This window comes from Musa acuminata, chromosome BXJ3-10 (genome assembly GCF_036884655.1).
Source record: "Musa acuminata AAA Group cultivar baxijiao chromosome BXJ3-10, Cavendish_Baxijiao_AAA, whole genome shotgun sequence".
NCBI classification, from domain to species: Eukaryota; Viridiplantae; Streptophyta; class Magnoliopsida; order Zingiberales; family Musaceae; genus Musa; species Musa acuminata.
Window position 1 is genome coordinate 5,133,724 of NC_088358.1, and position 72,089 is coordinate 5,205,812.

The 72,089-nt window shown below is 40.9% G+C and overlaps 1 protein-coding gene across 3 annotated transcripts; it reads left to right on the forward strand.

The window, feature by feature from the left end:
- Positions 1-220: 220 nt before the first annotated feature.
- Positions 221-29,881, forward strand: LOC135651031 (uncharacterized). Of its 3 annotated transcripts, XM_065170803.1 has the most exons (11): positions 221-396; positions 766-969; positions 3,216-3,368; positions 3,633-3,785; positions 8,185-8,328; positions 23,291-23,395; positions 23,482-23,625; positions 25,831-25,928; positions 26,245-26,455; positions 29,431-29,539; positions 29,643-29,881. In XM_065170803.1, exons 2-10 carry the CDS (start codon positions 960-962, stop codon positions 29,514-29,516), a joined length of 1,104 nt encoding a protein of 367 aa, XP_065026875.1. In that variant the 5' UTR covers positions 221-396; positions 766-959; the 3' UTR covers positions 29,517-29,539; positions 29,643-29,881. The 3 variants fall into 3 exon arrangements, with proteins under 3 accessions (XP_065026875.1, XP_065026874.1, XP_065026873.1); XM_065170802.1 differs by having other exon boundaries at positions 29,431-29,881; XM_065170801.1 differs by lacking the exons at positions 29,431-29,539; positions 29,643-29,881 and adding an exon at positions 27,399-27,750.
- Positions 29,882-72,089: the final 42,208 nt, after the last annotated feature.

A 72,089-nucleotide genomic window follows, 5' to 3' on the forward strand; every position in this document is an offset into this window, starting at 1 on the left:
CCAGGAGTTCTTTGTACGTGATGCCACCTAACCATCTTCGAACCGGATTTAAGCTCGGGCTCGAGTCGACTCGCACGGTAAAACCCGTCCGATGACTCGTGCGAGTCGACTCGCACGGTAAAACCCGTCCGATGACTCGTGCGAGTCGACTCGAGTCTATAGTGTCGAGTCAAGCAGGTTCGATATAAAAGGTCCGACAAAGGGCACAAAACGCGACCATCTCCCAGGCGCGCGACACCCAACGGCGAACCCTAGCGAAGCAAGCCCCATTGCCTTTGGCGGTATTCCTCAACGCGGTCATCGTCCGCGACATCCAGTCGTTTCTCCTTTTTATTCCCAAGCGATATCTGTTGCCGTCGTCGAGATCCAGCCGTCGCCACCAGCCGCATCCCTCTGGTACGTTCTTCTGTCCTCTTCCTCTACTCTTCTCACCATTACTACCATCCTCCTCTATTTCCTGCATAGCCGACCTCTATTCCCAATTACCTCCCTCGCTTCCTCTCTCCCCTCACTGAACACTGCTGACTACCTTCTCCCCTTAGCTTTCTAGGTCTACCTGACACAAAATTATGACATGGTCATGCTTCACATGTCTAGAGCATTGCACAATGTGCCGGCTTGAGTTGCGTGCACTTTATTTTCTTTCAGGCCTTTTCCTCTCCTGCTTCTTGGGCTTGCCAAAGCGACTCGTTTACTGATGCCTTAATGATATTTCGTTATATATTCCTGGAGCAGGATTGTGTAAATCGTACCTTTTTGATGCAGGTGAAGATTAAGTAGATCCGTATACTTGGCTGGAAAGACTCTTTTTTGCCCCTTTTTGATCCCAACATCCTGTGAGAAGCAGTGTTGGTGAAAGAAGATACGTCATTGATCATTAATACTTCATTTGTGGAATGGTTTTTCAGTTTCCGTGCTATCTTGTATAGTCATTATTCCACAGACTGAAGCTTTACAAGATGGGAAAAGGTCACAACTTTTTTCATATATGTGTTAATTAGTTTTTTTTGATATTGATACCTTATAATATGTCTTCCCAACTTCAGAAATGATCAATCTCTATTTTCTGATCTCTCTTCGATGACTGTTTTGCAAATGATGCTGTGGTTGATTTTTAGTTGTTATTTTAATATACTTCCTTACTTGGAAATAACCCCAGTGGATTATCTATGTTCTCATCACCTCTTCGTCTCTGTGATGCAAAGTCACTCGATATGCAGACTTTGTAGTGCTGTATGTAATATAAATGGTGATTCAATGACATGCATGTTTTCTTCCTGATTTAGAGATAAGAAAGAATTGAAGCAAAACATAACACAGTTGACTGGTTATTTTGAAAATAAATCGACAGAAAGGGGAGGCTTTAGTTATACAACTAAACCCAGTATTACTTCTGAATATATCTTCACCTGGGACTCTTGATATTACTTCTTTGTTAAACGTAGAAGCATTATGAAACAAATTTATCATATTGTATATTCTGTTGGAGATTTATTATATGTAATTCTTTTTCTAGCTCTCATCTAAAACTTCAGAGGTTAAGAATTTACTAATGTTGATATGATTTTATTTTATATTTTAAGTTAATCAAGGGATAATGGTATGGAGATTAAGGCATGATGGAGGAATTATTATTATAAATTATGTAATGACAATTGTATAGACAACTTAGCTTTACAGAAAAAATAGTTAAATACAAACCATATAATTGTCCTTAAAAAAGGGTAATTATGGTTAAATAAGATTTATCCAAAATGAAAATAGGTAAGAATACAGGAATTGATGATATCCCAATTGATGCTTGGTTAGGAGATTAAGGATTATTTAATTGGCTAATTTATTTAACGAAATTTTGAAAACAAAAGTATTTTCTTTTGGGCGAAAAACATTTTCTTGTCAATCTATGAGAACTAGAAATATTTGATGTTACTAAAATTATTTAGGAATTAAGATAATGAGCCATAGTATGAAATGAAGGCTAAGGTATGAGAGAAGTATTTTAGCTTATCAATCTGATTGTGCCAGTAAGACCAATAGGATATTTATTTATTGAAACAATTAATGGGAAATTACAGAGAAAAGAAAAAAGACTTGTATTAAATTATTTTCGTTTAAGCTATTTTTCTTTGTTTTTCTAAATTGCATCTAGCTTCACTCTGGCATGTGCTTTCTTGTGCCTCTCCCTTGGACATTTATGAGACGCTACCTCAAGTACACTTTTCTCCTTTGTCAAATGTCAACCCTGATGCATGCAACATTTTATAATGTAAAAGAGAATAAAGAATGAGAGGAAAAAACAAACAAACAATCTGCTTTTTTTGGATTGGATGATGCATATAAGATCCTTTACCCATTAAACAAACAAAATGAAAAATTCACACATGGTTAAAGGCCTATAAGAAGGTCAAATCCACATGGTATGTTTCATAAAATGGGGTTGATTACAATGTCAACACTGTATGTATTTGGTCGGCATAGCTCGCAAAACCACTATCCAAAATTTTCAATTCCAGGTATTGGACCCATGTTGGTCCATGGTTGGACCGGTATGGGTTCGGTCTCTGTTGGCATACTGATATATGGTATACCAGCACATACTGCGGTACCAAGAAGGGGGGATGGTGGATTTTCTTGTTGTGGCTAGGGGAGTCGGAGGAGGTGTAGAGGAGGAGAAATACCAGGAGGTCCAGTGGTGGTGGGAAGCGGGCGGTGCTTGATGGCAGGCAGGAAATGGGCGGCACTTAGTGGCAGGGAGGAAGCTACTGGTGCTTGATGGCAGGCTGGCAGGTCTGCGTCGTGGGTGTACGGGCTGCTTGCTTGCGTCTGCTCATATACCCTAAGTTGACAGGTTTAAAAAAACAAATAAGCCCAGTTGGACTGCTGGAAAGGGTCACTCTGTGTCCTGGTCCAGGAGCTGACCAGTATCTGTTGCTCAGTACATAATGTTCCACCCGGTATGTTGGACAGTGCCACTAGCCACATTCCATAATTGTTGATGCTGCTGGATGTTATTCTTCTGTTTGTTGAACTTTAATGAACTGCATAAAATGTAATTTAAAGATTGTAGGATAAAATAATTATTTAATGATTGTGCTCTCTTAGCACCAAGAAGTCACAAGAATTAGTGCATTTGGAACCATAGATCCATTAAAGCATTTGTGGAATTTGGATAAATATTCTGAATGCAATTAATGTTCTTTTTTTTCTTTTGACAGATAAGAAGGTTGGAAAAGCAGCACAGGGTAACACAAAGTCTTTGCCTAAGCTTACAAAGAAGAAGCTAAAGTTAGAAGAAGACCCAGATTCTGGTAATCAAACAGCCGGAGGAGCTTCTACTGAAGCTGAAAACAACTTGAGAATTTTAAAAGGTATAAATTGATATAAACCTTGTGCATGTCTTGATCTACTTTTGTATTGTATGACTATGGTAGTACCTGATGGAATTAGTTTGTAACCGTGCTCTCTTAGCAGGAAGAAGTCATCTGAATTAGTTTGTAGTACCTGATGGCCGTGCTCTCTTATCAGCAAGAAGTCATCTGAATTAGTGCATTTGGAACAATAAATCTATTGAGGCATTTATGGAATTTGGATAAATATTCTTAATATATAATGTTCTTTCTTTGTATTGATAGGTAAGAAAGTTTGGAAAGCAGCAAAGGGTACCTCAAAGCTTTTGGTTAAGCTTAGAAAGAAGAAGCTTAAGTTAGCAGAAGACCCAAGTTTTGACGATCAAACTGTTGAAGGAGCGTCTACTGAAGCCAAAAATAACTTGAGAATTTTGAAAGGTATGAATTTATATATATGTACACCTTATGAATGTCTTGGAGCTACTTTTGTCTTGTATGAATCACGGATTCGAATCTCGAATCATATCGCCTAGTATGGGCGGTACATACTGGTCTGTCAGCTGATAGGCACGCGGATCGTCCGCTACCGGACGGTATCAGCTAGCGGATAGGATGAGGAGCACGACGACGAGGAAGACGAGATTGCGGCACTCGTTAGACGGAGAAGGCATGACGGAGGAGAGAGTTGGATGTGGCAGGATACGACGAAGCGCTTCATCGGGTGGAACATGGTAGGGCGAGGGTCCTTGCTTCGTCGGGCGGAACACTGTAGGGTGTGGGTCCTCGTTCCATCAGGCAAAACGTGGTAGGGGGCGGAGGGATGGTGGTCGCTGTGGTCGGGGAGGTCGCGGTCGATAGCGAAGGAAGGGATCCTGGCCCAGGTTGGACTGCTGCTTCCCCTTCTTGCTCTCGCCATCATCTTGGTCTTTTTCCTCACAGTCCCTGAGGGCGACAACTGCGGGGGAGCGGGAGATGAGCTTGCCTTGGGCTGGATCCCCGTCGAATCCGACCACTGTGGGAGCATTGCGGAGTGCCTCGTGGGGGATGAGTTCAAGTTGGGGATGGAGACGACCTGTCGTATCCTCGCTTGCTCCGCCATCACCCCCTTTCCGTCTCTCGAGATGGAAAGGGGGTGATGGCACGGAAAGGGGGTGATGGCTTCTTCTTCTTTTAAGAAGAAACCATCCTCGCCCGCATACGAGGCTTCTTCTTAAAAGAAGGGTGTATCGTTCGGTATGCCTTGGCATATCGCTCGATACGTTGTACCATACTATACGGAGCAAAGCTCGGTACACTGGTACGGTATGAAATTAAAAACTTTGGTATGAATATTGTAGTACCCGATGGGATTAGTTTCTAATCAAATATGCATCTAATGATACTATTATATTCCAATATGATTATTATTTTGGTGTATTTGCTTTGTCTGCTAATCTTGGGTTATTGATGCTAGCTGATTGAAAAAATGTTGTTGATGGGTTTTTGGTATAGTGCTATTACCATATGATGTACCATCTTTTACACGATGAATACATGTTGTTGACATAATGAAGAGTTAGCTTTAAAATAATTAAGAAGTCATGCAGACCCAAACACTCAAAGAATCAAATCTTGAACATGTGCAACTAAAAATCAGAAGACATAATTCTAAAAGAAAAAAGCAACTACAATTCTCTAAGTTCTTTTTTCTCTTTTGGTGCTACTCAGTTTTTATAAAGCAATGATTTAAAAAGTGTTAGGGGCTCGCTCGAGCAAAGCGAAGCCCTAAAATATAAAAATATAAAATATAATTAATAAATATAATTATTTAAATAAAAACATGATATTAAATTAAAAAAAAACTTATAGAATCACAATATCACATTAACAAAAATCTCAAAATTCAAAACAATAACAATAATTTCAAATAAATAAAAATTAGCAGTATTAAAATCAAAATAATATATTATTAATCTAATAAATGAAAAATATTGTTACTAGCAATGTCTTCAATTTCAAATAATATCGTTCGGTACGGGCGGTACATATTGGTCCGTCAACATATCGGTACACGGATCGCTCATTACCGGGCGATATATATATATATATATATATATATATATATATATACCGCCCGATAACGGTATATATATATTATATATATATAAATATAATTTTTATATATAATATAATATAACGTCACCATTTCCTTCTCCCACGCGGGGTGACATCACCTTTTTCGACGACGTCGCCAAGGTGACGCAACGTCGCCCTTTATAATATATATATATATATATATATATATATATTATATATATATATATATTATATAGCGTCGCCTTTTTCGGTGATGCGATGTCACCTTTTTCGGTGACACGACGTCGCCTTTTATAAAAATATTTATATATAAATTTTTTTATAAATAAATATATATTTATATATAAGTATTTATATATAAATTATAAATATATATAAGATTTTTTTTACTTTTATATATATATATATATATATACATACTTATATAGACGACATCGTCGAATTTTTATTTTATATATATATATATATATATATATATATATATATATATATATATATATATATATATATATATATATACTCTTATACCGAACGGTATATCGCTCGGTATACAGTATCGTACTGTACCGAGCAAATGTCGAAACTCTAGTACGGTACGATATTTCAATCCTTGGTTATTAGTATATAGTTAATAGTGTACTGTTAATATACTGTTAACAGTATACTATCAAGTCGATGTGAGAAGAGGGAGTAAGAGTAATAGTAGCGGCAGTGGGAGTGGGAGCGACGATAGTGGCGAGCAGCGACAGTAGCGACAGTAGCGACAAGCAACGGTAGTGGCAGCGGTAGCAGCGAGCAACGACAGCGGTAGCGGTAGCGGGGGCGCAGTGTAAGAGTAAGACTGAGGCTGCTGACTGAGAGAAGCAGCAGTGGTAGCAGCGAGCAGCGACAGCAAGAGCGGGAGCAGCGAGCTGCGATAGTGGCAGCGGTAGCAGCGACAGCAACGGCAAGCAACGACAGCGAAGAGAGGCAGCAACAACGGAGAAAGGTATCGACAACATAGAGGAAATGTCAGCGACAGAATCGCGAGCAGGTTTAGGGTTGGGGAAGTCGTGAGAGGGATGCTGGGAGGCTGATATCGGTGTTTAGTTGGTTTGATTGAACCAACTAAAACATCAGAGACCAAACCAGACGTAAAACACTGGTTCGATTGCCTGGTTTAACCCGGCGCGCGCCCGGCTCCTGGGCTCGGGTGAACGCCCAGGCGGCGCATCTTTGAAGTGAGGCGCCTGGACATGAAGTGAGGCGCTCTTGCCTCGCCTGAGTGCCTATTGAAATTGCTGTTATAAAATATTGATGCACTCAAAGAGATGTCTAAATAATGACAAACATCCATCACTTGGTGCTTGTTTTATTGCTTTTACAAAGGGTTAACATACTTGTTGAAACAATTTGAAAAGTTGGTTTTGTTGTATGTTCCAAACTGTTTTTTAAGTTAGTCCCTCCATAAACAAGTGGGTATGGATCACTCCAAGACTGATGCAAAAATTAAGAGAATAATGAGAGCAAAAAAAGCAATAAATCTAGAATTGTAATCTTTAATAAATGTATTCAGTTGATTGATTCTAAGAGAGATGAAAACAAAAGGATATGTGACTAGATTTTCTTTTAATCTTGTCAGTTGTCACACTTGCAGAAGAAATAAAGGACAGAAGTTTTTGGCCTTTGCTTGCAGATGTCTCTTTTGTTGCTGGCTTATCTGTTGAACTTCTTGTAGTGGAAGCCTAAGGAACCATGATCTATTAGAATTTGTAATGAAAACCTGTTTCTGGTAAAATATAGTTTGTCATATAACAGGTGCTAGGTTATTTGTAGTCTGATTATCGGGTCTAATTGATTGTTATTTTTAATTAAAATTGCTTTTATGAAGAGCAATTGAGTGTGCATTTACTGTAGCTTATTTCTTCATAGCCAACTCCTATGACATGTACATAACTATAGCTAGGAGGTCTTGTGGGAGAAAACTTTATTTTTATGGAAATTTTAACACCTTTTTAAATTCCATCAAATGAGTGACCTTTAACATGCCAAATAGCTCCTAATAGCTAAACAACCTATTTAACCTATATCATAGGATACTTATACACCATATCCTCAAAAACAGGAAACGTACTTTCTAAAGTAGCTACTAAATAATGATGAAAAAGATCCAAATTAATAAGAAAGTGAAAAAATCTAAACCTATTACTATTAGGACCTAGAGAAGACTCAATTATCTCGCTCCTAGGCCCTAGCTTGATTATAAGTGGGTTGAGTGGGTTTTCGACACTTTGCAACAAATTTACTTGATCTAGACATGAACTGTAGCATCCAGTCTAGCAAGCTTCAACATGTGGTCATAGTTTTGAATATTGATAGGGCTGATACTTTTTCAATACCAATGGTTAGTGGTCTGATGAAGTATCAGTATTGACATGTATAGCTCGATATTGATACATTTCTGTTCCTTTATATTTAGCTATTATTTTCTTTAATGGTAATGAGCAATATGAGTCTGTATCCTATCCAATGTACTGGTACCAAATGATCACCGAAACCCATATTGGAGCAACAATTAAATCTTTGCATGTCGTTAAGTTAATTTTTATGGTTTTATGATTAAAGGTCATTTTATTGAACCCAAAGCATTGATATAGTTTTTTCTTGATTGAACTCAGAGCACTGTTATATTTTATTCAGCATATTTTCTATGATTCTAATCTCAAACTGATGATATATTATTACTGATGCAATTATTTTATGCATACTTTTATGGTTTTAGAACATAAGAAAAATAAAGCAAAACCAATGGAGAAGAAAGGCAAATTGTCAAAAAGGAAAAAAGGAGGGGAAGATAACAAAAGTTTTACTAGCAATGGCGGTCAACATCTAAACAAGGATGACCATGTTTTTGATCTAATAAATTGTGAGTAACTAGATTTGCATGCCTAACTCTGTTCTTTCCATGTTTTTTAGTTTCATATACCACTCAGTGTTATCATCTTCATATACCACTAAGTGTTATCATATTCTTCCTGCAAGTTGTTTTCTTCCTGTAAGTTGTTTAACTTGTAGCTTTATGAATTGAGTGGTTCATGTAGCACTTTACAATCATCTAATCCCAAATTTATTTGCACATTATGGAGAAGCACATGTGAGTTTTTCTGTGCTTTTGAGTTTCATATACCCCTATGTATTATCATATCCTTTGCTAATGAACTATGTTCATCCTGTAAGTAGTTTTAACTTCTAGCATATGAAATATATGGTTTGTGTGGTACTTTACAGTTTACAATCAACTAGCCCCAAATTTAGTTGCACAGTATGGAAAAGCTCATAGTAATTTCCTGGATCAAGTGGAAGTGAAAAAACAATAACAGAATGATCCAGAAAAACATATTCGTTGAAGGAGCAAGTAATATATCAAGTATATTCGATGGAGAATGATCTAGGTTTATAAAGGATTTTAGAAGAGTTTATTCTACGCAAAGAGATCAGTAAAAAGTAATTAATTAGCTGACGTAGAAATTCTAAGAGTTGTGTTAAAAAATGAAAAGTCTTTTGGTCACCTTGGAACTCTACTTTTTGTATTAAGTGCACTCTTAAATTAAGTGTACTCTTTTTCTTCTCAGCTATACTAAATTGTTTTAAAGCTATTAAGATCTTCTAGAAATCAAGTTGGGTTTGTAAAAGCATACAAATTCTTTAGGAGATTACTTTTGAGAATCATTGTCTTCATTGATTGTACTTAGGCTCCTAAACCCTATAAATAATGAGTTTGTCAATGGATGAAACACTTCAGATTTAATTGAAAAGAATTGCATCTTATCTTTTCAGTCTCTTACTCTCCTCTCTAATCTTGTTCCTCTTTCTCTCGCTTTCTCTCTACTTCTCTTTCTGTTCTACATCAATATTACACTATGAATATTAGTGAATGTGTAAAGTCATCTAAATTAACCAACAAGAAAGCTAAATTTTCTTAATCTCCATCACCAGGTCCTCTAACCTAGGGAAATATTAGAATAGCTACAAAGGTCTTTTGCAGACAAAAGCTTTTGATGATCAACAGAAGTAATGGCAGTTTTTTTCTCCTTTTTCTCTTTTTTTATATTTGTGCTAGTGGGAGAGATATTCTACTTAAGCCAACTTGCTATTGACCACTTCCTCTAGACCTTTTTCTTATGTCGAAGGGAATTATGGGGATGTGTCAAGGTTATAGAAACTTGAAACTGTCGTCATAATGTAATGGAGAACCATCTAGCTTTATAAAGGGTTTCAAAAAAAATTATTCTAGGCAAAAAAATCAACAGAGACATCTATTAGTTGGTCTAGAAATTCTGAGATTGTGTTGAAAATAAAAAGTCTTTTGGCCTTTTTAGGTGCTAACCTAGGGACTCCTTTTGTAATAATCGCACTCTTTTACTATTTAGGTATCCTAGAAGTCACATTTCAGATATCTAAAAAGTATATAAGTTCTCTAGGAGATTACTTTTGGGAATCATTGCCTTCATTGATTATACCAAGGCTCCTAAACCCTTATAAATAGTGGAGCTTGTCAATGGATGAAGCATTTCAGATTTGAATGAAAATAATTGCATCTTCTGTCTTCTAGTCTCTTACTCTTTCTTATCTCACACTTATCTTTCGTTTCTTTCCCTCTCTCTCTCTACTTCCCTACTCTATTCTACACTAGTTTGGTATCAGAGTGTATTAAGAAACCTACCTTGTACCTTGATATCAGTTTGGTATCATTCACGGATCCTTACACCCCCAATAGTAATCACTTGTGTGCGGAGTTGGACTTTGGAGTGATTGCCCTTGCGGAATTGGTGGACCACTTAACTCTCGGTGCCTATTAATTTTTGAAAACTTCTTGGTATTTTTGTCAGAAAGAAAAACCATAATTTCATTAGATCATGGTTCTTATCAATTCTCCCCTTGTTTTCTCCTTTTTTTTTTCTATTCATCACCCTCTCTCTCTCCTTTAACTATAACTATAGTACCATTAAGATTTAAAACCTTGAAAGTTGTCCAAAAAAAAAGGTGAGAGAATTACTTGAATCATTGCATTTCTATCTTGTACATTGTAATAGTTAACAACCGCATTACCAAAATGCAATTTGTAAATAACATTAGAATCATGACTAAGCGAGGTGACAACCAAAACAATCTTGATGAATCCCAAAACCAACAGAGTGAGGTAGACACTGTTAGGACCAAACTAGTAGATCCAGTTATGTGACTAGATGACCCAAGTCCTATGAGCTCTCCAAAACCTTGAAAAACAACCCATAAATGAGGAGATTGATGAGTTGGTAAGGCAACAAGTTCATTCTCTACAATCCATAACTTCAAATAAAGGAATTTTATCTACTCAAGCCCCACTTCGAACAAATCGTAGGTCTACCTATAAGGCACCTTTTCACAGTCATGCTCCAACAATTCCTAATTGACTAAGCTTTTGCCCTTAATGATGAATTCCTAGAACCCACTAGAAATCCACAATCTTGAGTAATGGGCCAACGAGTTTGGTGTTTTGATAATCTGGGGAGAATGGCTATAAGAGTCAAAGTGGATGTGCCAAACTTTGATGGTAGGTTTGACCTAAATGTATTTGTTATCTAGTTAGATAGTATAGAGGATTACTTTGAGTGGTATGGAATGATTGATATTAAATGTATACGTTTTGTAAAAATAAAATTGGTAGGGTCTACTAGGAAATATTAGCAACATATTCAATATAGTCTTGAATACCGTCGAGAGCTTCCCATCACTTAATGGGAAGTCATGAAACAAAAGGAAAAAAATTGCCAACCTACTTTCGAAGTCAATTGATTTAATAATTGTTAAACCTTAAACAGTTGAATTCTAGTGTGATAGAGTGTTTGGCCCAACTTAAGGAACTTTTGCTTAGGTATGAAATATAAGACGACCAAATCATCACTGTCCGAAGATTTGTTAATGGGTTGAGGTTTAACATCCAACGGGAAGTCTCCCTTAGTTTCCTCGACACCATGAAGGAAGCTTCCTAATTAGCCCTCGAGATTGAGAAGTACCTTAAACTCTATTCAAGTCGTCGAGCATCTTCTCAATCTCTCGATAATAGAACTATTTCTCAATCCACCCTAAAGTAGTGGCTCTGTAAGCCAAAAATCCCCACTACTAACAATAGTTCTGACCCAACCATGAATCGTCCAACTCGTTTAATCATTGATTCTCAAACTAGTTCATTTTCAATCCAATGTCATTATTGCTATAATAAAGATCACATTGTCTCTTGTTGTCTTCAACGTAACCTTACATTAAAACAAGAACCACAGAATCAAATCAAGGAAGTAGACCAAGTACTTGAACCCGAAGCCTACTCAGGTGACGAAAATGAACTAGAAATTGAAGATGCCTATGTCAATGTTTTTTGCATTATTCTCTTTATTGCTAGTGATTCCAATGAATGGAAAAGGACAAGTATCTTTCATACTTCTATTCGAAGCGGGGAGAGAACTTGCAAGTTGGTTATGGATGGGGGTAGAACTATGGAAGTAGTTTTAAAATCAGCTACCAAGAGACTGTACCTTAAGGTAGAGTCACATCCGACCTCATTCTAAGTAGCGTAGTGTCACGAACGGTCGTCGCGCACCCGCAACAACTTCGTTCAACGAACCGTTCGTCGCTCACACCCGCATGTACAGCTGCTTGACAGCATGTTTTCTCATGGTTTTGGGTCATTTTGCTTGTAAATATGTAAGTTCGAACCAGCTGCAGCGTTGCAAAGCGACCGCTCACCGAACCGAGCAAAACAGCCCCAAAACAGCCCAAAACAGCTCCGTTTTCGCGTGCCGCGGGAGGTGAGCGGAGAGCTGCCTCCGCTCACCAAAATGTCAGCCATCTCAGACCCCAGGAACCCCCCGGGTGGCACATGGCTGGATGGGGCTTCGGTTATATACCGGGCGTTGAACACTCTTTCGCAAGTTCGCACGTGACCTTTACGGGAACTTGGTTTTGCGCCCGAGACCAGGTGAGCGGCTGTTTGTGGGCTTGCAGCTGTTCGTTCATCCTTGAAAGCCTTGTTTTTCTCCCTCTCCCTCTTTTCTCTTGTGCACACAAGGTGTTCGTCGAATTGCTTGTAAAGCTTCCCTTTTCGCGAGACTTCGGGACTTGTCCGTTGCTCGTTCTTTCGAACTAACTTCTTTCTCTTTTACAGGTCCTTCGGGACCTGCGAGAGGTTACAAAGTGGGCTGATCCTTGCGGAGCAAGATCGCAAGGGCGAAGCGCGACTTAGGCAACGCAAGCTAAGTTCGCGTCTTTGCCACAAGGGTGACTCGCGACTTAGGCAATGCAAGCTAAGTTCGCGTCTTTGGCCGCAAGGGTGCCGCACGCCTTAGGCAATTCCAGCTAAGGTCGTGACATTGTGGTATCAGAGCGGGCAAGCTCTTCGATCGAACAGCGAACGAACTTCGCAACTTCGCCATGGCAAAGCATCGTGGCGAATCAAGCAAGACGGGGCAAGCCGGAACCTTGCCCCAAGCAGCCGCAGGTGGGCTGCATGTGCACACTCGCTCTCATGCTGGTGGAGCCGCTCACGAGGATCGCGGCAGCGAACAGGATGAGCGAGAAGTTGGCAACTCTCCGCGAGCGGAGGAAGCGCAATCTGGTGCGCTAACTGGGAAAAAGAGTCATAAGGAGAGACTCACGACGGCGGAAACCCGCCTGGATGTTCTGGAAGCGAGCATGGAGGAACTCTACCATGGCCAACAAAGACTTGTTGGGGTAGAGAGCTCGCAAGAGGAAGTGGAGTCCAGGATCGACAAGGTCGAGGCCCTAGTCGACCGACTGTCTGATGACACCAAGGACTCCGTGCAGCACTTACAGGATGTTGTGGCGGAACTCACGGCAAAGGTGGCTATGCTCACAAGAACGCTAAATGCGGGAGGAGGCAACACCCGCGTTGCACCGCCACAAAACTTGAGGGCACCTGAGCCCCATGGATACGGAGGGGCTAGAGATGCCAAGAAGCTCGAGAACTTTCTGTTCGACATGGAGCAATACTTCCGAGCTACGAGGCCCGATTCTGAAGATACCAAAGTTTCTATAGCAACAATGTATCTGAACGGAGATGCGAAACTTTGGTGGCGAACTCGTTGGGAGGAGATCCAACAAGGTCGGTGTCGAGTCGACACATGGGAAGACTTGAAGCGGGAGTTGAGAACTCAGTTCCTACCGGAGAACACAGAGTTCGTCGCAAGAAGGAAGTTGAGACAACTCCGCCAAAGTACCACCATCCGAGACTACGTGAAGCAATTTTCTGCACTAATGCTGGACATACAGGACATGTCCGAGAAGGACAAGTTGTTCAGCTTCCTTGATGGTTTGAAACCATGGGCTCAACAGGAGCTAAATCGAAGGAATGTTACCGATGTGGTCGGGGTACTTGCAGCTGGAGAAAGGCTCACTGACTTTGTTTCCTCGGAAGACCCAGCGAGAAGGAAACAATCTTCAGGCAATCGCCCTCCAAAACATTCTCGAGGGAAGGAGCTCGGGGGCGAACAGAAGAAGAAGAGCTCCCACAAAGGGCCGAACCCGAAAGGCAAGGCCTCAAAACCTGGAGGATGCTTCTTGTGCGGAGGACCGCACATGGTAAGGGAGTGCCCACAGAAACAGACACTCAATGCCTTGACGGCTTCCATCCACCCTCCCCGATCGGACAAGGGCAAAGCTGTTGCTCTTAGTTCGAGCAGTTCAGAATCCAGCAGCGACGATGAGGAGTCGCAAGGACCCCGAATGGGAGCAATGCATTTGTTGAACGCTATGCGGGGTCAAGTGGGGGAGAACATGAAGATGAAGGCACAAAAAGCAGGAAGTAGCGAGCTGATGTATGTGGACATCAAGCTAAATGGCCAAACGACCCGTGCAATGGTGGATACGGGCGCTACCCACAATTTCATAGCCGATCGCGAAGCACAGCGACTTGGGTTGACCTTGGAGAAGAGCCCAAGCCGAATGAAGGCGGTGAACTCGGAGGCCAGGCGAATCTCCGGGTTGGCAAAGGGTGTTCCTATCAAAATCGGGACTTGGAGCGGAAACACCAACATGATGGCCATGCCACTGGACGACTTCCAAGTGATTCTTGGAATGGAGTTTATGCACGCGGCAAAGTTGGTGCCGATGCCGTTCTTGAACTCCCTATGTATGATGGGAGGCGATGACCCCTGCGTGGTTCCCGTCTCTCGGAAAGGAACCAAGGAGCCCCAACACCTTTCGGCATTACAATTGAAGAAAGGGGTGCGAAAAGGCGAACTGACATTCGTGGCTGCAATGAAGCTAGAGCCACTCAACAAGGAGGCCATTCAAGAACCTGCTGTGGTGGCGAACGTCCTAAAAGAGTTCAAAGATGTTATGCCACCCGAGTTGCCGAAGACTCTCCCACCACGCAGAGGCGTGGATCAAAGCATCGAGCTGGAGCCAGGAGTGAAGCCTCCAGCAAGACCACCCTACCGCATGCCCCCACCAGAGTTGGCAGAACTCAGGAAGCAGTTAGGTGAACTGCTAAGCGGTGGTCTCATCCGCAGCTCTAAAGCACCTTTCGGAGCTCCAGTTCTCTTCCAGAAGAAACAAGATGGGAGCCTCCGATTATGCGTCGACTACCGAGCCCTCAACAAAGTAACAGTGAAGAACAAGTATCCCATCCCGCTCATTGCGGACTTGTTCGATCAATTGGGCAAGGCGAAGTATTTCTCAAAACTCGACCTTCGGTCGGGATATTGGCAGGTGCGCATTGCTGAAGGTGACGAAGCAAAGACTACTTGTGTGACCAGATATGGAGCGTTTGAGTTCTTGGTGATGCCTTTTGGCTTAACCAACGCTCCGGCCACATTCTGTACTCTCATGAACCAGCTATTCAAGGAGTATTTGGATAAGTTCGTGGTCGTCTACTTGGACGATATCGTCGTCTACAGCCAAACGCTCGAGGAGCATGTCAAGCACCTTCGGACGATTTTCAAGGTTCTCAGGGAGAACACGTTGTTCGTAAAAAGGGAGAAATGCTACTTTGCTCAAACTGAGATCCTATTCTTGGGGCATCGAATCGGTGATGGCTCCATTCGGATAGATAAGTCGAAGGTGCAAGCAGTTGCGGAATAGCGAACTCCAAAGAAGGTGCCAGAGTTGAGATCCTTCCTTGGTTTCGTCAATTACTATCGACGCTTCATTGCCGGATATTCGAAGCGGGCAACCCCACTGACGGAGTTGCTGAAGGAGCAGCCTTGGAAGTGGTCGGACAAATGTGAGATAGCATTCCAAGACCTGAAGGCTGCTGTCCTAGAAGAACCAGTGCTCAAATTGCCAAACTATGGAGAGCCCTTTGAAGTCCACACAGATGCTTCGGACTTCGCTATTGGAGGAGTACTCATGCAGGAAGGTCATACGGTGGCCTACGAGAGCCGCAAACTCAACGAGACCGAGAGGCGGTATCCAGTGCATGAGAAGGAGATGACAGCAGTGATCCACTGTCTACGAGTTTGGCGACATTACCTTCTCGGGTCGCGATTTGTGCTGAGGACAGACAACATCGCCCTGAGTTATTTCCAAACTCAGAAGAGGCTCTCCCCAAAGCAAGCACGGTGGCAGGACTTCTTGGCTGAATTTGATATGGCAATGGAATACAAGCCCGGGAAGGCGAATGTCGTGGCCGATGCGCTGAGTCGGAAAGTGGAATGCGTGAATGTTGCACAACTGGAGGGCAGAGGCCAAGCAAGTCAGTTACACTCCAACTTCCTTTCCCGAATCAGAGATGGACTGTATAGTGATCCCCAGGCAGTTATCCTGATGCAGCTCATCAAAGAAGGCAAGGCACGACGATTTTGGGTCCAGGAGGGACTTGTTTACACAAAAGGGAATAGGGTTTACGTTCCCCGAGTGGACAATTTAAGGCGTGAACTCTTAAAAGAGTGTCACGATTCCCTTTGGGCTGGACACCCCGGCATTCACAGAACGTTAGCTCTCGTGGAGAGGGCCTTCTACTGGCCAAAGATGGGGATTGATGTGGAGGAGTATGTTCGAACATGCCTTACTTGCCAACAAGACAAGGTGGAGCAGCGGAAGCCGGTTGGACTTTTGGAGCCGTTGCCCGTACCTGAAAGGCCATGGGAGAGCATTTCCTTAGACTTCATATCAAGCTTGCCACCTGTAGGGGGACTTGGATCGATACTCGTGGTGGTCGATCGGTTTTCAAAGTATGCAACTTTCATTGCTGCTCCCCTACACTGTTCAGCTGAAGAGGCGGCCAGACTGATGATGAAGGGCGTAGTGAAGTATTGGGGAGTCCCACACAATATCATTAGTGATCGAGACGCTCGGTTTCTGGGACGATTCTGGACCGAGCTATTCAAATTGTTGGGGTCAAAGTTATACTTCTTTACAAGCCTCCACCCCCAGACGAATGGCCAGACTGAAAGAATAAATTCGCTCTTGGAGCAGTATCTCCGGCACTACGTGAGTGCCAATCAACGAGATTGGGTGAAGCTGTTGGACATCGCCCAATTCTCCTACAACTTGCAGCGGAGCTCTGCATCCAACAAGAGCCCCTTCGAAATTATCACAGTACAACAACCGTCGATTCCGCACACAATGGCAATTGGGTATACTGGGAGTAGTCCATCAGCCTATCATTTCGCAAAGGAGTGGCATCGAAATTCTGATATTGCGCGAGCTTACTTGGAGAAGGCGGCAAAACGGATGAAGAAGTGGGCAGACTTGGGAAGGCGACCGCAAGAGTTCAAAGTTGGCGATTTGGTGTTGGTAAAGCTCCAACCAGCATCACTCCAATTCTTCAGGAACAGAGTTCACAAAGGATTGGTGTGTAAGTATGAAGGGCCCTTTCCAATTATCAGCAGGGTAGGCAATGTTTCTTACAAGTTACAGCTGCCGGCGTGGTTCAAAATTCACAACGTTCTTCACGCCAGCAACCTGAAGGCCTACCATTCGGATCCGCAAGATGCTTCTCGAAGTGTTCCAACTCGGTTTCCTCCCATCACAACCTCCTACGAGAAGCGAGTGGAAACCATTCTGGCGGATCGTAAGATAAAGCTACCCAGCGGAGCGGAGCAGACAGAGTACTTGGTGAAGTGGCGAAAGCTTCCCCGAACTGAAGCCAGTTGGGAGCCTGAAGACGCCCTGCGACATGAAGAAGAAGTCATCAACAACTACCAACAAGCGTCGACGAGGGCGTCGACAGTTTAAGTGGGGGAGAATGTCACGAACGGTCGTCGCGCACCCGCAACAACTTCGTTCAACGAACCGTTCGTCGCTCACACCTGCATGTACAGCTGCTTGACAGCATGTTTTCTCATGGTTTTGGGTCATTTTGCTTGTAAATATGTAAGTTCGAACCAGCTGCAGCGTTGCAAAGCGACCGCTCACCGAACCGAGCAAAACAGCCCCAAAACAGCCCAAAACAGCTCCGTTTTCGCGTGTCGCGGGAGGTGAGCGGAGAGCTGCCTCCGCTCACCAAAATGTCAGCCATCTCAGACCCCAGGAACCCCCCGGGTGGCACATGGCTGGATGGGGCTTCGGTTATATACCGGGCGTTGAACACTCTTTCGCAAGTTCGCATGTGACCTTTACGGGAACTTGGTTTTGCCCGAGACCAGGTGAGCGACTGTTTGTGGGCTTGCAGTTGTTCGTTCATCCTTGAAAGCCTTGTTTTTCTCCCTCTCCCTCTTTTCTCTTGTGCACACAAGGTGTTCGTCGAATTGCTTGTAAAGCTTCCCCTTTCGCGAGACTTCGGGACTTGTCCGTTGCTCGTTCTTTCGAACTAACTTCTTTCTCTTTTACAGGTCCTTCGGGACTTGCGAGAGGTTACAAAGTGGGCTGATCCTTGCGGAGCAAGATCGCAAGGGCGAAGCGCGACTTAGGCAACGCAAGCTAAGTTCGCGTCTTTGCCACAAGGGTGACTCGCGACTTAGGCAACGCAAGCTAAGTTCGCGTCTTTGGCCGCAAGGGTGCCGCACGCCTTAGGCAATTCCAACTAAGGTCGTGACAGTAGGTTGATAAAACCACTCTACCCGTGATCGAGAGATGCTTGGTTCCAATCAAAATAGACGATTACCAGGATGAAATTTATTAAGATGTCCTACCAATGGACATTGTCCATATTCTTTTAGGTTGGCCTTGGTTGTATGACCTTGATGTTACCAATCATGGAAGAGAAAACACCTATGCGTTTTGATACAAAGGTAAAAACATCATTCTGTAACCAGTAAAACCGTTAGAAAAGGACAAATCAGGAACTCCTAAGTCTCTTCCACAAGCCCCGCCCCAACCACCAAGTAATCCACTAACTTGATCCTAAATCTTTTGAAGTAGCGAGCCTAGACGACAAATTTTTTGTGACCATCAGTGCTAAAGAAATTCCTAGCCCTTGCACTATTCATGACCTAAATTCTAAGGTTAAATCCTTGTTAGATGAATTTTTTGATGTCATACTCTCGGAATTACTTAGTGGACTGCCACCCTTATGGGAAATCTAACATGCCATTGACTTTGTCTTAGGATTGCGGCTCCCGAATCTCCCACATTATAGGATGAATCCTAAGGAGGGAGTCGAGATAAACCAAGGTCTTCAATTTCGAATAATACTGTTCGATACAAGCGGTATATACCGGTCCGTCAGCAGACTGATACACGGATCGCCCATTATCGAGCGGTATATATATATATATATATATATATATATATATATAAGGTGACGTTGCCTTTCCCTTCTCCCACACGGGGCGACGTCGCCTTTTATAAAAAAATTATATATAAAAAATCTTTTATATATAAATATATGTATAAAAGATTTTTTTTACTTTTATATAACTATCAACACATTCTACAAAACTCATCTTTCTTAGGGGTTAACAAGGTAGGAACATCGCAAAGACTGAGGCTATGTCGTACAAATACTTTAGCCAAAAGTTCTTCAACTTACTTGTTTATCTCAAGGATTGAAATATCGTACCGTACCGGAGTTTCGACATTCGCTCGGTACGGTACGGTACTATATACAGTTCGGTATATCGTTCGATATATATATATATATATATATATATATATATATATATATATATATATATAATAAAAATTCGGTGACGTCGCCTCTCTCTTCTCCCCAAGCTGGGCGACGTCGCCTCGGCAACGTTGCCTATTGAGCGATCAACAAAATAACAATCAACTATCGCTTCCCATTTCCTTGACTTGAGGATGTGCTAGACCTTCTTGCAGGATCTAGTTGGTTTTCAAAACTTGATCTAAGCAGATAATACCAGATTTGTATCAGACCTGGTGATGAATGAAAAACAATATTTAAAACTCAAGATGGCCTATACAAATGGCTTGCCATACCCTTTGGTTTATCCAATGCCCCAAGCATTTTCATACGCTTCATGAACCAAGTTTTACAACCCTACATAGGCAAATTTATTGTAGTGAGTAGTGACGTAGTCTACTTTGACGACATCTTGATCTTTAGTAAGGCTAAAGAGAATCATTTAGAACATCTTCAAAGGGTTCTTACTACCCTTCGAGTTGCTAAGCTATATGTCAATCTGAAAAAGTATTCGTTCATGCAAACCAATGTCCTATTCCTAGTCTTCATCATTTTTTCCCAAGGTATTGCCACTGATCCCTTAAAGATCCATGTCATTTTAGAGTGGCCTGAGCTTAAAACTATTTCTAAGGTTTGAAGTTTCTATATATTAGTATCTTTTTATAGGAGATTCATTAGAGGGTTTAGCTCTATCATGACACTTATCACTCATTGATTGCCTAAAGAAGGGTGAGTTTTCTTGGACCCTGTCCACTGCCAAAGCCTTTGCTCACATCAAAACAAGAATTACCACTGCTCCTGTTCTTAGGCACCCTGACTTTAGTAAACCCTTTAAGGTCACTTATGATGCCTTTGGTATAGGCATAAGAGGAATTCTAAGTCGAGGGTCAACCTATCGCCTTTTTAATTGAGAAACTTATTCTACCTATGATAAAGGACTCTATGCGATTGTGCAATGTCTTAGGTATTAGTGCTTTTACCTTCTGTCGCAAGAATTTGTCTTGTTGTCGAACCATTGGGCCCTAAGTACTTAAATGCTCAAAAGAAGTTAGATGCCCGACATGCCAAGTGGGATGAGTTTCTCAACGAATACTTTTTTGTAATTAAACATTGTTTTAACACTCAAAACAAGGTTGTTGATGCCTTAGTCAAATTTCTACAATCCTATCTACTATGAGTGTCAAGTTTATAGGATTCGAGCGATTAAAAGAAGAGTATACCCAATGTCCAAACTTTAGTCACATCTATCAATAAGAACTAGATGGAAACCATCGTGAACATATGAACTTCATTCTTAGGGGTGGTTAACTTTTTCGATCCACTATTTGTGTGTTCCCCGATCCTCCCTTCAAGACTTTCTTACTTGGGAAATGCACACAGATGGATTAGCAGGTCACCTAAGCCGAGACAAAACCATTGTATTAGTCAAGAATAGATTTTACTGACGTTCCTTAAAGTGAAATATTGCTCGAGTAGTGTCATAGTGTCACACTTGTCAAATTGCCAAAACTCACAAGCATATTATTGGCCTATACACTCTATTACCCATTTCACACTCCTTATGACAAGATGTGAGTTTTGATTTTGTCCTTGGGCTTCCCAAAATAGCCTATGGCTATAACTCGATCCTAGTTGTTGTTGATCGATTTTTAAAAATGACCTACTTTATCTCATGTAACAAGACCAATGATGTCTCATATATTGCTAAATTATTTTTTCGAGAAGTGATTAAATTATATGGTTTACCCTCAAATATGGTGTTTGATAAAGATGTGAAATTTGTTAGCTACTTTTGGAAAACTTTGTGGAAACTGTTTGGCACAACATTGAAGTACTCTTTAGCCTTTCACCTCTATATAGATGGTCAAACTAAGGTTGTTAACCATTCCTTAGGAAATCTTTTTAGATGTCTAGTTGGGGAGAAATTGGGAAACTGAGACTTAGCCTTATCCACAACAGAGCTTGCATACAATAACTTAGTCCATCGCCCCATTAGAAGAAGCACATTTGAAGTTGTCCTCGGCTATACTCCTTGCACACCCATTGACCTTGCACTCCTTCCGCTTGATTATCGTACCTTAGTACCAACCCACTCTTTCGCTCAACATATTCATGATTTGTATGCTGAGATTTAGTGTAAAATTATCATAAGTAATGAAAGGTACAAACTTGTTGCTAAAAACTCATTCAAGAAGTTGCATATCATAGAAGTCGAGAGTTTTAAGTTGGTGATTATGTCTTGGTTCACATTCACCTTGAGAGATTCCCTAAAAACTCATTCAAGAAGTTGCATGCCTAAGCCATTAGTTCTTTCCCCATTTTCTAAATATTGGGATCTAATTTATATATGCTCGATTTGCTTTTCGACTTAAATATTAGTCCAGTTTTTAATGTGGAGGATTTAACTTTTGAGCCTCCTCTCTGTCTCTATCGGTGTTCCCGCAAGTGACAATCCTCCTAAAACATCAATTCTCCCATAACACAGTGATGGCGTAGAAGCCATTCTTGATGATCGCCTTATTACATCTGCCACTAGCATCACTCAATACTTTTTTTGTCAAGTGGTGTAATTGTCCAACTTCTGATGCCACTTGGATTATTTTTGAGGAACTTTGTGACTTTGTATTAGACTTATTGGATCAATATCTTGCAAGTCACTCTCAAGGGTCGAGTACTTTTTCATCGGGGGAGAATGATGGAGAACAATTTGGTTTTACAAAGGATTTTAGAAAAGTTTATTCTAGGGAAAGAAATCAACAAAAAATCATCAATTAGTTAGTCCAGAAATTCTAAGAGTTGTATTGAAAATTGAAAATGCTTTTGGTTTTTTGAAGTGCTAACTAATCTAGGGACTCATTTTGTACTAAGTGCACTCATTTACTATTTAGATATTCTAGAAGTCACATTTGGGATTTTTAAAGACATACAAGTTCCTTAGGGGGTTACTCTTGAGAATTATTGTCTCCATTGATTATACCAATGCTCCTAAACCCCTATAAATAGTGGAGCTTGTCAATGGATGAAGCACTTTAGATTTGAATGAAAAGAATTACATCTCCTCTCTTATCTCACACTTCTCTTTCTTTCTCTTCCCCTCGCTTTCTCTCTACTTCCCTACTCTATTCTACATCATAATATTTTTTCACGTCATGATGTGCTAGAACCCAATGCCTGGATTTAAAATGTAAATAAATAAATCGGAAGAGAAGAGGAGGTGGTGGTGGTCACAGTGGAGGCAAAGGAGTACTGGGAGGTTTGGTAGCAATAGGTGGCAGTGCAAGTCATGACTTTGTGTGCATGCACTAAAACCCAAAGCCTGGGTTTAAAAAGTAAATAAATAAAATGGCTTGGACCACCTTAATGGGGGGCAGTCCACATCCCTATTCATGCTCGGAACGGTGCGTACCTTGAACTTGAGTGTGTTTTCTCTATTTTGAGTTTTGCTCTATATGTATATATACCGTAGTAGTGGGAAAGTCTTGGATGATGGTGATGTTGGCTCAAATCTTTAGTATTTTGCAACAAATTTGAACTTATGAGTTATGGTTATTAGCTTTGGATTTAATGATGTCATGTACTAATTTCTTATACATAATGCTCTTATGTGTATCTCTTTTGTTTCTTCTTTTTGACTTACAATTTTAGCTCTTATTATTTCTGCCTCCTTTTGCCTTCAGAGAATAACTGTTAATATGGATGAATATATATGCACTTATATTTTTGGAGTTCCTTTACTGTATTTCATCTGCAACTGTATTGCTTTCATTATGCTGATTTACTTATATTGGATCTACTTCTATAGCTGGCCAGACATCAGAAAATGGCTCTGTAGAAGTTAAAGAACAGAGTGAAACTGTTGGTTCTTCTGGTGTTGAGGAAGCTTGTATTGGAAAAAGAATTAAAACCAGTGAGATTCTATATTTGTTTTTTAGAAATACTTACACACAGTTGCTGAATGATTATGGTCTGAATTTATTATGTTTGTTTTAACAGAGAAGCTAAAGAGGGTTGGAAAGAGCAAAAGGAGTGATCATGTATCAGAAAAAAATGTCAAATTGGAAAAACTTGCTGAAGTGGATTCTGAAAAGGTTGATGAGATTTCATCAGTGGATGAAGATTGTACCAGAGGAATGAAAAGTATGTTGCTTTTCATCTTTGGCTTTGATCATATTCTGATATATAATTTCTCTGTCATATATATGCTTTCCGCTAATTTCTTATACAAAAGAGATCATGTTTATCCTATGAGAAATTAGATTATGAAAGTTCTTCAAAATTGTTGGATGTTTTTCTTATACAAGTACCCAGTTGTTGAAGCTGACACTGTATGACCTAATCAGGATGCCATATGATGAAGGTGGTCTAGTGTATAAGGCTCTACCAATGCGGGGTCTAGGGATGGTTATATTCATTATCTTTGCAAGTAGAGAGGCTGTGACTTAGGACCTAGTCACCCTAGTATGCATGTGCTTGTGTAGAGTGTATGCATGTGTATGTGTGTGCCCGCCCCCCTCCTCCCCCACCCCCCTCACCCCCACCCCTCAATATAGACTTGTGTTTGGTTGCTGCCCTCAGCCTCCTGGCTGTGATGCCAACAAGGAGGTTTTTCTCGTTAGAAGGTTGATTGAATGCCAGATAGCATAAATGCATAAAAGCTCATACATCAATTCGTTTCTTATGCAAAACATATGGCATAAATTTGTCAACTTGATTTTGTCATAGCATCTTTTATGCTTTTCTCTGAACTTCATTGCGGGAGGTAACTTGATTCTACTCATCCATGTTGCCTGGTCATGCAAACTTGAGCATGGGTTTCGTGAATCCATCCATGCATATGGATGACACAACTCTGGATTATTACTGTAACTTAGGGTTGACTTGATGAGTGCCATTATGTAAATGTATTTGCGACAGTAGAAAGCAAATCTTAATCAGTTCTCATGGTCTGAAGCTATGATGACAGGTTTATTTATTACTGAAATTGAAGGTCCCGATTGATTATTTAGATAATTTAGGCTTGCTAGATTAACTTGGTGCATAGATCCCATTAATTAAGAAACCTGTTGAGATTTTTAGCTATCACACATTTATCTTTTTCATCATTGAGTTTGTAACACCCAATTAGTCCCACATTGGAAGTGGGCTGATGAGTGCTAATAAGGGTCTATGAGTGCTAATCATCAACTTCAACTTAAGCATTTGGGCCACTGGTTTGGTCTCAACAAAGTTGATAGGCTAGTTATCCCATCAGGTCAAGTTGTGATATTTGGTATCAGAGAAGGGCTACCCGTGGATAGAGTTAGAGGACTCATCACGACGTGGAGTTACCACTGGGCTACGTCTCACCTGCATCATGCTAGAGTTTGATTTGGGCTATGTTAGGCCTTGACGAGGACATCAAGCCCTTAAGTGGGGGAGTTTGTAACATCCTGATCAGTCTCACATTGAAAGTGGGTTAATACTAAGATTGACTTATAAGGCTTTGATGAGTGTACTACCATCAACTTTAGCCTAAGCATTTTGACTACTGGTTTGGGCTCAATGAAGTTGATAGGTCAGTTATCCTATCAGGTTGGGTTGTGATAGATATTTTGCCAAAACAGGAAGCTAATAGAAGAGTTAGCTAATTGCTTGTGTTTTTACACTAATATTAGTTGAAGTACTTTGTTAGTGATATGCAGGTTCATTTGGAAGACCTAAGTCACCAATGACATACCTAATCTTACTTTAGGTCTGCTGTGGTCATGCTTTATGTGCACTCATTCATTTTTGGATAAGGCAGTTTTATGTACTTGCTATGATGCATACAGATCTTAGCAATTTAGCCTATGGGTTTTTTTGCTATTATGAATATACCTTCTTCACTAGGAATATATAGTCAGATTGGAATAGCAAGTTTAGGTTAATTAATTGCTAGTGTTTTTTCTATAACATTAGTTGAAGAACTAATAGAAATATGCTGGTTCACTTTGGAAGAAAAGCTAAGTCATTTATTGCAAGTCTATAGTGCACCTTATGAATTTGGTGGTCATGTTTTATGTGTGAACCAAGATTTTCTTAGATAAGGGATTAAGTACTTACGATCATCATGTCCTGTCTTTGCTGAATTCATGTGAGTCCTACTGGATTCTGATTCAATTTAATGTTCTGGACTGATGGTACAAGTTTCCTTTGTATTTATACTTTTTTCATTCGATTATTGCATTATCTTTCCGAAGTTTGCAGCTGCATTTACTGAACTCCACCACATACATTTTTTTTCCATTTTCAAGTATACTATTTTATTGTAATAACAAGTAGGCCTTTCTGTGGACTGTTGATAATTTGAATTCTGCTTTTCAGAGTGGCTTATTAATTATAAAGAGAGTAGACAAGGCTTGAAGATACTGCAACAAAGAATTGATGAGTTCATAACTGCATATGAAGCACAACAGGAGCAGGTGCATACCATGAACTGCTTCAATATACATTGCATTTCTCTTGGAACATCATGGAACTAAATCTGCCATGTAAGCGGCATATGCTTGATACCTGATGACATACTGGCCAGGGTCAAAGCCTTAGCATACTCTGCAGCTTTTTCATTGTTGATTAACAAAATTGGAAAAAAAACATTTCATCAAATAAAGCATTTTATTTTGCTTCAGTTACTGACATGCATGTTTACTCATCCTTGATTGCTTGATTTAATTGTAAATATAGTCACTCTGGAAATATATCCACTCCATCTTATAGTTCTGGAACTGGTATATCCAGGAAAGGAGAGAAAGAGAAGCAATTGCTGCAGAAGGAGGATGGACAGTTGTGGTGCACCATAAAGGCAGGAAGAAGACAACTGATTCTGAGAGTGGGATAACTGTGGGTTCTGTTGCTCAAGCTGCTGTCCTTGATAACATGGCTAGAAAGAAAAACAAAGAAGTTGCTCTAGATTTTTACAGATTTAAAAAACAGGAAGCACAGAGAAGTGGTGAGTTTGCCTTTTCCATTATACATGTTTGGACTAAAACCAACTATTTATTACCTACTATGTTTGTAATAATAAACCAAAGAAGTACAATAATGATTTCATATGTTATCTTTGAAGATGAGATATAAAAATGCATTTGTTAAACTAAGACATCAGAGTTATTCTTCTATTGATTGTTTCATTTTAAACTTCATTTTTATTTTTTCCTTTTCTAACAGCATTTTATCTAATTAAGAAACCTTTCTTGACAATTCAGTCTCTTAATTTGGTAATGAAACTAGTTTCGTCCATTTTGGTGTCTGATCTTCGTTGATATGAAGTTTGGTTGCGATTACTTTTGACTGTCTGTATTAAATTCTGCACGTGTTACCAAAACTAGTATTCTTTTTAGATATCCCCTTACACTGATGGCAAAACAATATTCAAGGTTTTGACCTCTGAACGGCAAATATTTTTTGAATCTTGCTAATTGAGAGGTTGATGCCAATTGAGTGGTTGAAAAAAACTAACGTAACTAAAGATATCTATTTTTGTAACTACGTTAACCATGTTACACTATGCTACTCTTTCATGAGGAGGCTATACAAAGATTTGGTTATGAATCCCAAAGTTCCTCAGTAACTATAGTCCTGTTGATGCAGATATGCATGCAGGTTGCTTTTGATTATGCTATGGTAATTATGTAATGATAATGGTTAGTTGATCCAAGGAATTAAATTTTGGTTGTACCTACTGATACAATTTGGTATTTACTGATCTGACCAATGTACGAGAGTAGACCATATAGGTTGTTACCAGTTGATATTAATTTTTTTATTAATTTTTTCAGTGATACCGGTTCATATACTGTCCGATATTCTATTACTGTACTGGTCCAACTGATTATGAGATTGGTTTAGGTCTGAGATTAAATTGTTGGCTGATCTTTTGCATGTTCAACCAGCACCAACAAAAATCCTTCAGATCCAAATTCTTGGTGGTGGCTACATGGATCCTTTCTATTCAGTAGTAATAAGGAATCATATCAACAGAGGAATTTTATGCAGGTTGTGTTTTGTTGAGAATCTATTTATGTTATGTCTAGATTAGCAGGATTGGCGTACAGTTGAAATTGATATATCATTTTTTACCAGTATCCAGTTTTCAGACAAATGTGCAGTTAATAATTTGATCCTTGGACTATTTGTAAATCACCATGCCCTTCAATGGCCATATTGGATGGTCAAACAAAATTTTTATGCCATGAACTATGAGCCATATCATGGTCTGGCAAGCTTATTATTAATATGAGGTCCCTACATGATACATGCTTAATGGATGTCTGACTGCTCATAACCAGTGGGTCATTGATCATGTGAAATTCAGAGTTCATTTTTGTTTGAATCAGGGTTTTGAATGGTATACCTTAGGATTTATAAGTCACTAAGTGATTCTGATATCTCCTGGTGCAAAACATGTTTATACAAGTCATTATGCTCGAGTGGTAAATTACTACACTTGCCATTGCCTGTCATTTATTGCTGGTGTTTTTGGCTATTTTCAAACTTTAAAGATTTGAGTTGCTACAAAGGTTGGAGTTACTGTATGTTTTAGTTGTGCTTATTTTTGTTGGATGTCTGGATTTAAAGTCTATTTAGTATTTGAATGAGCTGTACGCCTTATCCAGTGCATTCCTTTTTACCTTTTCTTTCACTGAACTCCAATAATCCATCAACCTGTCTGTATTCATTATTACCTTTTCTCACTGAACTCCAATAATTCATCTAATCAGATATTAGAAAAGTTAGTTTTTTGGAGAGATTTTTTTAAAAAAAATACTTCTTATACTTTCTTCTATTTCAATAATGTAGATTGGCAAACAAGTCATCTGAATGGAACAGGCTGAAACTTGTTCTGGACTGTTTTTTTTTTTTTCACCGTTTTGCTGCAGTTTATCTGTCCCCCAGATGATTTATTCTTGCATTTTTCCATCCTCTACATATCTATGTCTATTGTTTGACCTAATATAGATGTGGCTTCACCAGAAAATGTTAGTGGTGAACAAGTGAATTGGGTAGCTTTTAAATACCCAATTCACTTATGTTATTGACAAATGTCATAGATCATTTTTGAGATTTGTTTGTGATGTGCGTTTCTTGTATAATACCAATGTAATTGGGTAGTGTTTTACTAAGTGTAGATGTGACTTCACCAGATGATGTTGTCATGTTGTGAAACACGTGAGCTAAATATCGTCCTGACAATGTCTTGATGTGGTGAGTTCGTGTGAAATCAGAAACTTAAATTTGTTGCTTGGATTATGATGTAGAATAACAGTAAGAACACTTGGAAGTTGCCGGGATGCTTCGTGATAAGCATATATAGAGGATGGAAACTTTATCACAGGGATAGGTAGTTGGAAGACTGAAGAATGCTTGCCGCAAGTAGGGGCCTTTCGAAGTGTGACTGAGAGGAACAAGAAGCAAGAAACCTGCGTCTAAGTTCTAATAATTTCTGATAAGAGTTTAGAAGCATTTTCACTTTTACCCATAATGCCTGTCTATTCTGTATTGAAATTGCCATTAGGTTTGTCCTTGTGGTTTTTCTTTTCTAGTATTCTTTTTATTTCTATCACCAATTCACACTCCTTTAAGGTGTTCGTTATAACAATGGTCACCATTTGCTAGATTATATATAAAACATGATAAGTGGTTTAATTTATTTGGTTTGTACCAGTGATTTTCGTTATATGGTATTTTTTTTAAATCTCTACCCCCAGTTTGCTCTTTATTAAAGATGTTCTTAATTGCCATGGTAACCAATTTCTAGATTTAATTAAAACATCAGAATGATCTTAATCTTGATGCTAAAATCCACTCCATTGGAGCTAGTTGATCATCTTGTGTATACTCAGGACAAAGTTGGTTCCAGTATTTTGTACCTTGGGTTCGTGCTTTCTAATTAAGCATCCTGTCATTTTTTTTTTTTTTTTGCAGAGGTCATGATGTTGCAGAGCAAATTTGAGCAAGACAAAAAGCGTATACAACAGCTGCGAGCTGCAAGGAAGTTTCGGCCTTATTGAAGATGATTGTGATTCTGGGAGATGTACCATCTTTTTGAAGAAATATCCATATTATATTATCAGAAGCCTGTGATTACGAAGCAAATTTACTATAATTTTAAAATCAATATTACTTCATTCCTGCAGAAGTCGATGGATAATGAAGGCAGCAAGTTCTGTGCGGTCATGCATGTAACAGCTGATGTTTGGAATTTTGTTTCACCACTACCACTGGTTACAAGAGGGTGCACACTTGGAGAATAATGTCACTGTTACGCTGCTATTCTTCTGTGCTTCTCACATATTTGCGACTTCCCAGTCACTCGTATCGCTGGAAACTATTCTATGATGGGTGGGCATGAGCAAGGTTCAAAGGCTTTGAGCATTGCATTTTCAGTTTCTTTCATGTTACCCTATATTTCTTAGGGTTTCCAAGCTAGCATTAGATTACTCAATGCAGAAAGTTCTGATTGCCTTGAGAGCAAACTCATCGTCATCGTCATCGTCAATGATGTTCTGATTGCCTTGAGAGCAAACTCCTCTCTTGCCCAGTCCGCACCTATCGAAAAACACGGTGTGTGCAGGGATTTTGACGTATCAAATATCTTACTACTTTCAGCGTAGCCTGGTGGACAAGGCAGGGCTAGCAGCAAAACTATATCTCAAAGCCGGGTATAATGGTCCTAAACAATTCGGTGATCAATATCATCTACATTTATTCTTTCTCGAGTTCTAATGTTTCTAACCAAACCCTTCATAACTTGAACCAAAATCTAGAGAATTTTTCTGGAATAACTCTCCAAATTCTAGGTGTTTCAGCCTTCGGGGAATTATTACTACTGCACACAAGAGGGTAGGGGGCATAAGAATACGAGATATCCAGGTTACTAAGCATTCCATCTATATTGGAAGAGTCATACCCCTATTTAATAGAGAAGATTCTTTATGAGCTAAGGTGCTAGTTGCAAATCATAGTCCTCTTGACCTTTGGAACAATATATAACAAGCCTAGTGCTTCCCATGAGTGGAAGAGACTTAGCTCATCCCTTAATAGTTTGAGGGATGATTTTAGGAAGCTCATTTGGTATTGGCTCCCGTACAAAAGTCTGGGAAGACCTATGGATTGAAAACATACCCATTTAGTTCATCGCATTCTTAACATTCATATTTCTAACTGCTCCGATAAGGAAGGGTTCTTGGATTTGGTCTTTGCCTCCCTGGGTAGTGCCATATCATTTGTCGAGAAAGAAAGATAACTATAAAAACGATTGTTGGCTTGGTTGAAAGGTGATGTGGAATCTAGAAAATCCAATCTAAAATTAAAATATTTCTTTAGAAATTACTATGGCACAGGTTTCCTACTTTTATCTGCCTTTAAAAATTTCTTCATTGTCATCCAAAAACTTATCCTCGGTGTCATCTATTTTTTGATTTGATTTCTCATATTTTTTTTAAATACAAATATGCTATGGGGATATGAGACAAGGCCTAGGTTCATGTAGGGACAGCTTTCACTTTCAGTGTAAAAAAAAAAAAAAAAAACAAAAGAGACATGGCTAAAAGAAAGGGGAGCTCAGCCTCTCTAAAAACTTCCTACATTAGATGCACTTTCCTTGTGACACTTATGGTTAGCTAGAAATGATCTTATTTTTGCAACTATTAGGTCAATAGTGTATTAACAAGGTTACTGATTAATTTTGTCTTAAAAATAATGAATTTTGGGATGAGTTTCATTTAGATTGTGATAACTTATTTGAAACAGTTTCTAGTTGGTGGTTACGAGATACACGACAATGTGATCGTTGGAATTAGATTTGTCAAGGTATCATAAAGAGGTTCATTGTATCATGAGGAGAAATAAATTAAATGAAATTGACTATTGATTCTTCAAAGGATTTTTGAAAAAAAAATAATTTATTTTAAATATAATTAATGTAATGTATTTATGGGGACAATATAAACCCCCTATGTTGGGCCATGAAATATAAATTTTTTAAAATTCTTCTTTTGTGTGATAACCTTATTTATTTTCCTATCTAGTTCAACACTACTTCACAAATACAAGCGGAGAGGAGGGAGAAGCGTTAATTGCAATCCTACAGGAAGCGCAGCACAGGGGACTGGCCCAAGTAACAATGCAATCAGATCGCTTAAATATCCTAAATATGCTATCTAGATCTTACCCAGTGACGAAGCCCATGCCATCTACGGTTGATGGCTCAAGTTACTAGCTGCTGGTTTTAACTCAATTGAATTTTCATGTGCTCCTTATCATTATTGTACATAAGCTGATGATGAACCTTGGCTGCAATAGGGAGGAGGAGGAGGAGGAGGAGGCTGTTTCGTGGGATGTTTCTATCGGCGACAGTCCTCCAAATTGAAAGCTTTCTTGTATGAAAAAAATAATTAATGAGTGATGAGTGAATCGGCTCGAGCTACATGCATAAGAACACATTAGCGGTCTGGATCTCATCTCTGTCATCTTTGTATAATATGGATTTGGGTTTGTTATTGTCATTTTAAGCCTTTGGGATTAGTGACACAAAAAAGAAAATACATCACGCGTTTGAATCCTCTCTGATTTATTGATGGAGTATTTATGCTCCTTTTTGACTGACTTCCATCATCTTGCAAGTATGGATTTGGTTCTTGGTGTTGGCTTAAGCTTTTGGAGTTTGTTATAATCCAGTCAAATTCTTATCGAAGCAGTACAGTAAATTATGGCCTTGAGACATTCTTTCTTTGTATCCAATTCATCCATGTATGTGTAAAGTATATTAGTCTTTTCACTTATTATTTCATCTTGCACTTGATCTAGATTCAGTTTGTAGTGAAGTATAGATTTGGGTTTTTAATGTTAGCTTAAATTATTGGGTGTAGGTAGCGGCAACACAAGCAAAATCTGATCATTATTGATCAGTCTTTCTGAGCTCATCACTACAAACCGAACCTGTTCAAAGTCCTTTGTAACAGTCAGCAGCTGGAATGTGAGATGAAGAACCTCAGCATGCAATTGCAAAGAGACGATGGGATTCGACTATTTGCAAATTGAGAAGGCAAATTCTTATTAATGGCTCGAATATTCATAATCCGATCCTGTCATATATCTCTCCGCTTAAGCATGTAAATAGCAGCGGTTCGATATTTGTAAATATCATTCATTTTAAATTTTTTGTGATTATTTATGGATGGTATAGACCAATATGGTGTCTAATATACAATTAGTATATTGTAGTACGATAGATTATCGATAGTTAAGAATTATGTGACACTATCTAATTGGATAAGATATATTATATATATGAATGAATTATGATGATAATTATCAGTCAATTGCAAGGAAGTCCAATTATGATAGAATTTCTTAAGAGATGATCTTGATGGGAGGAACTCTCCTAATTACTTATCATAGACTCTATGCTCTCATCTATAAATAGATAAGACCTCTTGAGGATTAAAATACATGACACGAGACGAGATGAAGATATGAGACCATGAGACATGGGTGCTGTTAGAATCATGATCGACATTAAGAGAGAGGGGGGGTGCTTACGAAAAATTACATTAATTTGAAAATATCGTTCGGTAAAGCTCGTATCGGAAAGATGAGTTTAACTTGAAGGTACGTTCGTAAGCATAGTAGAAGTAGTAAGCAAGTAAATCAGTTTGCAATATAAGAATAAAATGCAGAACATAAATGCAAACCGAGTACACCAGATTTATAGTAGTTCGGTCATCGTAACCTATGTCCACTCCTGATTCCTTTCACTCGATGTTACCAGCTTCCACTATCGATCTTCTTTCCAATGGACGAAGATCAACTACCCTTACACTCTTTCTCCTTTTCACAGGTTTAGGAGAGAACCTTTACACCCCCTTCTTTTGTAAGTGTTCCCTTACATACCTCCTTTAAGACTATCACTAAGCTCTTGAAGAAGGGACTCTACACTTAAAAGAGTTTATAACCTTGGAATCACAAAGTTTTTGCTCTATTTTCATGTGTATTCTAAGCAGGAATTTGTGGGATATTTATAGACCATAAAGAGCTTCAAAACTTGGAGTCAAAAATCAAATCCCTAGGTTTTCGGGGTATTGGGTGGTACCACCGCTAGTACTGGGCGGTACCATCGCTAGTACTAGGCGATACCACTGCCAAGTCTGATGGTACTATCGCCTGACACCCTAACACTATGCAGTACCATCGCCCAGTTTAGTAGTTGTTGAATCTCGGATTTTGATGATGACGTCGATTGTCATTTGTTATCTAATCCATATGTTGAGATAAGTGTGTAGGATTAACTACGATGAAAGTAAGACATGCAGCATGAGTTGCGCCGGAGTCAAGACTATGATCACATTGGGAGTTCGAGAGCTCGACGAAAGTCCGGACGGTCATCGGAGGTTCTACGGGAACAAATCCGAGAAGTCCAGGAGCTTGCCAAAAGAAGCTTGTCGGAACTTGCCAAGTGGATCGTCGCAAGTCCATTGGAGCATCGCCGGAAGCTCGCCGGAAGAAGCGATTGATGCACCGGAAGCAAGCTGTAGTAAATGTCTTAAGAAATTCGTAGTTAGCATGATGATTAAGTTAGAAATGGGAGGTGATCCCATTAACTTAATCTTGGGACAATTGGGCCCTTAACAGACCCAAATTGGGCCGAATGGATCAACCCATTCGGACCCAGATTTCTTGGCTAGAGGTGGCACCACCTGGGTCAGCGGTGGCACCGCCCAGGGCTCAGTCTCCGAGCTCTGGCTGGGCGGTGCAACCGCCTCTGACAGAGGTGCAACCGCCTGAGCTCGGTCTCTGAGCTCTGGCAGGAGGTGCAACCGCCCCTGACAGGAGGTGGCACCACCTAGAGGTTCAGTCTTCGAGCTCTACCAGGCGGTGCAACCGCTCCAGTCAGGCGGTGCAACCACTAGACCCCGAAATTTCGGGAATTGACAGTTTTGAGCTCGAAATTCAAACTGGGTTGGGGCCTATAAATACCCCACTCTTTCAATAATGAAAGAGCAACCAAAACCACTAAAATCCTGATCTCACTCTATGATTTTTAGAGCTCAAAAGTGTTGTATGAGTTAAAAGTTCTTCTCCCTCTTTTCTTCCGAGTTTTGATCTTTCAAGAGAGGAGAGAAAATTCTGTAAGGGTTGTCTCCTAAGCCTGTCAAAAGGAGTGTAACTGTAAAAGGGTAGTTGGCCTTCACCTATTGAAGGAAGGCCTCTAGTGGACGTCGGTGACCTCGTCGGTGGAGGAAGTCAGAAGTGGATGTAGGTCAAGATTGACCGAACCACTCTAAAATTGCAGTGCTCTCTTGTTTGCATTTACTTTGAGCATATTATCTTTACTGCAAACCTCCTCAATAGCTTACTGCCTTCTGCGAATTTACGATCGTGTTTTAAAGTTCAGTATTTTCTGAATCGATGTTTAGACGTAAATCAGTTTTATCGTACGAACATCATATTTCAGTTTGCGCTTACATTCTGATTTCCATCATAACTGCAAACTGCCCTTATAAATTCACTTTAACTGCATCTTGCTTGATCATAAGTTAAAGTGATTTATGAATCAGCTTTTCTACTGAAATCACTTTTATCGTACGAACGTAATTTTAATCGTCGAAAGTTTTCCGTTGCACTAATTCACCCCCCCCCCCCTCTTAGTGCTCTTGATCCTAACAGTAGTACCATCACTTGACACAGTCTTAAAGACTGTGTCTAGGTGGTATCATCGCCCAATCTGACAGTACCACCTCTTGACATAGTCTTGAAGACTATGTCTGGGCGGTACCACTGCCAAACCTTACTACAGGACATTGAATGGGTTAAACAGCAGGCCCAATTCAGCCATAATTTAGGCCTAATTGGCTCATAATTGAATTTATATTGTTTCACCCCAATACTGAGTCAATTAGACCTAAACTAACTTGATCTAGACAAATTATTACAAAGCATGAATCATATGTTGTTCGACATTTCTTTGGTTCTTCCAACGCTTCGTTTGATCCTTCAGCATATTGTCCTCTCCTTCGGCATATTGCCCAATTGACATGTTAACTCCCGTAACTTCCGATCTCCTTAGAGCAATGTCCGATCCTTTGGCCTAATGCCCGATTTTGTGGCACGAAGTCTTTCGGCCGACACATCGACCAATCCTTCGGCTCGACATCCAACCTCCTAACATGTTTCACTTTATGTTCGATTCCTCATGCTTTAATTAATTTACCTTTTCTGATCAAAGTTAGTCTTGTATCACTCAAAAGGAATATTAGATTGTAAACTCATCAATTGATTTCATCATCAAAATCTGATATTTAATAATCTCCCTTTTTTTTGATGATGACAACCAATTGATGACGAAGTTTAAACTAAACTCCTCCTATCAATATGTCATATTGAAATAAAGCATCATTCAAATAAATGATGACCTTTTAATCCAAGTTGAAATGATTTTAATCACATCATATGCAATACATCATATACATCATCATAATAAAATCATGAGTATTGCATGCATCATTCCAAAACATAAATATTTCAAATCATTATGGTATCAAAGTACATTACATCCCACATCATAACTTCTCATTTTATGCATCATCATAATAAAATCATGAGTATTTCATGCATAATTTCATATCATCATAATAACTTCTCTCCCTTTGTCATCGACAAAAAGGAGAAGTGCAACTAGTTGTTAGGATCGGAGCGGCACGAAGAGGGGGGGGGGGGGGGGGGGGGGGGGTGAATTAGTGCAGCGGATTAAAACGTTGGTTTTGATAAATCTTTCGTACGATAAAAATCGGAATCGGAAGTGCTTAACTTGAAAGCGTATTCGCAAAGTTGTGTAGCAAAGGTAATGAGGAAATAAAGCAAGTAAGAAAGTTTGCAGTAATATAAATAGCAGTAATGAAATGCAAACCAGAGATTGCGCCGATTTTAAAGTGGTTCGGTCAAGTGACCTACATCCACTTACGAGGCCCCTCTTCGATGAGGCTCCCACCTTCCACTAGCAAATCTCTTGAAAGGGAAGGGTAAATACCCCTCTTACAACTTTTTACAAACGGTTCACTCTCTTACAGATTTTCAGCAAGAAAGAAGGAGGTGAACACTAGCAAATTGAAAACAAGACTAGCTAAGACTTTTCTAAGGCCTTTCTCTCAAACAATTGCTTCTCAAAAAGTTGTTATCTCAGCTGAGATTTGAGGGGTATTTATAGGCCTCAAAAGGATTCAAATTTGGGCTCCAAAATTTGAATTCTCTTTGGTTCCGGATGCTGGCGGTGCCACCGCCTGTCAGTGGTGGTGCCACCGCCTGTCAGTTTCTGACAGACAGTGGACTGGCGGTGCCACCGCCCAGCCCAGGCGGTGCCACCTCCAAACCCTTCGGTTCACTGGTTGGGCTTCAAATTTAGCCCAAACCAAGTCTACTTTTGGGCCCAGTTGACCCCTAACCAGAATATAGGATTATCTCTTAATCCTAATCCTAATTACAAGTGAACTACATAACTAAAAACATCCTAAGCAAGTTTTCAACCGTGAATGTCGAGTCTTGTTCCGGCGAGCTTTCCGACGAACTTCTTCCGATGGACTCCCAGCAAGCTCCCGATCTTGTGATGACTTTAACGAGTAGCCGAGCCTTCTCGGTGATCTCCATGAACCTCCGACGATCTCTTCGGCGAACTTCCAAAAATTCCGACAGGTTCCCGATTTCTTCTCGGTTGGTTCCGACAGCATCTCCGACGATTCTTCAGACTCTTAAACGTCCATCGAACTTGACTCCGGTATTCTTGCTTTGTGTTTTCTGGTTATCATAATTAATCCTGCACACTTAACTTAATAATATGGATTAGATCAATTAACTCATCAATTGATTTTATCATCAAAATCTGAGATTCAATAATCTCCCCCTTTTTGATGATGACAATCAATTGATGGCGGAGTTAAACATAACTCCCCCTATCTATATGCCATATTATGAGAAGATAAAAACACTTGAATTCCATCCTATTGAATTCAAGCATAAACCAATAAGTTCTAACCGTAGAACTTATCGTTATTCTCATTAAGCATAAGTAAATGCGATACTTCGATGAAAATTATTTTCAAGTCGAATGATAAGAGACAATTTTTACTACGATAGGAGATAAAAATTTTCAACATGAATTTCATGATATAAATGTAAGGCATGCTTTCAATATGATCAATCAATCTTACAATATTCTCAAAGATTTTGCAAGGCAAATAAGACATTCATATCACACAAGCTTTTGTAATTCATATAAGTCATGTTATCGATGCGCATAAGACATTTTCATTAAGTCATGATATCGAAATGGTATAAGTCATCATTTAATCACACTTCTCCCCCTTTGTCATCAACAAAAAATGGAATGAGTCTTGAAGCATATAACTTGTGATTATAACATCAGGAATTCAGCATTGATCATACAAAAATTCATCATCCAAAATTAAGTATGCTAAAATATTTATGCAGAGTTCATCTTAAAGGAAAAATCAGCATTCATCCAGAAGCATATATCCAGAATTTTAAAATTACATGTAAAAAGAAGGTTCAGTTTTCGTTCAAAAGATGACCAACTTCGAACTTGATATTACGAGTAAACAGAACAGAATAAAAAGATACATCAATCCTTAGGAGGTAATGCATAGTGCTGATACATAACATCTATTTTTTGATTTAGTTGTCGTAGTTCCTTCAAAATTTTAATTTGCTGGAGTTGAATTTGTTCTTGCTGCGATTTGAGTTGGTCTTGTTGGAATTTGATCTGAGACAGTTCTGTCATAATGAGTCATTCAGAGGATGAAACAGGAGCTGAAGGTGCTGCACCAAAGGAACTAGGAGGAGGAGATTCATTTCCCCTAAAAATCGGTGTTTCTGGTTGTTCTACTAGTAGAGGAATAGGATCAGTTCTTCTAGGTTGCCTTACCCATATTCCATTGTTAAATGTGCACCTAAGTCTCTTTAGTAGATTTTTATTGATGATGTTATATCTATCACTTTGAATTGTTTCTTTATCGGGTGGGATGCAAATGTCATAGGCACGAAGAAATCTAGTGATTAACCCCCCATATTGTCACCGACAAACTTCTAAACAGGATGTTTGATATAATGCTTATGTATGTCCGTGTCTTTTGGTATGTTCATGCTTTGTACAACATATAGAGGGATGGCCGAAGGCTTAATAGTCCCATTTTAGTTGGGTTGGTGGTCTCTTTAGGCTTGTAAATAAATGTTGTGTCATGTGGACACGTGCGAGAGATTTTCGGCCTATAATGGACCATTTTATCCTTTGTTGTGCCACTGTTCAGAGCTTGTAAAGTCTGTTTATAATTTTCATTATCTATGAAGTGTTTTTCAGAGATATTTGCTTGTGGATCCCGATTGAGGCATTCTCTCTAACCGGTTCTCTCTTTTGTTGGTCCTAAGGGACAATGGGAGGCTTCGAGGAGGCTGACCTTTGCGGACGGACACGCAAGGGTGCCGCACGACTTAGGCAAAACCAGCTAAGTCCGTGACAGATGGTATCAGAGCAGGACAAGCACTCATAGAAACACTTAGCATGCAAACGTGGGGGACCTAGCGGGGCTGCGTTGAGGGCAGTCAGCACATGCGCGATCGTTTGGGGGAAAACGAGCATGGAGATGTAGGGAAAAGGAGTCGCTCAGAGGAGCGGGCATCTGACATTGGCATTCAGAGGAATGGCCAACCCTTCGTGCAAGAGGCACCACGAGAATAGGCAAGCTTGGAAGAATTTGGAGCGCACAAAGGTTGGGATGGCTGAGTTTGAGCTGCGGCTCAACGTTGACAACTATACTTGATGGTGCTCAAGGAAAGCGAGGCGCTTGGTAAAGGATGAGACCATCCAAGGTGGAATGAGTTGCTCAACGACCAAAAGAGTTATGCAAAGCTCACAGAGGTGAGGGGAATTGCTAACTCGAAGAATTTGGTACTCATGCATGGGCTTGTATGCGGACGATGGAATGTTCGTGGCCATCCCAAGGCGATCGAAACTCGGCGCCATGGAGCATTGAAACTTTCTCTTCGGCATGTGAAGGATACGTCCATAGGAGGCTGAAGTGTGCAATGAGTTCAGCATGTTGCTAGGCCTTGAGTGGTGCAGCGGGGCCTATATTGACGTGGAGTTGCAATCTAGCAAGTGCGTTTGCAGGTGGCAAAACAATGCACAGTTTGGTCAGTAGATCGGAGTAGTCCAAGGGGATGGTGGTCGCCGAAATGAAGAGAGATGTTGCTCCAATGGGACAGTTATCCAGGAGGGATAAGTACCGGCTCTCTAGAGGGAGAATCATGTGTGACGGACCACACATGTGCTAGTCATAAGTGCCCAGCAAGCCAATCACGTGAGTGATGGCACGTGTGACTTGATACAGAATCTTTTTGCTTATTATATTTTTGGCGTATATCACTTTATAACTATTGCATAAATGCATATGTATTGTGATGTCCTTGGATTTGTGCAATGGGAATCGGATCGTGATGAGATCACGATAATGAGATCGATTCACCTTTAAACACATATCCTAAATAATCCTGGTCATAGGTTACTCGAGAGGGACATCGTGATAACCGGATAGACTGGTGTGCTGTATACCCGTCCATATGATGGATGCAGCTGGTCTCATAGCTGCTCGTGTAGGGACACTAGGGATACAGTACAGGTGCTCATTGGAGAATGAGTTCACTGATTGATCCGCTTACGGAATGCTGGATGGTTGATGATGCCTTATTGTCAGACAACGATTCCATAGTCCTAGTGGTGTATCTGGTTCTTAGACTTGAGACACCAAGGATGTCCTGTATGAGTGCTCCACTCTTTGATACCAGACTTATAGGTTTGGCTGTTCCCAGATCTAGTACAACTGGTCATTGGGAGTGGTAGTCGACCTTACGAGGGCTATTGAGTGTCGATAGAGGATCATCCACTCTCGGTATCATGAGAGGAATATCCCATGTGTTCTTGCTCAGACAAATCCCTGGCCAGGGTCATTCGGGTTGAGAGAGAAAGAGTTCTCCGGGAGAATCCGATTAGAGCGAGACTCAAGTAGAAACCGTATGGGTCTGACAGCACCATGCTCGATATACGGTCTCTGGGATATTAGATGGATGAGGGACTATAGGTACATGGTAACTGAGGATAGACAGGTCCAATGGATTGGATTCCCCTGTATCGTCTGGGGACTACGGCGTAGTGGCCTAGTACTTCCGTAGTCGATGAGTCGAGTGAATTATTACAGAGATAATAATTCACTTAGTTAGAAGGAGTTCTGACAGGTATGACTCACGGCCAGCTCGATATTGGGCCTAGAGGGTCACACACATATGGTAGGCATTGCGATGAGTAGAGGTTCGGATATGAGATATCCGACGGAGCCCTTGTCTTATTGGATGCAGATCCAATACCCACCAGAGAAAGGACCCATTAGGGTTTTGACACGGGATCTCTATAAATAGGAGGGATTCACAGCCTCATAGGCTAGAGTCTTTGCTTGCCCTTCCTATTCTCCTCTCCCTCTCCACCTCAGAGTAGGCCTGGAGTTTTGAGGAGCGTCATCGCAACCCTGCTGTGTGGATCACCGCTAGAGAGGAGGACGCTTGACCTCCTTCACCCTCTCCTGAGGATCTACAAGGAAACAGGGATATACGATCTCCCTAGGTAACACAATCTTTATACGCAGTTTTGTGTTTTGCGGATTTTGCGCACCAATCTTCGCACGACGACGAACATCTTTTTGGGAATCGGGGATTTTTGTTTTCTTGTTCTTCCGCTGCGCATATGATGTCGCCCCCCATGATTTCCCAACAGTGGTATCAGAGCCAGGTTGTTCGTGCGAATGATTGGTTTTTGAACTGCGTGTGTTGTGTTTAGGAAGAATATTGACGTCAAAATCGTTGACGCAAAAGCAAGGAAGGGCAGCAACAGTTGCTGCCCTCGATCTGCATGCCTGCAGCCAGCCGCAGCCGCAGCCAGGCAGCACAGCGCCGGCGCATGCGCAAGCGCTGTGCCTGCAGTAGCCGGCCGGCGATCTGCTTGCAGCAGGCTTGCGGCCGACGGGGCTGGGAGCCCGCTCGGTAGAAGCGCCTGCGGCCACTGAGCCCGCGGGCAGAGGCACCGCGGGGCAGCAGCGCGGGCTGAGGCACCGCAGGGCAGCGGCGCCTGTGGCCGCTGCTCCTACGGGCAAAAACCCCGCAGGGGCGGCCGCCAGCGAGACAGCACCACCTGCGGGCGCTGACTCGCGGGCAGAACCGCCCGCGAAGGCGGCGGCGCCCGCGGGGGCGCCCACCTGCAGCGGCAGCGACCCCAGCCGGCGTGCCACCTGCAGGCGAGGGCAGTGCCCTTGCCCTCGCCGCATAGGCCGCCGCCAGCAGGGTGGCGGCGGCGGCGGCGCAGCAGCGAAAAGGGGAAAGGGTATTAGGGTTTTCTGCGCAAAAGACAGTTTTGCCCCTCGGAATTTGAGAAATTCCAGTTTCTGTCTTTTGTCCAAATTACGAAAATACCCTTAGGAATTGAGAAATTCCCTATATATCCCTGATTTCAGAAAATATTAATTAATTAAAAGGTTTAGTTGATTATTATTTTTATTATCTAGTAGTCCTACATAATGACGATTATTTATACATGTGATGTATGATGAGTGGACGGATGATCATGGACCGTGTGATGTGTGTACTTGTGATTATTATTATTGAGGTCTGCGAACCTCCATTATATTTCTCGTTTATTGTCGGGCCTGCGTGCCTATGATTAAGTTGTAATCATATGAGGAGGCGCAGCGGGAGCGTGGAAGCCATAGCGGGACCCACGAGACGGACGATCGTGATGCATGAAGATGCATCAAGATGTCGACGGAACCAACGAGGACGAGATGGACGATCACAAGGCATGGAGATGCACCGTTGCACACATAGATCTTGATGTGAGTGATTAGGCCTACTGGCTCGGGCCTAATCATATTAGGTTGTGGTCCATGATCATCTGGTGTGATTGCTTATACACATACTAGATATGTATATATATTTGCATGCGATGTAGATATATATTAAATATGTATATGTGTGACATGTCATATTAGGAGACCAAATCATATAAAACATCTCTCGATAATATTAAGTCAGTAAACGTGAGGCAATTAGATTGACCCACGTGGCCTTCCATCGTTATGAGTAGGAACCGAATCCCGGTGTAGGTTGAGTTGGTCGAGTCCCTCGAGACTCACCTATATCGCGATTCGCTATCTTGCTTACGACATAGAGATGTCACCGGTGACCTGAGGGCATGATATGCTTGGTCGAGTCCCTCGAGGGTATATCATCAAATCAGACTCATCTTGTAACGAAGGTGTTGACTTAACCGAGCATCATGGTTGGTCGAGTCCCTCGAGGCCATGGTGATTCGGAGGCCGAACAGGACGGGAATCACAAGGAGTTGTGATCGGCAAGAGTTGTCTACCTTTTAGGCTTAGTGTGATTGGTCGAGTCCCTCGAGGTTACACTAAGACGCTGATTGGATCCTGATCCCCACTAGAAGTCTGCCGGAGACTTCCGTTTCACGTGCTGAGGGTGTCGCGTGACTCGTTAGTAAAATAGTGGGAGCATATTAAGATAGAAGTCCATATCTTGATAGTTTATTTCTTGCAAAATCTGCATGTTATTCATTTCTGCTACATCTTTATTTTCAGAAAATGTCGTTTTCAAATCCCTTACGTGGCATACTTGATGTCAACCGCCTCACTGGTCCAAATTATACGGATTGGCTCCGTAACTTGAGAATTGTTCTCACAGCGGAGAAAATCGTGTACGTCCTTGATACAGTGATGCCTACGCCCGAAGAAGGGGCAAGCGAGGATGAGATCGCTCGCTACGTGAAGTACATTGATGACTCCACTCTTGCTCAGTGCTATATGTTGGGCTCTATGACTCCAGAGTTACAGAGACAATATGAAAAGATGGATGCCAGATCCATTCTCCTACATGTCCGTAAATTGTTTGAGGAACAGGGAAGGACTCAACGATATGAGATATCCAAGAGCCTTTTCCGCGCTAGGATGACTGAGGGGACACCGGTTCAGAACCATGTCCTAAAGATGATTGAGTGGATAGAGAAACTCACAGGTCTAGGAATGGTCCTAGAGGATAACTTGTGTGTGGACATTGTGCTTCAGTCCCTACCAGATTCCTTTTCACAGTTCATAATGAACTTTAATATGAACAAGCTTGAGGTGACTCTCCCAGAGCTCCTCAATATGTTGAGGGAGGCAGAGAGTACTATTAAGAAAGAGAAGCCAGTTCTCTACACTGGTGAGACCAGAAAGAAAAGGAAAGCAGAAAGGTCCCTTAAGAAGGGAAAGGGCAAGGGCAAACAAGGTAAAGCAAAGGTTGCTAAGAAAGACCCAACAAAGGACAAAGGCCAGTGCTTCCACTGTGGTAAAGATGGGCACTGGAAGAGAAACTGCAAAGAGTACCTTGCAGAAAGGGCGAAACAAAAGCTTGATGAAGCTTCAGGTACATTCATGATCAGTCTCCATTTGTTAGAATCTTATGATAACACATGGGTATTGGATACCGGTAGTGCTTATCATATATGCAATTCGTTGTAGGTTCTGGCAAGGCCTAGGAGACTTGAGAGAGGCGAGATGGACCTCAAGATGGGTAATGGAGCAAAAGTTGCTGTAGTAGCTGTTGGCAAGGTCGCCTTACATCTGCCTAGTGGAGCTTTTAATGCATTAGATGCATGTTATTTTGTTCCTTCTATTATCAAAAACATTATCTCCATTTCATGTTTAACAGTTAGTGGATATAAATTTGTTTTTGAGAACAATGGTTGTTCGATATTATTAGATGATAAGATCATCACGAAAGGAACATTGCATAATGGTTTATTTATGTTAGACACCACTCCACATATCATGAATATAAATATGTCCAAAAGGAAACGAGATGAGTTGAACAGTGCATACCTGTGGCATTGTAGGCTAGGTCACATCCATGAAAGAAGGATTCAAAAGTTGCTAAATGATGGATATCTAGATCCATTCGACTATGTGTCATATGCAACTTGTGAGCCTTGCATTCGTGGAAAATTGACCAACTCTCCATTTAGTGGAACTGGAGAGAGAGCCACTGAGTTGTTGGAACTCATACATAGTGATGTATGTGGACCCATGTCAACTCATGCCATTGGAGGTTACTCCTACTTCATTACATTTACTGATGATTTCTCAAGGTATGGATATGTGTACTTAATGAAGTACAAGTCCGAGGCCTTTGAGAAATTCAGAGAGTATAAGAATGAGGTGGAGAACCAGACTAGAAAGAGTATCAAAACTCTTCGATCAGATCGAGGAGGTGAGTACTTAAGTACAGAGTTTACTCACTTCCTCAAGGACCATGGGATATTATCCCAATGGACACCTCCTTATACACCTCAGCTCAATGGTGTCTCTGAAAGGAGAAATCGTACATTATTAGATATGGTACGGTCCATGTTGAGTTTCGCTGACCTACCCATCTCATTCTGGGGATATGCCCTAGAAACCGCAGCTTACCTTCTGAACAGAGTTCCAACTAAGTCGGTGGTGTCTACACCATATGAGATATGGAAAGGGAAGAAGCCTGATCTTAAAGTAGTTAAGATTTGGGGCTGCTCTGCCCATGTTAAAAGACACAACCCCGATAAGTTAGAATCAAGGATAGGGCGATGTAAATTTGTGGGATACCCCAAGGAAACTTGTGGGTATTACTTCTATCATCTCGAGGACCAAAAGGTCTTTGTAGCTAAGAGAGCAGTGTTCCTTGAGAAGGAACACATTCTTGACGGAGACAGTGGGAGAATGATAGAATTGAGCGAGGTTGGAGAACCAAGCTCAAGCACCACTCTACAGCCCGAGTCTGTTCAGGTATCTAATACACAAGTTTCAACTTTACGCAGGTCTGATAGAGTATCCTATCCTCCTGAGAGATATGTGGGACATATTAGAGCAGAGGATGTAGAGGATATTGATCCTCAGACCTACGAGGAGGCTATTATGAGTATAGACTCCGGGAAGTGGAAAGAAGCCATGAATTCTGAGATGGATTCTATGTACTCCAATAAGGTTTGGAACCTAGTTGATGCACCCGAAGGTATTGTACCCATCGGTTGCAAGTGGATCTTTAAGAAAAAGATCGGAGTAGATGGAAAGGTAGAGACCTATAAAGCAAGGCTAGTGGCTAAGGGGTATCGTCAAAGGCAAGGTGTTGACTACGACGAAACTTTCTCACCCGTAGCAATGCTAAAATCCATCAGAATTCTATTGGCTATTGCAGCACACTATGATTATGAGATCTGGCAGATGGATGTGAAAACCGCATTCCTCAACGGGAACCTGGAGGAGGAGGTGTATATGATGCAACCTGAGGGATTCGTGTCCAAGAACTGCCCAGATAAGGTGTGTAGGTTGCTTAGATCCATTTATGGACTAAAGCAAGCTTCCCGAAGTTGGAACATAAGATTTGATGAGGCAATCAGATCTTATGACTTCGTTAAGAACGAAGATGAGCCTTGTGTATACAGAAAGGTAAGTGGGAGCGCTATTAGCTTTTTGGTGTTATATGTGGATGGCATCCTCATCATTGGGAATGACATAGGAATGCTATCCACAATAAAGGCTTGGTTATCTAGACACTTCTCCATAAAGGACTTAGGGGAAGCATCCTATATCTTGGGGATTAGAATCTATAGAGATAGATCTAAGAGGATGCTTGGCTTGTCCCAGTCTAGGTACATAGAAACCATTGTCAAAAGGTTTGGCGTGGAAAATTCCAAAAGAGGTCTCATACCGATGAGACATGGGATATCGCTTTCTACGAGTATGTCCCCAAAGACTCCAGAAGAAAGGGCAAACATGAATATGATACCTTATGCCTTAGCAATAGGGTCTATCGTGTATGCCATGCTATGTACTAGGCCTGATATAGCGTATGCTCTGAGTGTCACGAGCAGGTATCAGGCGGATCCAGGCTTGGAGCACTGGAAAGCAGTAAAGTGTATCCTTATGTACTTGAGAAGGACTAAGGATCTTTTGCTAGTATATGGAGGTAATAGCCTTAAGGTTGAAGGCTTCACTGACTCAAGTTTTCAGTCTGATGTCGATGATAGCAAGTCGAATTCAGGGTATGTGTACACCTCGAATGGAGGAGCAGTGTGCTGGAAGAGTTCCAAGCAAGATACCACTGCTGACTCGACCACAAAGGCGGAGTACATTGTTGTATCGGATGCAATAAAGGAGGGAGTCTGGGTGAAGAAGTTCATCACAGATTTGGGAGTCGATACAGATAGCGACAAGTCGACTTCCTTATATTGCGATAACTATGGGGTGATTACTCAAATAAAGGAACCCGGGTCTCATCAGAAGTGTTCTGAGGAGGTTCCAACTTATAAGAGAGATCGTAACCCGAGGAGATGTAGCAGTGGAAAGAGTTCCATCCGAAGATAACATTGCAGATCCACTGACAAAGCCGTTGTCTCAGATTGTCTTTGAGCGTCACAGGGGTCTGATGGGGATCAGACACATAGGTGATTGGCTTTAGGTCAAGTGGGAGATTGCTAGTCATAAGTGCCCAGCAAGCCAATCACGTGAGTGATGGCACGTGTGACTTGATACAGAATCTTTTTGCTTATTATATTTTTGGCGTATATCACTTTATAACTATTGCATAAATGCATATGTATTGTGATGTCCTTGGATTTGTGCAATGGGAATCGGATCGTGATGAGATCACGATAATGAGATCGATTCACCTTTAAACACATATCCTAAATAATCCCGATCATAGGTTACTCGAGAGGGACATCGTGATAACCGGATAGACTGGTGTGCTGTATACCCGTCCATATGATGGATGCAGCTGGTCTCATAGCTGCTCGTGTAGGGACACTAGGGATACAGTACAGGTGCTCATTGGAGAATGAGTTCACTGATTGATCCGCTTACGGAATGTTGGATGGTTGATGATGCCTTATTGTCAGACAACGATTCCGTAGTCCTAGTGGTGTATCTGGTTCTTAGACTTGAGACACCAAGGATGTCCTGTATGAGTGCTCCACTCTTTGATACCAGACTTATAGGTTTGGCTGTTCCCAGATCTAGTACAGCTGGTCATTGGGAGTGGTAGTCGACCTTACGAGGGCTATTGAGTGTCGATAGAGGATCATCCACTCTCGGTATCATGAGAGGAATATCCCATGTGTTCTTGCTCAGACAAATCCCTGGCCAGGGTCATTCGGGTTGAGAGAGAAAGAGTTCTCCGGGAGAATCCGATTAGAGCGAGACTCAAGTAGAAACCGTATGGGTCTGACAGCACCATGCTCGATATACGGTCTCTGGGATATTAGATGGATGAGGGACTATAGGTACATGGTAACTGAGGACAGACAGGTCCAATGGATTGGATTCCCCTATATCGTCTGGGGACTACGGCGTAGTGGCCTAGTACTTCCGTAGTCGATGAGTCGAGTGAATTATTACAGAGATAATAATTCACTTAGTTAGAAGGAGTTCTGACAGGTATGACTCACGGCCAGCTCGATATTGGGCCTAGAGGGTCACACACATATGGTAGGCATTGCGATGAGTAGAGGTTCGGATATGAGATATCCGACGGAGCCCTTGTCTTATTGGATGCAGATCCAATACCCACTAGAGAAAGGACCCATTAGGGTTTTGACAGGGGATCTCTATAAATAGGAGGGATTCACAGCCTCATAGGCTAGAGTCTTTGCTTGCCCTTCCTATTCTCCTCTCCCTCTCCACCTCAGAGTAGGCCTGGAGTTTTGAGGAGCGTCGTCGCAACCCTGCTGTGTGGATCACCGCTAGAGAGGAGGACGCTTGACCTCCTTCACCCTCTCCTGAGGATCTGCAAGGAAACAGGGATATACGATCTCCCTAGGTAACACAATCTCTATACGCAGTTTTGTGTTTTGCGGATTTTGCGCACCAATCTTCGCACGACGACGAACATCTTTTTGGGAATCGGGGATTTTTGTTTTCTTGTTCTTCCGCTGCGCATATGATGTCGCCCCCCATGATTTCCCAACAACATGTTGAGGAGGAGTACCTCAACAAACAACAACTCCATGAAGCTCAATGGACCAAGCAAGCGGTGAGGAGTCGTCGCATGATCTCGCTCGAGAGAATGCATTGGTGGATGCATTGCGAGATCAAGTGGGGGAGCGACCCAAAGCAACTTAAATGAAGGCACACTTGGAGGCGATATGGAGATCGGACTCAAGGGAGGGCTGACTCGTGGAATGGTGGGCAAGAGGGCCACCATCGACTCAATGCAAAAATGAGGAGCGGAGCAACTTGGGTGTAACTTGGTGAAGTACTCAAGCCGCATGAAGGGAGCCAGCATAGAAGTTGGAACATGGAGCAGAGGCACAGTGCTTTCCTTAGATAGAGGTCAAGGACATGAACTCTTGCAGAGGCAAGAGTAGGATCATGTTGTTCCATGGGTCCTTCATTCTGACGGAGCAGACTCATCTTGCATGGTGCCGAAGACGAAGGGAGCTTATGGGCACATGCACCTTAACTCGGAGGAGCATTTGATGGAGGAACTAAGGTGACTCAATTTGCGGAGGCGAAATTGGGTTCAGAAAGCCTTAGCACGGGGCAAGAGGACTCAGAGGTGGGTATTCTTGAAGAATATGCCACAGTGTTGCCATTCAAGTTGCCATGAAGGAAGCGGTGCGCAGCGGAGATTGTGCTGGTAGGGGTAGAGGCCCAGGATCCAGACAATGGTGTACTAATTGTAGCGAAGTTGGGGGACTTCGGGAGCTATTAGGCGACAGATTGTCCTAGAGCGGTGCTTCATCTAGGTGTGACCCAAGAGTGGGTGGATGAAGGTCGATTGCCAAAGGAGCAAACAAAATCGAAGGTGGAAGAGACCCTGTGATGTATTGGCAGAGGCCACACATGGAGGGTTCACAATTCAAGTTTATTCCACAAGGATCAGAATGCAATGGAGATGTCACCAGGAGGTGACATGGTGCAACCTAATTTGGGTTGGGCCCAATTGGCCCCAAATTAAGTTAATGGGCTAAATCCATTCGGCCTAATTTGGTTGGGCCCAATTGGCCCTAAATTAAGTTAATGGGATCACCTCCCAATCCTAACTTAATTTACATGCTAACTATGATAATTAAGACATCAATACTGCAGATCGTGTTCTGGTGCATCAATCGCTTCTTTCGGTGAGCTTCTGGTGAACATTCGACGAACTCTTGGCGATACTCAGGCGGACTCCTGGCAAACTCCTGGACTTATGATGATCCTCTTGGCGAGTTCCGATGAGCTTCTTTGGCAAGCTTCTGGACTTCTCTAATTGTTCCCTCAGAACCTCCGGCGACCGTCCGGACTTCTAACGAACTCTCGAACCCCCAACGTGATCTTGGTCTTGACTCCGACTTAACACCTATTGCATATCTTACTGCCATCGTAGTTAATCCTATACACTTATCTCAATATACGGATTAGATAACCAAATGACAATTGACTTCATCATCAAAATTCAAAATTCAACAATCTCTCCTTTTTTGATGATGATAATTAATTGATGACGGAGTTAATCTTAACTCCCCCTATCTATATGCCATACTTGAGATAAGTCATTCTTGAATTCAAAGCCTTTGAATTCAAGAGACATATTGATAAGTTAAGTTCATTTAAACTTATCAATACCCTCATCATGATTCCTATCATGATGTATCTTTCTGAAAATGATGTCAAGGCTTGACATCCATTTTCAAGTCTTATATTTCATATGTGAAAGATAGCAATCATAGCAATTCATCACATGGTAAGATATCAATCTGTAACATTGCAATGTAAGCTCTAGATATCCTAACATGATGCAAATATGGCAATCATAGCAATTCATCATATGACAAGATATCAACATTGTAAAATTATAATGTAAGCTCTAGATATCTTATCATTAATGCAAATATAACAATCATAGCAATTCATTCTATCATCAATTTACCACATATTTCTCCCCCTTTGTCATAAAAAAAAAGGAGAACGATTCAAGCGTATTTCAAGCATAGTAATAAATGTGGTAAAGATTCATGTTATTTTTCAACCATAAGATACCATTCATACAAATTATTTTTCAAGCAATCATGACATGGTATCATTCAAAAGTCTATTAAGGAGATAGCTTTCATTACTTCTTCCTTATTTGTCATTAACGTTTTGCATGAAGGAGAAAAGCCATTGTGAACTAACTTTGAATGAAGTTAAAAATGATAAGAGATTAAATCATGCTTCATTTTTACAAGAATCAAGATATACATGTGAAATTAAATTCTTGCAAGTGTTCATTAAAAAAAAGTCTTCCTTCATCAAGAAGGAATTCATTTCATCAAATCCATTTCTCGATTAAAAATTATTTTTCACAAGGTAAATCCACGAGAGATGCATTTGTTAATCAATTCCATATGTTAAAAATCATGGAGCATTGATATGAAATGAACTTGATATACCATAGGCTCATGAAAGCTCCATTCAAGAAATATATTTAATCCGGAAGAGAAATACAAAATCATACATTGGTAGGATTAAGAAAGTCTGAAAATGAAGTTTAACAAATTCATGCAATCGGACAAAGTTTTTGTTGAATCTCAGATTTTGATGATAAAACTAATTGATTGTGTTTAGATGTTTAACTGCATTTTGAGTAATGTAGGTCTACTCGATTAGGATTAGACAGTTGATGCAGGAGGAATTGACGTTGCGCCGGAGGAGATCACGTTAGGATATTGGACGGTAGAACGCTTCGGACGTCGGGCATCGGGCCAAGGAGAGCGGAATTGTGCCAAGGATATCGGGGTTGCGGAGGTCAACCACCGATTGGGCAACAAGCCACAAGAGAGGACGATGCGCTGAAGAATCAGACGAAGCGCCAACCAAAGACGTGCCGGGCAACAGAATGTCAATTCGCGTTGTAATAATTGTCTAGATCGGAGTAGAGTTTTGGCTTGTGTGTGCAGGATTAACTATGATAACGATGAAGACATAAAGTGAAACAAAGTGCTGGAGTCAAGCGCGAAGGATTCGTTGGGAGTTCGAGAATCCGACGGAAGTCTGAAAGTTCATCGGGAATGCTGCCGGAACTAGCCGAGAATGAGTAGGGAGCTTGCCGAAGGGTTTTCGGAAGCTCGCCGGAAGGTACATCGAAAGTTCGCGGAGCTCGTTAGAAAGATCATAGCTTGCTGAAGAAGCTCGTCGGAACTCGCCAAGATCAAATCGTGAAGTCTACGAGCTTGCTAGGAGTCCGCAGAATAGTTTCCGAGAGTTTATCGAAAGACCGCCAGAAGTTGGCCGGAAGCTCGTCGGAAGAAGTCTTGACTTGCAGACTTTGTAATAGCTTAGGAAATATCTTTAAATTCGTAGTTAGCATGTTAATTAGGGTTAGGATTAGGTGTTAATCTTATAACCCAAGTAGGGGCCAATTGGGCCCGAGTTTAGACTGGTTTGGGCCAAGTTTGGAGCCCAAGCAGTGAGTTGAAATAGTGTAGGCGGTGGCACCGCCAGACTAGGCGGTGGCACCACCTAGAGCCTGAAGTATCAAGCGGTGGTACCGCCGGACTGGGTGGTGGCACCGCCCAGCACTTGAGAGTTTGGGCGATGGCACCGCCCAAAACCCGAGAGTTCCGGCGGTGGCACCGCCAAAACTCTGTCAATGTTGAAATTTATAGGCGGTGGCATCGCCACCGACAGACGGTGGCACCGCCAGCCTCGGAAACCCAAGAGAAATCAAAATTTGAAGCCCAAATTTGAATCCTCTTGGGGCCTATAAATACCTCTCAATTCTCAACTGAGAATACAACTTTTGAGAAGTTAGAGATTGAGATAAAGCCTTAGCAAAGTCTTTAGCAAGTCTTGTTTTCAATAGTTTAAGTGTTCACCTCCCTCATTCTCTTTGAAAATCTATAAGTGTGTGAACCACTTGTAAAAGGTTGTAAGAGGGGTATTTGTCCTTCCCCTTCAAAGTGATTTGCTAGTGGAAGTTGGGAGCCTCATCGAAGAAGGCTTCGCAAGTGGATGTAGGTCATTTGACCGAACCACTATAAAATTGGCGTGTTCTCTGGTTTGCATTTACTTACTGCTATTTACCTTACTGCAAACCTTTATACATGCTTTACTTCCTCATTACTTTTCCTGCACACCTTTACGAACATGCTTTCAAGTTAAGCACTTTTGAGTTCGGTTTTTATTGTACAAAAGATTTTCAAAACCGACGTTTTAATCCGCTGTACTAATTCACCCCCTCCCACCCCCCCCCCCCCCCCCCCAAGTGCCACTCCGATCCTAATAGTTTTGCCATAGCTTTTCAAACATAATTATGAAGGTAAAACATGATTATCATCATGGAAATCAAGACACACAATTTCCAACATGTTATTGAAGCATATAGTCATATAAAATTTGTATCATAAGATTTTCAGCATTAAGTGATTGATCATAGAATCAAGAAAGTCTGAAAAACCAATTTAATAAGTTCATGCATTCGAACAAAGTTTTGCAATAGCTTTTCAATCACAATTATGAAGCAAAATTATTAGTGTTTTGTAGTACTCAAAGATTAAGAATCCGATATATGAATGAACCTTCTCAAATCACAATGAGAATATAACATGCTCATCATGGAAACTTATAGCACCAAGGCATAAAATTTTTAACTTTAAAGTAAACATATTATTGAAGCATTCAATCATGTCAAATTCATATAAAATTTTCAGCACGGAATTTAAGTGATCAAAGAATAAGGAAAATCCGAAAATGAATTTCTATCAACATTAATATTCCTAACTTTGTAAATGCTCACCAAATAATACATCAAGTCATAGATACCAATAGTTAAACATATCAAGGACTTGCGATCATCAAATTAAGTTGCATTGCGATCAAAGTGAGTAGCATAAAAAGGTTTACAACAACATAGTTTTACAACATGATAAGAAAGAATTGTGTCCACCTTTTCTAAATACATACATATGCTAATTCAGGTGGTGGAAAGTTAAAATGTCTAAATAAAGTGTCAAACTGTCGATGAATCTACTATAGCTCAGATAGGATTTGATCTTGGCGATGTTCAAGTCGATCTTGTCTTTGTTCAAAGCGATCCATCTAAATCCCTATGTCTTCGATAGATGATGAAAGAGCTTGCTCGATTGGGTGTGATTCCTTAAAGGGACCAGTTGGAAGAGATTGATTACCCCTAAAGATTGGTGTTTCTGATTCTGGTTCAGGTTGAGGGGGATCGGTTCTTCTAGGCATTCTAACCCACATACCATTTCTAAATATACATCTCATTCAACGAAGTAGATTTTTATTTATGATGCTAAATCTATCTACCTTTATAACCTCTTCATCAGGTGGTATTGCAATATCGTAGGCATTAAGTATGTTAGGATCGAGAGCACTAAGAGGGGGGGGGGGTGAATTAGTGCAGCGGAAATCTTACAGCGATTAAAAACCAAAAGCTGCGTTCGTTCAATAAAAAAAAATTATTATGATGCAAAAGCTAATTCTCAGTTTGTATCTAAGTGCAGTTTGCGTCTAAGCGCAGATTGCGTCTAAGCGCAGTTTGCGTCTAAACACAGTTTGCGTCTAAGCGCAGTTTGCGTCTAAACACAGTTTGCGTCTAAGCGCAGTTTTACGTCTAAGCGCAGTTTACGTCTAAACTCAGATTTACGTCTAAACGCAGTTTTACGTCTAAACTCAGATTTACGTCTAAACGCTGTTTTACGTCTAGACGCAGATTTACGTCTAAACTTTGAAACTCGTTTGTATACTCGCAGAAAGCAGTATGCAGTTGAAATCAAGACGTAAACGTGAACTGAGAACTGATGATTGTGAGAGGAAAGCCGATTTACGTCTAAATGCAGTTTTACGTCTAAATGTTGAAACTCGTTCGTAAAATTGTAGAGGACAGTTTGCAGTTATCAATAGGATCAAAATGTAAGTGTAAACTACAAAGAAACTCTTTCGTAAAAGCACCGAAGACAGTTCTGCAGAATCAAACGTAAACGTAAACTGTAATGTACGAAAATACGAATTTACGTCTGAATGCAGATTCGGAAGAACAGCACTTAGAACTTGTTCGTGAAAGCGCAGAGAGCAGTAGTAATGGAGGAGGTTTGCAGTAATGATAAAGTGCTCAAAAATAAACGCAAACCAGAGATTTAGAGTGGTTCGGTCAGCCTTGACCTACTCCACTTTTGGCTTCCTCCACCGACGAGGTTGCCGACGTCAACTAGGGGCCTTCCTTCAATGGGAGAAGGCCAAACTGCCCTTTTACAGTTTCTCTCCTTTTAATAGGCTCAGGAGACAACCTTTACAGACCTTTCTCTCCTCACTTTACAACTGAAAACTTGAAGAACAGAAGGAGGAGACTTAAAGGCTTTACAACACTTTTGAGCTCTTAGAATCACAGAAAAGATCAAGATTTCGGTGTGGGTCTGTTTCTTTTCAGTGCTGAATGGGTGGGGTATTTATAGGCCCCAACCCAATTCAAATTTCGAGCTCAAAACGATCAAATCCCGAAATTCCGGGATCAGGCGGTTGCACCTCTTGACTGGAGAGGTGGCACCGCCTGGCAGAGCTCGAAGTCTGAGCTCAGGCGGTTGCACCTCTCGACTGGAGAGGTGGCACCGCCTGGCAGAGCTCGAAGACTGAGCTCAGACGGTTGCACCTTCTCTGTCAGGGGTGGTTGCACCTTCCTGCCAGAGCTCGAAGACCGAGCTCAGGCGGTGCATCTCCTGACCAGAGAAGTTTCTCTTCTCTGCCAGAGGTGATCGCCCCTTTCTGCCAGAGGTGGTTGCACCTCTCTGCCAGAGGTGGTTGCACCTCTCTGCCAGAGCTCGAAGACTGAGCTTAGGCTGTGCATCTCCTGGCCAGAGAGGTCGTACTTCTCTTCCAGAGCTCGAAGACTGAGCTCGGTGATTGCATCACCAGGCAGAGCTCGAAACTTGAGCTCAGGCGGTGCTACCGCTTGACAGAGGAGGTTGCACCGCCCAGTCTCGCTTGGAGACTGAGCCCTGGGCGGTTGCACCGCCTGGCTGGAGCGGTTGCACCTCCCAGTCTCGCTGGGAGACTTAGCCTGGGCGGTGGCACCTCCCTGCCTGGGCGGTTGCACCTCCCACAGCTTCTTGGGTTCGAATGGGTTGAACCATTCGACCCAACTTGAGTTCTTCAGGGGCCCAATTGCCCCAGGATTAAGCTAATGGGATCACCTCCCATTTCTAACTTAATCACCGTGCTAACTACGATTAAATCTAAGACAATTTCTGCAGCTTTGCTTCGGTACGTCAATTGCTTTTTCCGGCGAGTTTCCGGCGAACTTCCGTCGATCATCCGATGAACCCTCGGTGATGCTTCTGCGGACTTCCGGCAAACTCCTGGACTTTGCGACGATCCACTTGGCGAGTTCCGACGAGCTTCGCTTGGCAAGCTTCTGGACTTCTCGGATCTGTTCCCGCAGAACCTCCGACGACCGTCCGTACTTCCGTCGAACTCTCGAACTCCCAACGTGATCATGAACTTGACTCCGGCGCAACTCCTGCTGCTTGTCTATCTTTCATCGTAGTTAATCCTGCACACTCAAAACAAAAACTTCGATCGAGACAATTAATCCTAAACAATTAACCAAGTTGTCCGGCATGTCATTGGTCCCTCGACGCTTCGTCCGATTCTTCGGCGCATCGTCCTTTCCTACAGCCTATTGCCCAATCGGCCAGTTGACTCCGCAACTCCGATATCCTTGGCACAATACCCGCTCTTCTTGGCCCGATGCCTGAGTCCACGGCCCGAAGCCTTCTGTCGATACGTCGACCGATCTACTGGCCCGACGTCCAATCTTTTGACATGTTCCTCCGGCACAACATGATGTTCCTGCTTTAATAGTCTCATCCTGATCAAAGCATCCTGCGTCACTCAAAACGCAGATTAAATCATAAACATATATCAAGTAGTTTCATCATCAAAATACGAGATTCAACAAAGTATTCTAGTGATTATGCCACCATATGGAAGCATAATATCCTTTTTAGATATCTCTATCATATTTTGTTGGATAAGGTAACCAAAACAGTTGTTAAATCCTTTCATGATTCAATACATAGTTCCTAGTTCCATTTGACTTACTTCATCATGATGATATTGTTTAAGAAGAATGATACTAATTAGGATGTGATGAAGTATTTTGGTGTTTAATGGTAATAGATATTTACAGCTTTTAGGAAGTACCATTAAGTTGGGATTACCGAAAATTGTTCCTAAGGCATCAACATATGTGGTCCCAACCGTTTCATCATCCCATTGTCCTCTAAAATAACAACCTCTATCTTTTACAGGGATGCCTATGATGTCGCAAAGGGATCTATCCGTAATGGATATGTGATATCCTAGAAGATAGGTAGCCACCATTTCTTCTTCAGCTACATGTAGATTGTTATAAAACAACCTAACAAGTCTAGGGTAGATGGGTTCACTTATTTGTAGGATTAGGAGAAGATCTAGATTTGCAAACCATTGAATTTGCTCTAAATCACTTAGTTCATCTAGACCAACATACTTTCCCTTATGAACATTTCTAAATTCTATGAAAGTAAATTTTTGGGCATGTAGATTTGAATCAAAAAGTGTGGAATCAAAGTTTTCTTCTAATCCCCTCTTTCCTTTGACCCTAGAGAATATTCTAGAACCCATAAATACTACTATTTAGGAAGATAAATAATGAGTAACAGTAGATCAAACAAAAGAGAAATTAAGGGTTTTTTTTTTAGAATACTTTAGTCGAGATCTTCAAGAGGAAGTAGGATTAATTCTTGATCTTGCAAGAAATAAGCAGTTTTTGGATAGCTAAAGGGGAGGAATGGAGTTGAAGGAGAGTTTAGAGCTACAAGGAGGAGAAAAGAATGAGTTGGGGTTGGTTCTACCGTCGGCCCTAGCTCGGGTTTAAAAAGGGGCAGGTTGCGGGCGGTGGCACCGCTGGCTGGGCGGTGCAACCGCCTGCCACCCGTGACAGTCGACGGTGCTACCACCAATTGGGCGGTGCCACTGCCTATAGGTTGTGAGCACTGCTTTCAGGGCTGTGTGGGCTGATGTGAGTGTTTTCAATTTGAAGAGAGTTTTTATTTGTGGAGCAACCAACCTTAATTATGTAAAGTTTTCATCACAAGATGAGAAATTTTGTACGTTCATGATAGATCTTGTGAAATGCATACTCTACTCAAATGTGTTTATGATAGAGTTTTCAATATGTTCATGACTTGTCATGCAAGCTTGTAAGCCTTGCTAGTTCTATGTAGGCTTGGCTTACAAGTCGTAAGTTCGTGATCTTATAAGATATAGTTGGATCTAGAAAAATTTGAAGAAGAAATGTATCCAATGAATTCGGAATTCTAGGGGATGTGTGAAGGGAAAATCATGAGTTTCAAAATTTGAGGGATCAAACAGGATTGTATCAGTATCATTTTGTAATTGATAGTTTCAATTTTATTGATCCTCTTTTGTCATTTTCGCTAGAGAATGTTATGAGTCATTTTGGATCTCTTGGTCATAGGCCTTGAGCATCCACTATCAAGGTACCATCTCTTGCTCCTAGCTTGTGATGATATATGTTTTTACAAAAAAGGATGAATTTTAAGTACCCATTTAATCTTGGGTGTCTCAAAAATCGATCTAAATTATTTGTCATGTTGCATGGAATTTATTATGGTTCCTTTAGGAACCCAAATCAATTTGTTAGGACTAATCTTCTTGAATGGACAATGATAAGTTCTATGTCCATGTTTGCAACAAAAGTTGCACTTGTTTTGATAAACATCCAAGATAGGGCCTTTAATTAAAGTGGTTGGATTTTGGTGAGAGTTTCTCACAAATCTGATTCCACTTCTTTTAGGAACGTGACCCTTATCGATAAGGATCATGTTCAAGGACTTGCTACCAACCTCAAATTTCTTCAAGGTGTTCTTGAGTAGCAAATTCTCCTTTTGGAGTACTTCTAAATCATGACATTTCGTACATGGAACTAAACTATCATTATGTTTAATTTTTAATTTATCAAAATTACTAACAAGAATATCATGCTCTTTTTTAATAATTTATATTTTCTACTAATTATTTTGCATTCATCAAATAAATCATAAAAAATATTTAACAATTCATCAAATGATAAATATGCATCAATTAAATTTGATACCTCCTCTCCAATGGCCATGAGTGCATAATGAGCAACTTGCTCGGTGTTAGACTCATCTTCTTCGGATGCGCTTGAGTCATCCCACGTTGCTTTGAGCGCCTTCTTCTTTGTGTTAGGATTAAGAGCACTAAGAGGGGGGGGGGGGGGGTAAATTAGTGTAGTGGAAAACTTTTGACGATTAAAACTACGTTCGTATATTGAAATCCGATTTCGACATAAAAGTTGTTTCGTGCAGATAATAACTTTGAAAGCTTTCAAAAACGTATTTGAAGTAAAGGAAGCCAGTTTGTAGTTAAGATAAATAGCACAAAAGAAATGCAAATTATATTTTAGAGTGGTTTGGTCAAACGTGACCTACATCCACTTTCGGCTTCCTCCTCCGATGAGGTCACTGGCGTCTACTAGAGGCCTTCCTTCAATAGGCGAAGACCAACCACCTTTTACACCCCTCTTCTCCTTTTACCGGGTTTAGGAGATAACCCTTACAAGCACTCACACTCCTCTCTTACAGAAATCTAACACTTAGAGTAGAGGAGGGAATTCTAAAGAGATTGCAGCAGCGTTTCTTTGCTTTTAGACTCTTTGTGCTTGTGTATTTTAACCAGGGATGAGAGGGGTATTTATAGGCTTCAAGTTGATTCAAATTTGGAGCCTAAAAATATCTCATCCCGGGTTCCCCGGGCACGGGCGGTACCACCGCCTGCGTTGGACGGTACCACCGCCCAATGTCAGTTTGATTGACACTGTCCTGGGCGGTACCACCACCTGGGGTATAGTGCTAGGCGGTACCACTGCCTGGCACCCTGCCAAGGGCGGTATAACCGCCCAGACTGGAGGTACCATTGCCTGACATAGTCTCGAAGATTATGCCACGATAGTGAGTCTTCTTAGGGCACTGTTTGGGCTTCTTATTGGGCCCAACACAGTTCTTACATGGGCCTAGCTGGCCCATAATTGGGTTGGCCAAATCCAAGTCCAATTACATGCTAACTATGATTCCTAAGACATATTCTAAGCTAAACAAACTCCGTAAGTCTATTCTTCTAGCGAGCTTCCGGCAATCTTCCGGCGAACTTCCGACGAACTCTCGGTAATGTTCCGGTGGACTCCCGGCAAGCTCCTAGACTTGTAATGATCCACTTGGTGATTTCTGATGAACTTCTTGGCAAGCTTCATGACTTCTTGGCTGGTTCCGCCAGAACCTCCAAAGAACATCTAGACTTTTGACGAACTCTCGAACTCCCAACGATGTCGCGTCCTTGACTCTAGGACTTCAGTTTGCTTTATGTCTTGCTATCATAGTTAATCCTACACATGTAAAACACACCTCGATCTAGACAATTAATCCTAAGAATCTAATTAAGTTGTCCGACATGTCATTGGTCCCTCGACGCTTTGTCCGATTCTTCAGCGCATCGTCCTCTCTTGCGGCCTATTGCCTAATCGGCCAGTTGACTCCGCAACTTTGATATCCTTGGCACAATCTCCACTCTTCTTGGCCCGATGCCCGAATCTACGGCCCGGAGCCTTCTGTCGATACGTTGACCGATCCACCGGCTTGACGTCCAATCTTCTGACATGTTCCTCCGGCCCAACTTGATTCTTCCTGCTTTAATTGTCTCATCTTGATCGAAGCATCCTGCGTCACTCAAAACACAGATTAAAACATAAACACATATTGATTGGTTTCATCATCAAAATCCGAGATTCAACAATCTCCCCCTTTTTGATGATGACAACCAATCGACGACGGAGTTAACCTTAACTCCTCCTATCAATATGCCATATTGATAGAAACCTTTAGATTCAAAAATCTAAGCAAAATGTCATGATCAAATCATGCATGACATCAATATACTTCTCCCCGTTTGTCATCAACAAAAAAGAAAAGTTCCACTTTCTAGGTGTTGAGATATTAGTTCAAATCGTGGCATGAAAAATCTTCAAGTTCTACCATCATGCAATTTTGAAGCTAGAAAATTTAACAAGTGCTACATCATGCTTAGAACATTCAAGCTATCAAGTTTTAGATATGCAAGTTTTATAACATACAAGATAGCATTTTTGCTTCTTTTGAGATAGCAACTTCTACATCATGCAAGCTAGCAAATTAGAGATGTTCAAAAAGGCAATTCTTGCTTCTTGAAATATGTAAATTTTGTCAACTTTGCTAGATGCGCAAGTTAGCATGTTTTGCTTCTTGAGATAGGCAAGATAACACTTTTGTAATTTTTGTTTCTTAAGATGTTCAAGATAGCAAGCTCTACATCTTGCAAGCTAGCAATTTAGAGATGTTCAAGAAAGCAACTCTTACCTCTTGAAATATGCAAATTTGTCAAGTTTTGCTAGATGTGCAAGTTAGCATTTTTGTCTCTTGAGATAGGCAAGATAGCAACTCTTGGTGATGTTTCAAGAAAGCAATTTCTTCTAAAAATGTGTAATTTATCACACTTGCTTCTCTTGAGATTTGCAAGCTAGCTAGCAAGCTAGGAAAATTTGCTCCCCCTATGTCATTGTCAAATAGAAGGGAATAACAATACAATAGTGTAATTCATTTTCCTTTACTATAATCTTCAAATCATGACAAGGGTTAAGTATCAATCTTATTTGTGCATCCTTATATTTTCAAATTAAAACATGAACATTTTCAAAACCTTACATTTCATTTTTTTTTTATTCATGATATTAAAATTAAATCAATCATCACTGTAACTCATCATGCATATTATTAAAATGTAAAATCATCAAACATGATACAAATATTTATTTTCATTTTAGCAAGGATCAAATCCAATTTTGCAAGGATCAAGCTTCATTTTTGCAAGGATCAAGATATGTGTGTGAATCAAATCCTTGCAAATGTTAAAACATATCTTCCTTTTTCAAGAAGGAATTCATAAGAAGGAATCATTTTATCAAATCCATTTCTCGAAAAAAAATATTTTTCACACGATAAGTCTATGAGAGATGCATTTGTTAATTGATTCTATATGTCAAAAATCAATAATATGAAACAAACTCGATATGACATATGCTTATGAAAGCTACATTAAGTCTGGAAGAGAAATACTAAATCATGTTAGGATCAAGAAAATCTAAAAATGAAATTTAACACTTTCATGCATTTGGACATGGTTTTGCTATAGATAAAACATGCTCATCATCATGAAAATTTTTGTATCCAAAATACATAATTTCCAACATGTTATTAAGGCATGTAATAGTGTAAAATTCTCATTATAGCAATTATATCCTACCATGCATGATCAACATTTCTCCCTATTTTATCATTGTAAACAAGAAAGAAGAAGGGAAGAACAAAATAGTGTAAACTATTTTAATCATTTCAAGGCATACAAGCCATAAATACAATCACATCATGTCATGAAAGATAAAATCACTTGAATACCAAAAGACATGATTCATTTTGACACATCTCCTTTTACATAGAAAACAATCTTGATTCATTCAATAGAAAATTCAAATTATAATTGTGAGAAATCAAGATCATGATTTCGATAAAACCCATTAAATTTAAATCATTTTTATAATCCATTAGATTCATAAAAATAATACAAATGGATTCATCAAAATCAATAAGATAGAGAAAAATAATTTTCAAGAAAAATGTTCTCCTCCTTTTAGTTGTTTCAATTCATGTGACTTATTTCATTTATGCCAAACAAAAATATGCATCAACGTTTAAGATTAGAAAAAGAATTTTGTCATAAGAACCATCAAGACCAATAACTCACAAAAATCATCATGTATAACTTTAAAATCTCATGCATAAAATCATCAAATCATGGTATCAAAAACTTCAATATTTTCATTACAACATCAAGCAAGGTTTCATTGAACATAATTTTGAATGATTCTTATAGATATCTAAAACTTTTTTAGTTTTAATTTATATGATTTACTTTATATTAGCATGCTCAAATGTTGTTCTTATGTCAAAACCAAAGACAAGGTTTAAGAAAAAAAATCATCAAGCCTTCCATATAAAAGCCATGCATTGTCATTGAAAAGCAATATGGAAATCATCAAAATACACATGCTTCTCAAGCACATACATAAGATTAATCTTACTAGGTGTACAATCATTAGATTTATATCTAACATTTTATTGCATTAACATAAAACATGCAATTTGTCATTTTCATTTTCAAAATTACTAGCATGATCATAATTTTTACATTTTCATTTTTAAATATGTAATTTTCAAGAAAATTAATTCTAAACTAAATAAAAAAGGAAAATGCATCATGAAAAATATCATGTAATTTTAAAATAAATTAAAGGCATTTTGATTACCTCATCGTTGAATGTCGTTAAGGCGTAGTTTGCCACCTCGCCTTTCTTGATTTTCTCCTCGTCTTCAGAGGAGCTCGATTCATCCCACTTTGTGTTCTTCTTCTTATGTTCAAAGCAAGTAGTTTCGTTCTTTATGTTCTTAAATTTTTGTTTCTTTAATTTTTTAAATTTCTTATTGAGTAGTTCTTGTTCACCATCACTTGAGCTTATGCTCGTGTAGTATTTAAATGTTCTATGTCCCAAATCCTTCTTATTCTTTGGAAGGTGGTTTTGTTCATCACATGCATTGCACGTCATTTCATAGGTCATCAAAGACCCGATAAGTTCTTCGATTAAAAAGGTATTTAAATTTTTTGATTCTTGAATAGCGATTACTTTTGAATCCCAAGTTTTAGAGAGTGAGCGCAAAACTTTACTAACAAGTTCAAAGTTCGAAAAGGTTTTACCAAGTCCTTTTAGACTATTGACGACATTCGTAAAATAGGTGTACATGTCTCCAATAGTCTCTTTTGGTTCCATACGAAACATCTCAAAATTGTACATCAAAAATTTATTTTAGAATATTTTACACTACTTGTGCCTTCGTGTGTGATTTTAAGAGTGTGCCATATGTCGAAAGTCAATTTGCAAGTAGAAACCCGATTAAACTCGATTTTGTCTAAGGCGCAAAATAGAGCGTTCATAGCTCTAGCATTTAAAGAAAATGTCTTCTTCTCCAGATTATTTCAATCTTTCATTGGAAGAGAAGACCTTTTAAAACCAGATTCAACAATGTGCCATAAATTCAAATCCAATGAAAGCAAGAAAACTCTCATTCGAGTTTTCCAATAAGTATAGTCTGTCCCATTGAAAAAGGGAGGATGAATGAGAGATTGACCCTCTTAAAAGTCGAAAAGAGCCATTTCAATTTGGGTGTTAAACCAAATATGAAAAACGAGGCTCTGATACCAATTGTTAGGATTAAGAGCACTAAGAGGGGGGGGGGGGGGGGGGGTGAATTAGTGCAGCGGAAAACTTTTGACGATTAAAAATGCGTTCGTACATTGAAATCCGATTTCAATATAAAAGTCGTTTCATGCAGATAATAACTTTGAAAGCTTATGGAAACGTATTTGAAGTAAAGTAAGGAAGGCAGTTTGCAATTAAGATAAATAGCACAAAGGAAATGCAAACTAGATTTTAGAGTGGTTTGGTTAAACGTGACCTACATCCACTTTCGGCTTCATCCTGTTTAGAAGTTTGTCCGTGACATTCTCCCCCACTTATTTCTTCAACTTCCTCGTCTAAGCCTTTACCGACACTACAACTCCTCGCCTTTGCTGAGTCTTCAATCTTCTGCTCTAGCTGCAATGCACCTCCTGGCTCCCAGCTGCTCTCCATTGCTATTTTTGAGTAGTTGAACCTTTGATCTGCCATGCTGCTTCAACTCACCAATGACTCTGACTCTAGTGTGGGGTTGGCTGAGTTGTGTTGATCCCTATTGGTTCCTGTAGATCCTCCAGATGAAGGAAAAGACCATCCTTACTACGCTAGTCTCTCAAATGCCTAATGCTATTTGAACTTGGTGGATGCTTGTTGGAGCTTTAACGAGCATCGTCTCGTAAACTTCTGAAGTTTTGGGTCTTTCCTCCATAAAATTTGCCCATTGACTCTTCTTTCACTTAGTTGTCACTTCCAAGTAGGTTCGCATCACTTCCGCTTTCGATTGGTATTTCATTGGGAAATGAAGTGGACAATCTACTCTTAGTAGCACTGATCACCGTTGGTGAGGATTTGACAACTATTGTCTTCCATTATCTTCGAAGGGTCTTTGAACTTGTGTAAAGCTCCTCTGCTGGATAGATAAGAGAATTGGGGTACTCGGTTTCGCCCATTCTCTTAAGGGTTGAGAAGGCAAAGGTTACTTGACTTCGCTCACCTCCTCGAGGTTGTACTCCATGCATCGAGCTGGTTACTGACCTTCGCCTGCTTTTTGCTCACACTTCTGAAGCACTTGAAGTGTTTGCACTCCTTGCGTTGAGTTAGCTACTGTGATTCACCTTCTCAATGCCATCGAACTTCTAGAATGAAAGAAGTTTTCACCCTAACTTGAAGTAATTCTCTAATAGATTTGGTCGCCTCTGGGATTGTACCGTCTTCTCAATCAACCCTGCCGCCTACTCCCCTGAGTAGCAAAGGCACAGCACTGCATACTGCCTACTTCGTTCCTTGGTCGTGCACTCTTGCATGACCCGAAGTCCTTCACTTTCAGCTATCTTGATGGGAAGTTCATTGACATTGGTCTTACGAAATTTCTTGGCCTTTGCCCTTCAGCCTTGTCTCGGTACTTGGAGTTTGCTTCTGCATGCTCCACCTCCTCGGCCCCTTTCATGACCAAGCGCTCTCCCTCCATGAGAGCAAGGGATCAATGACTTTCACGGAAGTCCTGCCTCTGCGGTACCATAGCGCTACCATGCCCATGGCCCTACTATCTGTCGCCTCCATCTACATCCCTTTTCTTCATGATCAGTAGATATATCTCTATAGCACTCCTCCGAGTCCACCTCTATTCTAAATGATGCTTGATTTTTTTTTTGGGTAGCTAAGTCCCTCTGGACTCATTGTCGCTTCCTCGCCCCTTTCGACCCTCTGCTTCAACACCTCTGTGTTCTCCAAGTAGCTCCCTTTGATCGATGGAAAGACAGATTGCAACTCCCATGCATGGCCTTTGTCGTCATGTTGTAGAGTTTACACCAATTCTATTCTCCTTAGCTTCCTTGGTAGCAACGTTCGCTTACTCGACCTTGTCCTCAGACTTGTCGGGCTCCCTTAAGCGAATATGGGCTCTGGAGTAGTCTAACTCTCCAGCTGCTTTGATCATACCTCTGCATGATCAAGTCCCTCCCCTGTGACTCACTAGTACTTGCATTCAAACTTTTCCCTTGGTGGAATATAGCCCCCATATGCTGATGACCAAGGCTTTCATCCGATGCAAAATTCGATGCACGCACGGAAGACCCGCCTTTGCGGTACTATGACCTTCACTCCTTGAATCCATAGCCCTTCTTGTTGTCGTGTTGTTCACCAAAGTGGAGCTTCCAGTAGCTTCCGATCATACCTCCATATGATCTAGTCCCTCACGGGACTATGTCGTGTGTGTCGCATTGCCACGAACTGTTCCACCACGATCCGCTGCACCATGTCACCTCCTGGTGACATCTCTATTGCATTCTGATCCTTATGGGATGAACTCGAATTGTGATCCCTCCATGTGTGGCCTCTGCCAATACATCGCAGGTTCTTTTCCACTTTCGATTTTGTTCGCTCCTTTGGCAATCGACCTTCATCCACCCGCTCTTGGGTCACAACTAGATGAAGCACCGCTCTAGGACAGTCCGTCGTGTAGTAGCTCCCAAAGTCCCCCGACTTTGCTACAATTAGTGCACCATTGTCTAGATCCTGGGCCTCTGTCCCTACCAGCACAATCTTCGCTGCGCACTGCTTCCTTCATGGCAACTTGAATGGCAACACTGTGGTATATTCTTCAAGAGTACCCGCCTCTGTTTCCTCTTGCCCCGTGCTAAGGCCTTCTGAACCCAACTTCGCCTCCGCAAATTGAGTCACCTTAGTTCCTCTATTAAATGCTCCTCCGAGATAAGGTGCATGTGCCCATAAGCTCCCTTCGTCTTTGGCACCATGCAATATGAGTCCGCTCCGTCAGAATGAATGACCCATGGAACAACATGATCCTACTCTTGCCTCTACAAGAGTTCATGTCCTTGACTTCTGTCCAAGGAAAGCACTGTGCCTCTGCTCCATGTTCCCTCTTCTATGCTAGCTCCCTTCATGCGGCTTAGGTGCTTTGCCAAGTTACACCCAAGTTGCTCCGCTCCTCGTTTTTGCATTGAGTTGATGGTGGCCCTCGCACCCACCATTCCACGGGTCAGCCCTCCCTTGAGTCTGATCTCTATATCGACTCCAAGTGTGCCTTCATTTGTGTTCCTTTGGGTCGCTCCCCCACTTGATCTCACAGTGCATCCACCAATGCATTCTCTCAAGTGAGATCATGCGATGACTCCTCGCTGCTTGCTTAGTCCATTGAGCTTCATGGAATTGTTGTTTGTTGAGGTACTCCTCCTCAACATGTGAGGTCCATCCCACATGACTCTCCCTTTGGAGAGCCGGGACTTATCCCTCCTAGATAATTGTCCCGTTGGAGTAACATCTCTCTTCGTTTCGGAGACCACCATCCCCTTGGACTACTCCAATTTGCTAAACAAACTGTGCATTGGTTTACCTCCTGCAAACGCACTTGCTAGATTGCGACTCCACGTCAATACAGCCCTCACTGCACCACTCAAGGCCTAGCAACATGTTGAAATCGTTACACACTTTAGCCTCTTATGGACGTATCATTCACATTCCGAAGAGAAAGTTTCAATGCTCCATGGTATCGAGTTTCGGTCGCCTTGGGATGGCCGCGAACATTCCATCGTCCGCATACAAGCCCATGTATAAGTACCGAATTCTTTGAGTTAGCAATTTTCCTCACCTCTGTGAGCTTTGCACAACTCTTACGGTCGCTAACAACTCATTCCACCTTGCATAGTCTCATCCTTTACCAAGCGCCTCGCTTGCCTTGAGCACCAACAAGTATAGTTGTCAACGTTGAGCCGTAGCTCAAACTCAACCATCCCAACCTTTGTGCGCTCCACATTCTTCCAAGCTTGCCTGTTCTTGTGGTGCCTCTTGCGCGAAGGGTTGGCCATTCCTCTGAATGCCAATCTCAGATGCCCGCTCCTCTGAGCGACTCCTTTTCCCTACATCTCCATGCCCATTTTCCCCCAAACGGTCGCGCATGTGCTGACTGCCCTTAACGCAGCCCCGCTAGGTCCCCCACATTTGCATACTAAGTGTTTCTATTGGTGCTTATCTCGCTCTGATACCATCTGTCACGGACTTAGCTGGTTTTGCCTAAGTAGTGCGGCACCCATGCGTGTCCGTCCACAAAGGTCAGCCTCCCTGAAGCCTCCTATGTCCCTTAGGACACACAAAAGAGAGAACGGGTTAGAGAAAATGCCTCATTCGGGATCCACAAGCAAACATTTCCAAAAACACTTCATAGATAATGCAAATTACAAACAGACTTTACAAGCTCTGAATAGTTGCACAACAAAGGGTAAAATGGTCCACTATAGATTGAAAATCTCTCTCAAGTGTCCACATGACACAACCTTTATTTACAAGCCTAAAACGGCCACCAAACCCAACTAAAATGGGACTATTAAGCCTTCGGCTATCCCTCTATATGTCAGGCAAAGTATGAACATACCAAAAGACATAGACATGTATAAGTATTACATCAAACATCCTGTTTAGAAGTTTATCCGTGACAGAACCCTCAAAGATGCTCCGACGGACTCCCGGCAAACTCTTAGACTTGCGACGATCCTCTTGGCGAGTTCTGACGAGCTTCTTTGGCAAGCTCCTGGACTTCTCGAATTGTTCCCTCAGAACCTCCGACGACCGTCCGGACTTTCGACGAACTCTCGAACCCCCAACGTGATCTTGGTCTTGACTCCGGCTTAATACTTACTGCATGTCTTACTACCATCATAGTTAATCCTGCACACTTATCTCAACATATGGATTAGATAACCAAATGACAATTGACTTCATCATCAAAATCTGAGATTCAACACCATAGATATAAAGGAATTATACATAATGAAAATCATGTCATGAAAGATAATATCAAAGATCATGTGAATACTAAAAGATATGATTCATTTTGATAAATCTCCTCTTAAATAATCAAAAAGAAATCTTAGGAGATCGAATAGTAAGAAAAATCTTAAGTCATGAATTCTGCAAAAAGATATTCTCTTTAGTAAATCGTAAAAAGGAACATAGGAGAATAAAAGATCTTGATTAATAAAAGATTTCAAATTATAATTCCGAGGAATCAAAAGAAAAATTATGATTCATTTAGATGAGTATTCTCTTTAATAAAATGCAAGAGTCATATTAGAATAAAGAGTAAGAGATCTTGATTCAATATTAATAACATCGATAAGTTTACTTCAATATTTCAATCATAAAAAATGAAAGATCAAGTCATGAATACTAAATGACAATGAGTCATTTTTGACAAATCTCCTATTTAGTAAATAACAAAAAGAATCATAGAAGGATAATTAATGAAAAATCTTGATTCATAATAAATCTCAATTTATAAAAAAGGCCGCAAAAGAGCAAACATTGTGCCAAGGAGATCAGAGTTGCAGAGGTCAACATGCAGATTGGGAAAAAGGCCACAAAATAGGACGATGCACTGAGGATTGGATGAAGCACTGATGATCCAATGACATGCTGGACAACTTAATATTCTTGCTTGTAATAATTTGTCTAGATCGAGATAGTTTAGAGGGTTAATTAAGTTAGTTTGGGGGTGTAACTATGCTAACTCAATTAGGGGCCAATTGGGTCCAAATTGGGACTGTTTTGGGCTAAGAGAAAGGTCCATTTAGTGACCCAAAAGTTGGATCAAGCGGTGGCACCGCTAGAGACTCAGTCTCCAAGACATTATCTCTGAAACTATGTCATGCGATAATATCGCCAAACTGGGTGGTGGTTCTGCTTAGTGTCAAGTGACGGTACCGCCAGTCTGGGTGGTAGTACTGCCCAGACATAGTCTCCCAGATTGTGTTAGGTGGTGGTACCGCTAGGACCCGGGAAACCCTGGATGAGACCTTTTTGGGCTACAATTTTGAAGTCATTTAGGTCTATAAATACACTACCTATTTTTGTATAGAAGAGCATGAATTAGAGCAGAAAGGGGTTGTTATTCTAGGTTGTAAAATTGTTAAGTGTCCTCCTCCTCCCTTTCTGGTTTTGAGATCATTCAAGAGAGGTGTTAGGTTTGTAAGGGTTATCTTCTAAACATGTGAAAAGGAGAAAGAGTTGTAAGAGTGTAGTTGGTCTTCGCCTATTGAAGGAAGACCGATAGTGGAAGCTGGTGGCCTCGAGTGAAGAGGAATCGAGAGTGGATGTAGGTAACGATGACCGAACCACTATAAATTTGGTTTACATTTACTTTGAGCTTTTTATTTTTATTGTAAACTAATTTACTTATTCACTATGCTTACAAATGCTTTTAAGTTAAACTCATCTTTTTGATATAGGCTTTATCGAACGGAATTTTTTAAAACCGATATTTTTATTGTAAGCACTAATTCACCCTCCTCTCTCTTAGTATCGACTTGATCCTAACAATTGCTATCAGAGCCTCGTTTCTTTTTATTTGGTTTAAAACCTAAGAGAGATGACTTTTTCTAGCTTCAAGAGGATCACTCTATCATTCATCCTCCTATGTTCAATGGGATGAACTACACATATTGGAAAACTCGAATGAGAGTTTTCTTACTGTTAGGACTCTAGCTAGGAGAGTCCTAATTGAGAGGGGCATTCATGTAAAATCTCCTACCTAGCCGACCCCTATTAAAGAGGTGAAAATGCTAGCTAGGGTTGGGAGGTTGTTTCTTAGAGAAGCATTAGGAGTTGTAAAGGAATATGAGTATTGAGTAGGAGTCCTATTAGGAGTTGGTTAGAAGTAGGAGTCCTATTAGGAGTTGGGGTTTAGAAGCCCTATAAATAGTCATGTATTCATCCTCTTTTCTCAAGTAATAGATGAATCTTTTCTACAGCCTTTGAGCAGCAACTTGGAGGAAGGAACCCATATAGAGTTCTAAGGAGGCCGATCCCCTAAAGAGATCAACCCTAAGCTTAGAATCTGCAAGGGTTTTAACACTTGGTATCAGAGCAGCATTTTTGACATTTTGTTGCCCTTCCATAGCCCTATCAGCCCTCCACAGCTACCCAAAGCAAGTCCCACGATTGCTTAAAATGTCATTGCCGAATTCCTCCGTCATCTCCACCACTACGGATCATCCTTTGATCTCCCCGTGAATTGCAATAGGTTCTGGTTTCCTAGCTTACTGTTGCTACAATTTAGTTATCCTTATTAAAAAATGTAGCCATCCATCAGCCCTCTAGAGCCGCCCAAAGCAATTCCTATAATTGCTTAAAAGATCATCGTCGAATTCTACCGTCATCTCCACCACCGCGGATCATCCTTTGATCTCCCCATGAATTGCAACAGGTTCTGATTTCCTATCTTACTGTTGCTGCAACTTATTCAAAAATCCAAAAAAAAAAAATATTCCTATATTGCTGCATAAACTTTTCGTTGTAAAGTTTTCATCTCTACGACGAAAGATGCACGACAGAATTCCAACCGCATAGTACAGTTTGTCAAATCTTGCTACTGCATTTTTTCTCTCCAAATCTCTACAAAATTTTTTTGATAGCTTTGACACTTCTTAATATTAGATTTCCCTTTAGTTTCATAAAAAAAATCTCAATATAAACCACTGATCATTTAGGTCCAAGCTACTACACTTGAAAATCTGCACTACAGAATTCCAACCGCATAGTACAGATTGTTTGACCTTCCTACTATATTTTTTCTATTTAAATCTCTATCAAATTTTTTATGATAGCCTTGATACTTCCTAACATCAGATTTCCTTTTGATTCCACTAAAAAATTATTAATTTAAACCACTAATATTTTATGTCCAAACTACTGCACTTTAGACGTAAAAATCTACTGTAGTACCTTTCCGTGATCCTCAATTCTTCCGGACCTTTCACCATCCATTCCATCAACCCATCAACAGAAAAAATACAGGGACATCTATGATTTATAGGCATATGCTATGGCTTCTCAAGATCTAATTGATGCCAAATTTGAAGCATGGGAATTTCGGATTGAATCGCGGCTTGAATCGCGCTTGGAGGACAAATTGCGCACTTTGTTTGCAGAATTCAGAATTGAACAACTACCGAGTCCAACCAAATCTCAATAAGGAAAGAGTTTAGAGAGACCTCAAGAGAAGGAGGGATAGCCCTCGGACATGCTACAGCCACGCATGAGGGTGGACTTCCCGCGATGGG

Excerpts from the sequence above, each read along its gene's own strand:
- LOC135651031 (XM_065170801.1), top strand. Across the intron at positions 23,396-23,481 it reads TGGAAAAAGAATTAAAACCA|AGAAGCTAAAGAGGGTTGGA; the intron begins GTGAGATTCTAT and ends TTGTTTTAACAG. Across the intron at positions 23,626-25,830 it reads TTGTACCAGAGGAATGAAAA|AGTGGCTTATTAATTATAAA; the intron begins GTATGTTGCTTT and ends TCTGCTTTTCAG.